The following is a 70,921-nucleotide window of genomic DNA, read 5'->3' as shown; positions in this document are numbered from 1 at the left end:
GCACAGGGGGTACCCTGCTGACCCCTGAGGAATGTCCTCGGTCCGTCCTTAACTCCTCTGAAGTGAGCGGAGGCCCCATTTGACAGCAAGGACCTTTCCTGGAGCTGATGCCTGTAGGGAGGTCAAACGGAGGGAATCCTGGGTGCATGCAGGGTTGCTGGATGTGACCCAGCCAACATTCCCTTTCTGCTTGGGCCATCAGATGAATGCCCCCAGATTTCTTACTTCTGAAACGGTTCACAAAGAAGCCATTTCCAGGAGTTCCTGTTCATAAACTGCTATTACTTAAACACAAAAAAATCCCACCTAGCAATCAGTAGGCCAGCTGCAGAAAGCCATTTTGCTGGATACACATGATTTCCTGGCACTTCTGTTTAGCCCGTGAGTCATAACCACAGGGACTTAGCAGAGGTCTGAGCTGGACTTTTCATAGGAGCTGGGAACTTTGGGATGGCTAAACATAACTGAACCAATGTGGGCAAATTTACAAGGAAAAATGCTTAGACCAGCCATCCCTTCCCCGCTTATTACTGGAGCGCCTCTGGAAAATGCTGTGACAGATAGAAAGATGTGCATGTAGCTATCTATAGGGGTTTGGCTGATGCTCAGTATATCTTTTAAAACAGGAACAGGAGTTCACATTATAGATGTGTTCCCAAAGCCCACAGGTAAAATCCCCATTTATGGGAAACCTCTCTGAAGCCCCCTGCAGTAACATAACCAGAAGAGGTGTTGTCAAACCCCAGTGGAAAAACTGAAGTGGCGGCTACAAACCACGCCGAGATGGTAAGGAGTAATGCTGTGGAGTCCTACATTGCTGGTAACTCCACATCTGCTCGAGGGAGCTTGTTGCTTTTTGGGAGGTTTTCAGCAAGATTGGCTGAGGTGAACAGTTTCAGACTCAGGAATTATTCAGTAAGTCTTCCTCTAAACCCAGAAAATGCACTGAGCAGTTGGATGCTGCAGGAGCATCCTGGGGGCTGAAGGGCTTGTGCAGCGCCTTGAAGGAGACAGGGAAGAAAGCTCTGGTGAAAACGGGGATGGAGCAGCTATCGTAGCAAACGCTCCCCCTCCTGTACACTCCAGGCTAAACCCCTGCAAGCCGGGTTTGCTGCCAGGGCTGCGGACATCGTTACCGTGTATCTCCGTGCTCCTGACACACAGCTTGCACCGCGGCCTGGGACTGCTGCAAAAAGCTCCAAAGACAGACAGCAAGAGGCATGAATGAGAGGCTTCTCTTTGGCAGGACGCTGTCAGGCAGAGGAGGAGGAAAGATAACCGAGCTCAGCTTTTTGTGCTGTGCTTAGGTCACAGAGAAACAGATTTTTGCCTTGTTAGCTGCTGGCTCAACATTTATTGGTATAAAAATGCACCAGAAGTCTCTTTTGCTTTCAAACCCTCCACCTCAAGTACTGCTACCTGTGGTATAAATATTTAGGTCACACCAATATACTTTAGTAGGGTACTCAGTAGTAACCTATAAAAGGATGCTGAGCTTCTGAGCTTTCTGGAACATTTTTTACATCAAAGCTCTGTTTGTAGAACTGACTTGTTCCATTGTTCTTGAAAACAAGAGCAGTTAGAAATCAGGCTGCAATTACTGCTTTGTTCAATCTGGTATGTGAGCAGGAGGAGCTGGTCTGCAGAGGTATAAATTATTGGAGCTCACCGTCAGGGTTTTCATTATGGGGATGTTTTCCGACTCTGGTGGTGTGGTCGTGCATCAGCCTGACACGCAGTCAGTTCCTCTGCCAAAGGGCTGATAAACTCCTGAGGGTCCATTCACACCACTGTGCAGTGTAGGGACGCTGGCGGGCTACCAGGTGCCCCAGAAGCAACTTGCCCGTTTCAAACTCAGCATAAGCTAATGTACCTCCCTGGGTAAGTTCACCCAGGGTGAGTCCTGCATCACCCAGGGCTGGACTACTCACCAGAGATCAAGCTGTGCTGGGCATCACTTTACAGCAAACCCCGGAGGAGCTCTGAGTTAACCTCGCCCAGGTCCTGGGTGCAGTACAATTACATAGTACGGTGTTCCCCAGAGGGGTAACCCACCTTGCTGAGATGGTACTGCAGCTGAAGCTCTCCAACCCTCTGCCCTGTACACAGCTATCAGAAAAAAACCAAACAAGCCATGAGATGTAACAGAGGAGGATATTTTTCTTTCTGTGTCATCCCATAGATTTTTTTTCACTAATAATTTGGTCTTCTCTTGCAGGAAAATCCTGCCTGTGTTGGAGCTGATAGCTGGGAAATCAGCGGTCTGCTATCTGAACATCGGGGTTAATCAAACATGCCTGTGCTCTGCCTTTTTGGGTGGCTGCCTCCTTGCCAAACCTCAGCGAGGCAGTACTACATCAGTGTAATTACTGGACTGAGATATCAGCTGTCACGCAGTATGGCAAACAACTGAGCTAACAAGAGGGCCATTAGAACATGTATGCTTTGGAAACTTCTCCGTCTCCCCGTGATCCCATCGTCCCTGAAGTCCCCCATCCTGTGACCCGATCCATCAGGGCAGGGCTGCAGGGAGTCCCACTGGCAAGGGAGCAGAAGGGGCAGAGCAACCACACGGGTTCAGAGTGACGGTCATTGATCTGATGACAGATTGACACCTCTGGGGCAGGGATTTCTCATGTGAGCAGTAGCTGTTGAGTATAATGTGGGTGTGAGTGTAGCTGCCGGAACAAGTGTACTGAAATATAACTCCTGTTAATGCAGATGGTCTAGAAGCCAAAACAAACCATAGTTTTATACCTTACACCATGAGGCTGTAAGTTACAATGTGTAGAACGACCTTTGTACTTGCATAGAGCCTTTGAGATTTCTTCAAATGCTTCTATTTCCATTCAAGCAGAGATATTTTGCTTGGTGGTTGTAACTTTCAAGACTGGTCAAGTAATTCCTAGGTGCCCCACTTTGTGGCCCGTCTATGGCCAGACCTTACTGCTTAGCACTCTCTAAACTTGGGAATGGGCAAACAGCTGCACAAGAAGTAAAAATAACTAACGTTAATATTTTTGTGTGACTCCTAGCAGATACTGAAGTTACCAGCATCCTCTTGCCAGCAATGGGTAAAGAGAGCTCTTTAAAAAAAGCTTCCCCTGATTTATCCTGTATTTGAATTTTTTTTTGTAATATAGCTGTTTTACTTTCACAGAGAACATTAGACTGAAAAGAAAACCACTGCTTGTGGCACTGTTTTCCAACCACCTGGATGTTGCAGGGAGTTCATGCAGGTGCTGAAGGCTAGAGAAAATTTTGGCAAATTCAGGCAAGAATTCCTCTGTAGTCCCACGGAGTATACTACACTTTCCAGGTATTAGTACCAAAGGGAACAAGCAAAGGTGAGGCTAATTTGTAACAGGTACAGACAGACACTCATTAGACAGGGTATAGCCAGTAAAGAAAATTACGCTGTTGGCAAGTACGTCCATTTTTTTAGTGATATTATTTGCCCCTTACTTGCCAAGTACTATTCAGTGAGCTATTTAAAGATAATTGATAGCTGGCCTGTGTGATGTCTGAGCAGTTGGAAAAATGAGGCAGATCCCATGAAAAGCATACCAAACCCAAGCTTCCTCAGGACCTGAATTGCTGTTGTTGCCCTAAATCTTTTTCTGCAAAATCAGCTGTCTGTGAGGTTATTTTAGGCACTGGTATTAAACGGACCTGCGAAGTTGAAGGTACAAAATGAACTGCAAAGCCTTGTCTCTGAATGCTTTATGAAAGCTGTGTGTCTACAGCTGCAGCCTGAATTTGGCCATGGTCTCATGGATCCTCACTGGCAGCATCAGCAATGGAGAAAACCAAAGTTGCAGGTGGTCAGCAAGCAGTCCTTGGTAACGTGTTGCCCCCTTCCCCAGGATTGGTGTTAGTTTCAAATACTCTGGCTATGTTGGGCTTTTTATCCCTTTGGTAGGTAAGGAGATCTGGGACGTCACATTCCTGATGTTCAGAAGCAGCTGTAATCCTCACAGCTGTTTGCCATCAGATCTTGCCCTTAGCTTCTTGTTCAAACAGAATAAACTAGTGAAGCTGGTTGTGGGACTAACAGGAGGTATCCTAGAAATTTGGCAGGATGAAAGGAACACCAAACAGGTGGATGTCCATTTGATTAACCAGGGTTGTTCAGACACCAAAGAGAAACCTAAGGCTGGCACACCTTGTGTGCCAGAAGCATCTCTTCATGTAAATCAGAATTTAAACCATGTGAGGGACATAAAGTGGGCTTGTAATCTATCAGAGGGAATGGATATATGGCAATAAGCCACACCACCACCTCTTGGGCAGCTTGTGAGTGCCTCAGTAGGTGCCAAAGGAGATGAAGGATGGAAAGGGCTAATGGGCTGGTCTGCAAACATGATTTTGCAGCTGGCATTGCCAGGCTGCACCTGCCAAGAATTTCAAACCTGAAGGCAATAAGCTAGAGTGGAGTGGGAGACAAAAAGGACTAAGCAGGGTTTAGCAGGCTGGTTGATTAGGAAGCCTCCCCTGGCAGCTCTGCCATTTAGAGCCTTTGCACCAAAAACCCCTTAGGAAAGAGGAAGGAAGAAGAGTGAGATCTTATGTCCTCATCCTTTTAGTAAGTGGAAAGTCATGCCTGCCTCATCAGAGCTGAGGAAAACCAGCTGTATAGGTAGGTAAGCTTTTCCTTTTTGGTGCTGGAATGCCTGCTGAGTGAGGGGAGGCATGGCTGGGGGAGAGCTGGGAGCAGAGGCGGGGAGGGGACTCAGCCTTGGGAGCTCACCACATCCCTTTCTTGGCCAGAGGTATTGATCTCCCTATGCCTTCATTCAGATGGCTCCTTCCCACTACCTCCCTTCTGAGAGCTGGGAAGCTTTTTCTTCCTTGGCTGGTGCTGCAGGCACTTTGCTTGGCCTTCAAGTGACTGATTCCTGTGCACTTACCAGGGAGATCCTCCAAATGCCCTCATGAGCCAAAGGGAAGGGCTGTGTAGCGTTGACAGGCTGCCAGGTTGAGACAAGTGCCTAAGCTTGGTATTCCTGCCCCTCCTTGAGGCCAGGGAAAGAGCTCAGCATGCCTGCTGAGATACCCCGCGGCACTGGGCAGCCATTAAGAAAGGTGTGGGTAGGAATTGGGTCTCGGCACTGCATGTCTCCTGAGACCAGGGAACGTTTCTCTGCTCTCTTTGTTGCTTCAGCATCAACAAATCTCTTTTTGTAGCTGAAAGATTAAATGCTTACCACAGCTGTTGGCTTGCTTACTGTATCTGTGTGCCTGCTGCCTCTGTCCCTAGGCAGGGCTAGCCAGCATCTTGTCATGGCTAGCTGTTGGACAGGAGGAAGAGGGCTTCAGGTGGGCTTTAAGGCAAAGATTTCAAAAGCCGCAGCAAGTGCCTCTTGGTTAGTGGAAATGGAATGGGAATTGGCTGATGCCAAGGGTCAAGAGAAAAGTTGGGAAATGAGAAGCTTTTTTTTTTACTGTATCAAGTTACGACCATTAAATTAAAAGATAATTAAGTTAGAAAAGCAGGTGAGTGTTTTGTGGTTAACTATCCCAAATGAATGATACTTAAATTTCTTGCTCATGCTGATTCACTTACCTGCCTGTGGAGAACCTCATCGCAGAGCATTATGTATTCAGAGAGAGATTTAGTTGTCTGGCACCTATTGTAATTAATTTGTGGCCAATTAAGGACTGCAGAATTTGGTCTGTAATTAGGATACGACAGTCTATGGTACACAGAGCTGGAAAGTAGCTGGCAGTGTTATGGCTATAGAGAAGATGTTTAAATGCCGTTAAATGGAAGTTGTCAGAGGCTTATTTCAGGAGTTGCTCTGAAGTCATATGCTAAAATGCTTCCTGAAGATGCTCAGATAACCACTGAGATGGCTTCTCCCACAGGTTTCGTTAGCCCTGGATGAGCCTGTCCTCTATGAGAGTCTGACAGGGCTGGAGTCAGAAAGACCAGGCTAGACATGCAAACTAAAAAGCTTCAGGGCTGTCAAGACTGATGAGGAAGCTTAGACTGACACCTGGAAGATCAGGAAAGACAAACTCTAAGTAGCAGAAGGAAGTAATCTTGGACCAGATAGTTGGTGTGGGTATGTGCGAATCAAAGAGGGAGGGAGGCAGGCAGTTTGGGAACAAGGCTAGAGGCAGCTACAGGGGCTATCCTGAAGGTCTGTTTGCTGAAGGCTACTCCATCCAACGTCTAACTGGACAGGGTTTTGTGGGATTTGAAGAAACTGCCTGAGAAACCAAGCAAGAAACCGGTTGTGACCCTGACAGGAAAACAGCCAAAGCAGGCTGAGGCTTATCACATGCAGAGGCAAAAGGATGGGCAGTTTGGGTAGGCAGTGAATACGGGTCTGCTCACGTGAGTAGCAGAAGACCTTGCATTACATTTGTTGCTTTGTTTTCCAGAACATTGAGCATTTTGGCACTTCCCTGCTTGCATGTTTCCCTAAAAGGGAAACAAATCCATTGAAAGCAGAAAGAGGATATTCCCCTTGATTTACCGACAGCCACTGCAGAGCACGGAGGGCAGGTGTGCCAGCCTGGGCTGGGACAGGAGGACAGGCACGCCCGCACCTCACTGCTCAGGCAGTGGGTGCTCGCAAGCCATGAAGTATATACAATATCACAGTGCCCTCTTGGGGGCAGGTGTTCCTTGGAAATAGACCTTTACGATTTGTGCGCTGCAGATCTCACTGCTCACCACTGTCGTTTATTCTAGAAGCTAATGCTGCCTAGCTTAATCACAGATTTTCCCACCAAACACTGCTCCTTCTAAAGGACAGTTCAGAGTTTTGGCCTTGGATCTTTATTATTATTTCAATATGAATCTTTTCTCTGTTGCTGATCTGTACTTTAAAATAACAGAAGCAAGGAGGGTGAGGAGCTCCTAAGTGAAGATGGCAGTCTGCCCTCAGAAATGAAACCTGCCTTGTTTAAACATTTTCAGATGACTCGGCCCCAGCAAGAAACAAATTGTTTTAACAATAGATTTAATTAGCTGGTGTTTGTATTTCTTCACAGCCCACTTCAGTCCCGGTGCACCTGCTGGTAGACCTGTCTCAAAGCCCTGGCGTCTCCTGCAAAGGAGTATGAAGAATGACTGAAGCATTAAACAAGGACGTGGGTAAGTATAGCAATTCCTTGCTGACTGCGGGAACAGCCTGGAGAGGAGGGAAGTGTGACGGGTCTCTTCTCTCTTCTGGGTTTTGCAGTACTGTCTTCTGTTAAATGTTAAAAAGAAATAAAACTTGAATAAAAAAGCAACTTCCAGCAAACATTTGGGATAATCCTATGGAACCATAACTATACCACATCTAATACGGCCTTTGATGCTCTGAATGTATGACACTGAGACCAAACATTTTGTCTGTTTTCAGTAGCCACTCTGACTCAAGAAAACAGGCAAACACTAACAGAAACTTTTGTTCTAGTATAGACCTATTGTTTCCCTCATTCCTTATGTTCACGGGATTATGAAAGAACCTCTATTTTAAGGAAGATAGGAAAAGCCTTTGACATTTGTGATGGTTTTTCCTGCATGTACACCTATGAGACTCTGTGATTTTTGGGTTTTTTTTTTGTTTGTTTGTGGGGTTTGGATGGGGTTTTTTGTTTTGTTTTTTTTGAACCAATTCAGCTAAAAGCCCATCTGTGGTTACAATTCAGTTGAAAAAGATGTGCCACCTGGCAGATGAGTCCATGACCCTAAAAGCTGGTTTCTCTGAAAAGCCAGTCTCCAAGATTGATGATGAGGGCTTTCATATCTTTTTCTATTTCTAGATCTAGCTTACTTCAAATCAGAAATAGTTTTCCTAAATGCCAGGCCTGAAAACTTGTTCTGGGCTCTGCCAGTCAGTCTTTCATGTTGCTGCTTCTCCCCTTCCCTCTTCCTGTGTCATTATCTCCCTAAAGATAATGATGCTGTTACAGGGCAGCAGCCCTTAGACATCATCCGGCTATACCAGGCAACACGATCGTTTGGGAAGACAAAGCATGGGCAAAAAACCATCATGGTGTAAGGAACATTTACCCAACTAGGTGCAGGTGGGAAATGCTAGGATAGATCTCCTTCTGTTTTCCTTGATAGAGCATCCCTTTGTTAATCTGGAAGGGGAGAGAAATCCCTGTATTTCTGAGCATGCCTTGCTTTGTGTGCTGAAGCCTTTGTCCTTGCAAACACAACTCTTGGCCTCTCCAACTCCCTGCTTAGCTTTCTACCTTGTGTGAGCTTAGGACCCAGCATCTCTTCTGTACTGTCTTTGTTTCTTTGGTTCTCGCATGTCCTCAGCTTGTATGATGGCATTGGCTGCTTTCATTTTGCTATTTAGTGGCCCTGTTTTAAAGGGGGTAAGTTGTTTGATTGCTACTTACTGGATCCTGCTCTCAGTTTATTGTAAGTTCAGCAAGATTTAACTGTGTGGCCTGAGCTGGTTTGTGCCAGGCAGGACTGAAGCTGAGTATTTTAGGAAAGTATCCATATTTTAGGAAAGTATCATTTCTGTAGACAAGGGAAGGGGAAGAAAAACCTATTATTTGAGAAGCTGTGATAGTCTTACAGGGCAAGGCCTTGGCATCTGGAGCAATGATAGCTTCTGCTGGGGACGTGGCTTAAATCTGTTCAGTTTTGGCCAGCCTCTGAAGTCTGAAAAGCATGTGATTAGCAGAGTCCAGCCGATGCCCTGCAGGCAGCGGTTCTAGGTGTAGGGACTGGGGCCAGCACAAGCGGGATCTCCTTCTGCAGCACTGGCCCTGGCCAGCTGGCTGCTGCCACAGCACTTGGAAAGCAAAGCAGGGAGGCTGGATGCTGCTTTGGGTGCCTCTCCCTCCTGTACCCAGGCCTGCTGCCTCAGGAGCAAGCTTTGAATTTTGAGCAGACAAGAGCCTCTCTTGCACATATCTCTTTTTTTTTTTTTTTTTTTTTTCTTCCCCCTTCCCCCTCAGTTGGTTTATTTAAACCACTGGATGGGTGTATTAGTTTATTTGGGCAGGGGGGTGACACAAAATATTTGCAGGTTCCCCGTTCCAGTTCACAGCTTCCAGAGAAAATGACTGGGTTTTTTTGTGGTGGTGGTTGTTGGTTTGTGTTTTGGGTTGGTGTTTTTTTTTTTTTTGAGAAGATAGTGGAGTCAAAACCCATTTCACTGTCCATCAAGCCTCTATCACCAAGCTGTAATGGTAGTGTGGTAAATGGAAGTGAAATGATGGCATCTCAGGGCTCTTAGGGGCTGCTATAATTCTGATAGTGGTATGAATTGGGCCCAATTGATTTGACAAGACAGTAAATGTTTTATTCCTTCCAGATATTTGGGTGGTAGGTAGATGTGACAGAGGCATCAGTGTAATCATTAAGGTGGTAATGTCTCCCGCATGCTCTTCCTTCTCTCAGAGTCACTCCTGTGTCCTGAATGCACAGGGGGCATGGAGGAGTAATGAGGCAAGGTTTCATCAGTAGCTGTCAAATGCAGAAATAAATAACTTCAAGCAATGTAACCCCACTCAATTTGTGTCTGCTTGTGTTGGCCGTACCTTGTATTTACACGGTGCCACGGGAAACTATTTTTAAATGTTAAAATTTAAATTAACACATGGTCCTGCAGGCTAAATCTGTTACAAATGATAACATTTCCACTGTAGTTTGTTTTGTAGCACCTCAAGAAAAGCAGCTGATTGGAGTGATTTATTTTCATTCCTAAGGGAAAAAATAGCCTTAGAGCCTTTGTGAGCTCTAGAGGAAAAGCAACCACAGCACTGGGCAGATGGTATCTGCAGTCATGGAAACAACTGATAAAAACTTTCTCATCTTATCGCTTCCCAGATAGGTCTTTGCTATAGGAAGCAGACATGGAAGAGTCTCTAGGGTCCTTCTGCCCTACATGGGAACACTATCAACAATCCTGGCACAGTTTAAGAAACTGGTTGTCTTAGTCACTGTGTAAGACTCAGTTGACTGATGAGGTTGTAGGGAGGTGCATGGGAATGGCGTGGGGAGTGAGGAGAGTCTGGGACTTGGAAGGGGTAGTACATGGGGTGACTTACACTCAGAGCATGAAGGGAGACAGGTCCCCAGGCTGTCTACAGGGCTCCCCTGTATTTCATTTCACACAAGTAAGTGTCAAGTGAATTGTTACCCTATGCACATCTGGGCATAACTCATACTTCCAAACCATGGGCCAGGACTGTGGTGATCCCATATTCCTCCATGCTATAGCACTGATCCGGACGTCCATGTCCAGGCCCCAAGATGATCTGCAGGCAGCAGTCTTAATGACTCTTGTGACTCTTTCTCTATCCAGACTGGGATTTGGATCACTCCATGGTAGCCTCGTCACACTGGTCACTACGACATGAAGACCCAAGAGAGGAAAAGACTTCAACTACTCACCAGCTGCATAGCTCATAAGCCTCAGACTGCACCTCACAATAAGCAAAAGGGCATTTGGGAGAGTGGTGATAAAGGCCTATGAAAACGACTGGCATGATGTGTTTGTGATGTATGTAGAGCATGGGAATCTTCTGCAAATATTGACTCCTATTCTTGGAGGAGCAGGCTTATGTGCAGAAGTATTTTGAGGGCCACATCTCTCACTGTAATCAAACACATAACCTACTTGTCCCTCTGTCTTCCCAGATCCATATCCTGCCTGTCTGTGGTATGTTTATTTTCTTCAATAGTCCATTTTTTGGTGGATCAAAATAGAAATGGTGGTAGCACAAGGAAGCAGAAGGCGTAAAACAAGTGCCAGTCAAAAGGACCCTTGTGTCTCTTGCTAGTGTCTTTTTATCCAGTTTGCACCCACGGCCAGTAGATGCAGGCCTGTGCCAAGACAGGTTGGTGGTTGTGAAGGATATATGGCAGTAGCAGTCCAGAATGCTTCAGATCTTGGTCATTTACCAGTTTCTTGAGTGGCTTCCCATGTACGTTGTGCAGCAGCAATGACAAAATTAGATCACTGATGCAGTAGGATTACTTTCCCGTGTGACATAAATATCGGAAGTTGGTTTGACATCAGCTGAGAAAGCCCCTGAGGGCCAGTGAGTAAGGAGACACCACCAGTGACTAAACCCTTCCTGAAAGGTGTGGTCAGACTGGTAGTGGAACAGCACTGAACACCTCTGGACTGGCAGCTGGGATCAACAGTGTGAACTACAGGTGATGGATCCAGCCCCAGCAGGGAGAAAATGACGGTCTCAGTGTGTATTCATTGCACACTGGTAAAGTGTGTACTGGAAGTGGGTTCATGCTGCTCTGCTTTTTTTATTTATATATTTTTTTTAAATATTCAGGGGACACTCTTTCTGGTGTGTGGTGCTCAATTTTTCATGAGGTGTAGATCTAATTCAAAATTAACCACTGACTTAACCGCATAGCTATTACCTGAACAGATCAACATGGCCATGGCTAATTTTGATGCTAGAATATAGCACCAGATGTTGACTTTCCTCTAATCTGTCTCTCAGAATAAAAGGGTTTTGCACTTTTGAACTCCTCAGCACTCAAAACCAACGCAGAGCAGAGGGGACCTGTCAGATAAGTCCTGTATTTCATGGCACTGTGATACCAGTGGTGGTCTAAGGACAGGTAGTTCTTTGAGAAGAAAAGTGCCATCACAGAGGTAGGCCTCTCATAAGAGAAGCATGTGTAAGAGGATACAGGGCCTGATCCCCTGGATAACTCCATTCCTTCCCAAAGACTTGCAACCTGCTGCTCTGTGGTAGATCTGCCTTGTGCCAGGTGGGATTCTGTGCAAGCAGCTTTACAGCAGGGAGGCACCTGGTGATAGCACAAATGGCCCATGAGGTCTCTCTTTCTTCCTAGCATCCCTCTCCATAGGTTTCTTGCATTCCTAGGTGAGATGCATCATTCCTTTGCAGATTTTACAGCTCCAGTTTCTGAGAGTGAATATTTAATGGGGAGTTTCTGAATCTGAATTGCTGAGGGGAAAAAAAAAAAAAGTCTGTTTAGGAGGAGATAAGGACTGCTTCTATCTCCTTTCCCTGCCTTTTCCTACTAGGAAAATGCTCTTTACGCTTATAATGAGGGGAGTTTCCCACCTAGCTGCCTTTGTTTTCAGCTTGGATGTTCTTTCATCTCCTTACTGGAAGAACACAGCCTCTGGCTAAGGAGAACCTGCTGTTTATCCAACCCCTCTGAAATTCCTCCTCGCCTCTCAGAATACCAAACATATCTGGTATGCAGGCTTGCAGGTTTGATTGCAAGGTGCTGGTGAAACATTTTGTCCTCAGACGTTGGAAAAGGCCCTGGATTACAAAGTTTTCAACTATTCTGTTTCCAAAGCTCATGGATTCTCACTGTGTGCTTTGACCCCCAGATGTGAGATGTTCTCCCTGGCAGTAGTCAGAAGAGTGTGGCAAGCCATCACTCGTGCCTTCCAGGCAGTGCATTTGCTCTCTGTTGCCCCTCTCCTCACTCTCTTCTAGGGGAATCTGATTTTAGGCACTCTTGCTGCATTTTCCCAACTCCAAAAATAGGTGGCTCTGTCTAATTATACTTAATGCTTCTGGGTGCATAATTGCAGGAGCCAGGTGAGAGCGTACTGTTCTGCTTCCTCATCTCTTTTATCCAGGACTTCATTGACAGCTGATTGTCCTGTCATCATTTTGCTTGCATGAATGATTTACAGTCTCTCTCATTGCAAATTGATCAACTTTTTCCTGCTACGTTCGAGCTTTCTTGTGTTAACCAGAGAGAGATCCTGGTGGCTGGGCTTCCCAAGGTAGACAGGGGAATGGGAGCAGCATGTCCTGCAGACCTCTACCCCCAGAGACATGCACTCAAGTACATCAGCTACAGCCAGGAGACATGCTGAGCAAGGCACGGGGTGGGCAGCAATTACACTTACTCAGTGCCTGCCTCTTCTGCACACTTCCTGGAGGCACTCCTCACCACTGGGCCATTTCACAAGGCTTCCTTGTAGCCGTGAAACTCAGCTCTTCCTCTCAGATCAGCCTCAAAGGGCATTTCACTTCTTTGCTTCCTAGCACAGGACTTGTGTGGCCACACTGGCGTTTCCAGCCCTCTGCCATATGTCTCAGATGGAGGCTCCAGTTCCTCCAATTCTCAGATAAAATATTCTGGGGAAATTTTGCTACATGCTTCCCCAGTCTCTACAAGGTGGCTACTGATAGGGAACGGCACTGGAAAGACCCCTCCTCTCATCCAACCTGCCTGCTCTTGCATTCATCTTGGCCTGAAAAAAAATTCGCTGCTGGATGTTGTCATGCTGTTGCTTCCTGCTTCCCATTTCATTCTGCTCTGTGTTGGCAGGTGTCACCTGTTTTTGTCTTTCTAAGGTGACTGCAGCCAGTGCTGTGATTCTCTGCTAAAGCATGAGACCTTAAATGTTTCCATTTGCTAAGCCTAATGATTTATACCTGATGCAAGTGCAATACCCAGCAGCGCTGCTCCAGTCTGGGAAACTACATCTTACAGATAGCCTTTGCCTTTCTGCCTCTACCCTTCATAGAAATAAGTATGAAAGGTCTGAGCATTTGACTGAAACCTGTCAGGAGTTATATCTTCTCCCCTCTGCTTGCCCAAGTCAACTTGGGTGGTGCCTCCCTGGAGACCTGCATCCAGTGCTGGTGCAGCACAGGGGCTCTGCAGAGGTTGGATGTACCCACCTGCTGCCACCCGAGCATTTCTACCTCTGTGGAGCCTCCAGCCAGGCAAAAATCACAGAATCACAGAATGGTTGGGGTTGGAAGGGACCTCTGGAGATCATCTGGTCCAACCCCCCTGCTTGAGCAGGCACACCTAGAGCAGGGGGCACAGGAATGTGTCCAGTTGGGTTTTGAGTATCTCCATGGATGGAGACTCCACAACCTCCCTGGGCAGCCTGTGCCACTGCTCTGTCACCCTCACAGGAGAGAAGTTTTTTCTCATGTTTAGGTGGAACTTCCTGTGTTCCAACTTGTGCCCACTGCCCCTTGTCCTGCTGTTGGGCACTATTGAAGAGCCTAGTTCCATCATCCTGACACCCACCCTTTAGATATTTATAGGTATCGATGAAATCCCCCCTCAGTCTTCTCCAGGCTGAACAAACCCAAGTCCCTCAGCCTTTCCTCGTATGGGAGATGCTCCAGTCCCCTGATCATCTTAGCAGCTCTCTGCTGGACTTGCTCAAGCAGTTCCATGTCCTTCTTAAACTGTGGGGCCCAAAACTGGACACAGTACTCCAGATGTGGTCTCACCAGGGCAGAGTAGAGGAGGAGGATAACCTCTCTCGATCTGCTGGCCACACTCCTTTTAATGCATCCCAGGATATTGTTGGCCTTCTTGGCCACAAGGCCACATTGCTGGCTCAGGGTCAGCTTGTTGTCCACCAGCGCTCCCAGGTCCTTCTCAACAGAGCCACCTTCCAGCAGGTCAGCCCCCAACCTGTACCGGTGCATGGGGTTGCAGGACCTTGCACTTGCTCTTGTTGAATTTCATGAGATTCCCCTCAGCCCAGCTCTCCAGCCTGTCCAGGTCTTGCTGGATGGCAGCACAGCCTTCTGGTGTATCAGCCACCCCTCCCAGCTTGGTATCATCAGTGAACTTGCTGAGGTTACACTCTATCCTATCACCCAGGTCATTGATGAATATATTAAACAGGACTGGACCCAGCACAGACCCCTGGGGAACACCACTAGTGAAAGGCCTCCATCCAGACTCTGCTCCATTGATTACGACCCTCTGAGTTCTGTTGTTGAGCCAGTTCAGTGTCCACCTTGTTGTCCATTCATCCAGCCTACGCTTCCTTAGCTTGCCTACAAGTATGCTATGGGAGACGGTGTCAAATGCCTTGCCGAAGTCAAGACAGACAACATCCACTGCTGTCCCTTCATCGACCCAGCCAGTCACGCCATCGTAGAAGGCTATTGGGTTGGTCAAGCATGATCTTCCCTTGCTGAATCCATGTTGACTATTTCTGATAACCACCTTTTCCTCTACATGCCTGGAGATGACCTCCAGGATGAACTGCTCCATCACCTTTCCAGGGACGGAAGCGAGGCTGACTGGCCTATAGTTTCCCAGGTCCTCTTTCTTGTCCTTTTTGAAGATTGGAGTGACATTTGCTTTCCTCCAGTCCTCGGGCACCTTTCCCGTCCTCCACAACCTTTCAAAAATGATGGAGAGTGGCTCAGCAAGAACATCTGCCAGCTCCCTCAGCACTCGTGGGTACATCCCATTGAGTCCCATGGATTTGTGAGGATCCAGTTTGCCTAGGTGATCTCTGACCCAGTCTTTCTCAACCGATGGTAAGTTGTCTTTTCTCCAGATTTTCTTCTCTCTTTTCTGGGGGCTGGGATGCCTGAGGGCCAGCCTTAGCAGTGAAGACTGAAGAAAAGGCAGCATTCGGTAACCCCACCTTCTCCGCATCCTTCATTACCAGGGCCCCTTCCTTGTTCAGCAGTGGGCTCACTGTGTCCCCAGGCTTCCTTTTACTGCTGATGTGTTTAAAGAAGCCCTTCTTGTTATCTTTGACATGCACTGACAGATTTAATTCCAAGTGGGCCTTGGCCTTCCTCGTTGCATCTCTGCATACCCTGACAACATTCCTGTATTCCTCCCAAGTGGCCAGTCCTTTTTTCCACATACTGTGAACCTCCTTCTTCCATCTGAGTTTCTCTAAAGGCTCTTGCTCATCTATGCAGGTCTCCTGGCTCCTCTGCCTGGCTTCTTCCTCCTAGGGATGCACCGATCTAAAAACATTGCTGCCGCAGGAGATTTCAGCTCACTTGCCTATCCAGGGACTCAGGAGTAGCTTTTCTCTAAATAGTTAGCAGAGCAGCTTTCCAGTGGAGGACATCCTAGCTGTATTGGATGTCCTAGATGGGCTACAGGAGGGCTCATCGCCACGTGGCTGCAGAAACGAAAGCTGGCTGAGCTGAGGTGGCAGCAAAGGCAAAGGAAGGGGCTGTGAAAGGAGTGAGACAGTGTCATTGAGAAAGGATGCTCGTGGCAGTGTTTCATGCTGGGAGCCTGTGCAGAGAGTTATCATTTATCATCAGTCTTTAAGAGCCTGCTCTAAACCCCTCTTTTTGGGGAATCAAAGCCACTTTGTAATTCACAGGTTTTGCCCTTCATAAGATTTATTTTGCTACTAAATTCTTGTAGGAAGGGGAAATCTAGGGCAGGTGGGTAGCTTTAGTATCAACCTCCTCAACTGAAAGCAAGTTCATCTCTCTATCTCCTGTTCTACGTCTGTAACTTCTCCAGTGACCTCTCTGGCACATCCCCAGGAAGCAAAATAAACACTGGGTTTGGTCTGGTTTATTCTACAGAACCACTACTTGCAAAATCAATGGTGGGTTGTTTTTCTTCTCCTTTGCTGAAGCTAGAAATAGGTCAAGCAGCAAACGAGCGTTTCTGAGGCAGCTGTGACTGGTGTACGTAGGTGTATTTCAGAGGTGGCCTCTCTCTGGGGTTAATGTTCTCCTGCCTAAAATCCCCGCAGCTTCCTTCTGTGAAAAGAAGGAGGAAGTGAATTGTTTGCAGCGGAGAAATGAAACCACTTATATTTCCTTGAACAAAGAGGGTAGGTTTTTCAATAGAAAATATATCTAGTTCATCCTCTTACGATGCACTGCACCCATGACACCCAGCTTTGCTTTTTCATGTCTGATGGCTGTGCTTGGGAGCCTCAGCCCTTCACTAAGACCCTCTCTCATTAGCATTGTACCTTGCTTGCGGATAGGCTGTGTAAGGCAGAAAACCATCTTAATGGAAGTGAATGTGAGCGTCTTGCATTGTAGGAAGCTATATCAGATCACATACGGAGTTGTCAGGTCTATTCTAAGTCACACAAAAGTTAATTTGGTCACAGCAAGACAGCAATATTCACAGTATTTTAGGTCCCACTCTTTGTGCTCACTAAAGTTGTCCCACTTAATTTGCCTTAGAAAATCCCAGCCCTGGTGATTGGCTTTATTTTCTGTAGATCTTTCCGATCTTTGCTTGTCTCTTTTGAATGTTTGGCAGCATTTTCAGTGACACAGGCTGTAACAAACTGCTGCAAGGGCTTTCACAAGCAGTTGCTGCCTTGGAAAAATAGGGGTCTTTGTTTTCTCATGTGCCATGTGCCCCTCTGAGTGTGAAATCGACCCTTCAGAACACACACAGTCAGAGAGCGAGGGTGATGGCCCACAGACAATTTAGTATTGCTCTTAAATTGTTAGGGTAGCAGAGGAGCAGTAGACACGTGCAATGTTCTATTTCCTATCTATACTGTGGTTTTTCATATCATACTGGCTTGCTTGAAAGGCTTAGTTCTTAGAGCTGACACCTGGGAGACACCCAGCAGCTGCCACTGACATGCACGGGCTGAGAACTGCTGAAATGTTTCTCTCTGTTTCCTATGAGCGGTCAAAACAAACAGCAGAAGTAATTTGTGGGCTTTCACCAGCCAAGGTCATAGGAAAGAATTTTTAAAAAGCAAACAAACCATCAGACTGTTTTGGAAAATGCAAACGAGAAATCTGCTTTATTGCAGCATCTGAATGGCAGCCGCTCGCAGAGGAAAGCAAAGAAAGCCAGAGATGGGAAACGACCTTCCAGAGCTTTCACCCCTCACAGGTGGCTCTGCATCACCGGGGACTATTCACTAGTATAGCTGCTGTGACAAGCCCAGCAGAGTCCTTTCTTTGTCAGCTTTCTCACCAGCTCTTTGGAAGAGATCAGAACAGCCCTGCTCAGACGCCACCTATTGTGCTCGTGTTTGTTTTCTCTCCTTCCACCTAAAGGTCTCTTTCAATATATCCTGTATTTGTTGCTGCAGCCTCGTTCCCTCCTGCATCCTAGTATGCAAAAAATCTCCCTCCAATCCAGAGAATACACAGGTAACGCGAGCCTTCTCCAGTGCGACCTTCTCATTTCTTCTCTCTTTGAATTCCTGCATGACCAAGGTTATGTTTCTTTTCAACTTCAAGGTCTTTCAGGAGCCTGCTCATCTTTGGGTTTTGCTACTATGCGCTCTCCCATGATGCAACATTGTCTTTTTCTATTCCTACACAGTATCTCAGATCTTTTTATATATATTTTTAAATGTTTTTGCACTTTCCCATTGTACTTGCTGTACTACTCTGTCCTTAGCAGTCTCTTACAACCTCCACCGTCTGGAAGTGTCTCTGGCCATCCTCAGATAGGGCAGCTGATGGTATCTTCAACGCTTTCAGGGATTGGGAGCCAGTCCAGCATTAAAGTAGAAGGTATTCTGGGTAAAATAAAAATGGATTTGTATTTCTGCAAGCTGAACTAACTTACAGACTCATGGAACTCTGTTCACCTCTGGAACCCTGGGAAAAAACGTGCGCTACCTGGGCATTGAAAGTACTGGGAGCCTTGTGATGGAGCACCTTCAAAACTGATTTGATTCATACACAGGTCTGACATTTATCCAGGTTGAATTGTCTGTGATGCTTTTGGAATTCACTGATCAAATTCGGTGTCAGAGAGAAGCTCATTTCTTAGCACCACTCATGTTTGGCACGGTCAGTGTAATATCACTTTCTTTTTATGGAACCTGTGGGCAGACTTTGTACAGTATATGCAAAGAAAAATGCTTTTACCCACTCTTGCTGTTAATGATGGTTATTAGAGCAGGCACAAGGAAAAGGCAACCAAGACTGAGATCCTGTTGTGATGCACAGCGTATGAACATAGTGTTACACTGGCCCTGCTTTCTATTACAGTCTAATTACAGCCTGTCACAGTCAACAAACCATTTTTTCCATAATGGGAACCACACATACTGTGTATTATATGGTATGCTAAAAGATATTGAGAGAGGCAGAGAAAAAAGCCCCTGGCTTTTAATTTACGATGAATTTTTATCGGTATGTATAATTTATCTATTCAATAAAGGGTAGTTATTCCCATATTGACCTACAGGATTTTAATAAAGGGTAACTCCGGACTGACAACCTTCTTCAAACTGCGACTTAAAAAGTAACAGATGTTAGGCTACCATGAATAATATTCTGTGAACAGGTTTTTTTTTCTGTTTTTTTTTTAAGAAATGATTTGTTTTTTTAAAAAAAGTGGGTTAATTTACACCATTTTCCCTACCTCTATTACGTGTATTTTAGGGGCACAGTCCAGCACTTGTGCAGAACAAGGTGTTAGGGCATGAAGGGACAAAAGTAAGGCAGCAACTTGATGGGTCACCACACACCAGCTGAGCAAAACAGGCTGTATGTACCTCCTTAGCCCATCCAAGCAGTGAAGGAGAGCCCTTTCACTTAAATAATTTTTAGAACTTGGATGATAAAAGCCCTTGCCCTGCCCAGCCTCAGTGCCTCAACAGTGTGTGATCTCCTGCTTCGCTGTTCTCTGCCCTCGATCTGATCACCAGGGTGCTCAGGGCCTCGGTTCCTCAGTCGAGGACTACAAAAATAACACTGCTAACAAAGCCTGGGAAGGTGTGGGGGGGTAAGAAACACATCGTGTTGTTTTGTCCCTGGGCTTTCCTGTGGAAACTCCTAGATGAAGAGTGTTTTTCCTCTTTGTGGTTGCTAATTTGATATTTGCATCAGTGCTGTGATTTGCCCTTTATATCCTGGTATTCTGGGGGGGGAAGAACAAAAGATGCTGTTTGTTTGTGAATCTAAAGTATAAGGAAAGAGTCTGACGAGAAAGCTTTGATAGCAGTGGAGTGGCTGGGGATAGCGGGAGGGGAATAGGCAAATATTAGCAAGGAGAGTATAGACGAGCATGGGGATGCTCTGAAATGCCAACATTTTGTGCACATTTGTGATTTGTTTGTTAACTAAATTAAGTCACTCTGAAGCACAAACACTTGGGCAGAACCAGCTCAGCAAAGGAGTCTCCCCTACTGTAACAGCAGCTTTCAGCAAAAGTAAAACAACAAAAAGCCCTGGGAGACCTGGACCTCATGTTTCTCTTTTTTGTAGCATCTGCAGCATCAGGGGACTTGCTTGTAACTTGATGCACCAAAGAGATTTGCGCTCCAGCTCCCTTTCTCAGCCTGTGCTGCGAGGCAAGCAGGTCAGCTATCAACTCACTCTTCCCTTGGGACTTCATCCCTCTGAAGTCAAGGGGAGTCTTTGCATTACCACCAGCTTCACAGACTTTGGAGCAGGCTCTGAAGCTTGTCTTCAGCCAGCTGAACCCTGTTCAAGTTCTAAAGCATAATATTTCATACTGGTTTCTTGTTTCCCGAGGCTGTGAAGTCTTACGTGAAAGACAGAGCTTAGGGACTTGAGTCTAAGTCTAATCCCTGAAGTCCCCAGAGGCTAAGAACAGAGCAAGGCTGCAGAAACAGCAGTGGTGGCTCCAGACATACCTGCCTGCCCGTAACCCCCTGCTAGCCCCTCCACGGGGAGACGGTAAATGAGGTCCTGTGACACCTCTCACCCGAGTCAGTGCTAAGTGGCTTCAGCAGTAGGAGCTTATCATCGTCGTCTCCTCGGCCGTCACCCACCAGAAAAGGAGAGGGTGAGGTGCTGCTGTGACAATGCCGTCGGACTGGCGTGTGCAAAACATGGAAGGCAGCATGCAGGTACATGTGCGGTGCTCTACTCCATCCCCACAAAACCCCATGTACCACGCTGGTTCCAGGTGAGTGTTTCCTCCTCTCCCAGCTGGGGAAATGATGTTAGCCTTTTACATATGCCCGTGTTGGCTTTTAATTCACGTCTCGCTGAGGGGAAAAGAGGAAGCTGAGGTATCACTTCTAAGCACCGGCTGCTGCTGCAGCTTTTTGTAAAATTATTTTTAAGGCAGTAATCATTTCATACAGAGCTAAATCCAGCTGAGCAACATTAAAAGGAAGACAGTATTTAATGTGAAAGTACAAGCTCTGCAGAAAGCAAAGATAAAAAAGATAGATACAATGGCTGTTCTAGATCAGCATCTTTCTGCTCTGACTCCAGTGTCAGCCAAGAAGCACAGGCTGTTCTCTGCAAATAACCAAGTAAAGCCACACTAACTGAGACCGTTACGTGAGTGTGACCATGTAGTAAGAATGATTTCATCTTTTTGGATGGGTAGTGTGAAATGGGAGCTGATGAGTGTGCAGCTCTCACAACTATTGCATTCAGCATACAGGTTGATGGTTTAGGTGCTAATTACTCTTCTACTGAGGCAAAAAGGGAGATGATTGTTCTGGGTGGCCTTTAAAAGGAATGGCAGGGCTGTTAGGAAGCTAATAGTCATAGCTGTAAGTCATATCTGATTCAGCTTTGGTATCACTTGGAAGGAATGCTGGAGAAGAGCCTCTCTGAGGAAAGCTTGGAGGTTAGAAAGAGCCACTGAGGAAGCTGAAGTCACTCACTTCAGCAGGGCTGGATTTTTGCTCCAGGCACATTTTAGTAAGAAAGGTAGTGTGAAGGAGGCCCTCGGCCAAGGCTGGTGGGGCTGTTCCTCGGCATGCATAGCCACTGCAGATGTAATGAAGACCTTGCTTGGTGGCAGCCACCTCTGCATAGTGCTCCCAGGGAGCCATATGAGTAGGACAGTTACAGAGGGATAAAGCAGAACTGAATAAACCTGTAGAAATATGGATAATGCAGAACTGAGCATAGGCAAATGCTGCAACACAGCTGTACGCAAGCACAGCATGAGCTGAGACGAGCTGTAGTCGTCCACTGCACAGCTGTCCCAGGCGCTCAGACCAGAGCGCTGGCTGCATCTCTTGGCCCCTTCGGGGCTGCTGTCCCCCTTGGGTGCGATGCACGCTGCTAGTGGGCATGTGGGCAGCGAGGCAGGCCCGTGCTGAGCGCCGCTGAGGGCCTCCCGGCTTTCAGCACCTGCTTCTGATGCCACATGAGCTCTGTGCTCATCTCGGGTGACACAAGGGGGAAACGGCTGCCCCAAACTCTGGCCCAGCTGCCTGAAAGCCACCAGTCTTGTTTCATCAGAGGGTTGTGTTTCTGTTGCTGCACAAGTGAGCCAGCTCAGCCCCTCTGGGCGGAGGAGGAGGGCAGAGGCCAGGACACCTGGCTAGTTCCTGGCCCCTAAGGACCAACACGACCTCACCCCACGTTTTGGTGGCACCAAGATCTTACTCCACCCTGGAGCTTCTGCTTTTTTCAGGTCACTCTGGTGTCTGCTCTCCATGTCCTGATGTCAGATGGATTTAAGACACATTTAGTGTGTTTAGCCATAGTTTAATGCGTTCCTTGCAGCTATTTGGTGCGTGTTTTTACCTCTGGCGAGTGTATTTGCCTCAGTGTATTCACATCAGTGACACGGCTGTTGTTGAAATGGTTACTCTGTTTGCTGTTGGATGTAAAATGCAAGAGCTACTGACCAAAAAAGCTTGATGGGAAGAAAAATTATTGTTCTTAATTTAATTTAGAGAAGTCCCTTTCCCCTTGTTCATATTCCCGCTTTTTGTGCTTTACGCTTGCTGTAATATTTATGTTACTGTAGACACATTTGAAAGTATAGTATTTTGACGCAGTTCACATAGGAAGATTAAATCATCGCGGGAAGGCTTTGGCATGTACTGCAGCCAGTGAAAACCTTTGTACACGTCCTCTTTGGGTCACTGTCTCTGCATGAAACCAGCTCCTGAGGGGCAAGACCCTTCTCTCCTCTCCAGTATCAGGCTGCCAGGAGAGGGCAGGCGCACCAAGCCAGGCCCCGCGCAGACAGCTGCCTCCAGCCCGCTGGAAAATGAGAAACCCATCACACACAGGTAACAAACGTAAATCTACCAAATAAAAGCAGAAAAGCATAACATCAAATGACCTCGCAGCACATCTAATGCCTGCTCATTGAAATTATAAAAGCAGAAAACTAATGCAAATTTGCTGCATTGCCAGGCATGGACAAGAACTAACAACCGATACCCAGATACCTGCCATGCTTAGGGATTCTTAAAAAATGAATCCAGTGTCACAGCTTGAGCCTCTCTTCAATTGTTTCTAAGTGATATTTCTTTGCTTGCTCCTGGAGCTGACCTGCCGGCTTTCTAGTGTGTGCACGCATCCAAAGAAGGCTGATGAAGAAAATCAGATGGAGATTTATTCTTTTTCCCTGACTTCCCGGAGCAACATGGGCAGGTGAGCCAGTACTTCTTGTAGGTGGCCGAGCGGATTGTGGCAGCTAGGTATCACTTCGTAAAATCAGTAGTGGTTTCCTTCATGCTTTCTGTTGCCAAGCTGCAGCCTGACAGGTAGTTTGCTGCAGCAGAGGGGAGACCTGGTCAAGGGCTTGTGCGTCTTTTGCATCCCTGCCAGAGTTAAGGGTGTGTGGAGCAGGAAGCTTGGTCAGTCCAGCGCACATTTTAAGTCCTTTTCCAGATTTTCCGTATTCGGACTTGAGACATGTTCTTATTAGGCTGATTTTTAATCTACCTGAATGTGTTTTCAAAATCGCAGATGAACATGTACCTGTTTGCGTGCTGGTGCATGTGTACAGGCACTTTGCACATTCAGCCCACAAATGTCAGGCTAGAGCTGCTGCAGATTCCTTTAGCATGCCTTTGCAGTGAACCTTTCGTGGCTGTCTACCTGTTCCCATATGTCAGCGTTAGCAGAGGACCTGTTGATTGCACCCTGATATTTATATTGAGGGAAAGTCAGTTTCTGTCAAAACATATCAGAGAATCTCCTTCTGAGAAACTAATACAGCAAATCCAACAAAACCAATGTTTTCTGTTATTTTTGACATTCCATAGTTCAGTGGCTTGTAAGTATATACAGTATGCTGCTACAGGGTCTTCTGCTTCACAGAAGGTAGTTGCTAATAAGGCTTCAGTACTTCCCCTTGCATCCCTAGGAACTGAATTAGAAATAAAGCTATAACCTTATATGAGGATAAGCTTGATTAATGAAGTAGGCCCCCTACCTGCTGCAAGGCAATGACAGTCACCTGGGAGCCTCTGGGTATGATGCCTTGCTGCGCCTGCTTTCAGGATAAGAGTGCCTTTAGCTCCTGGCAGAGCTTTCAGTGGGGCTGAAGTGACTTCCGAAAGTGAGCAGTGCCTTGTTCCTTTGCAATCAAGTCTTTGCTCCACTGCAGCCTAAGGTGAACTCGCTGTATGATGAAAGAGATGCCTTGCCATTAGTCAAGTGCTTTGCCCCACATAAGTATGACCCACCACTCATCTGGAGTTATTGTCTCAGGACTGGTGCCATCTTCCATGACTACAGGGAGAACAGGTAGCAGAGCAGAGCAAGTTCTCCTGTACCTCCCTGCCAAAGATAGTACGGGAGTAGTGTTAAAAGGAGAGACATATCACAGGAGATTGGGTTCCTCGCTCTTATATCTCCCCCTTCATGGGAATCTGAAGACTGAGAGGAAACAACATAGTCTGCTGCAGGCTGTGAAGGGCATCTGGTGTAGATTATTGACCACAGGGCAAGGAAAAGGATTTGAGAAGTCCCCAGAGCTGTGGGACTCTGGCTGCGGGGTGTACTGAACTGTTCTGCTGCCCTGTAGGTATGTACCTGTATTAACCCTGCGGTGGGACTCTGCTAATGTAAGTCCAAATCTAAACAGGTCATCAGATGTCCTGGTTAGGTGCAGAGGGCGGGAGGCGGAGGAAATTAGATGTTTCATGGGTTTTTTTAGGAACAGCTTTGGAAACTGAGGATCTAGCGGAGCAAGTGTGCAGGAATGAAGTGCAAATCTACTTAATAATAAAAACTATTACTACTAAGACATTGTTCCAGTGCTTTGTGATAGAAAAAAATAATTAGCTTAAAGCACAAACAAATGGAAGATCAGGGATGATTAAAATTATAATTAAAGCGCGGGAATGACACTAGCACCACAGACACCTCCGCAGACTATTTGAACAGTGCGTTAAACAAGGTCAATCATTTCTTCATAGTAATGGTATTTACAGTAACACGATGGGAATGCAAGGTATTTCACTGCAGGCAGCCTGGTGTTTTAAAATATACTTACAGCATTAACATCCAGAAAGAGTAGGTATGGTCTGCTTTGAAAAAATGGTTAATCCTACGGTTCAATTTTCAGATGCCAGGCTTTAGAACAATAAGCAGCAGCAAAGAAAATTAAAATGAGGGAGGAAGTCGAACACGGGCTTTAAAAAGATGATTTGCTATAGAGAGTTTAGAGCAGGATGATTTTGATTATGTTACTGTACTAGATAAAATGAAACTGGGGGGATTTATAATTATAAATGTCTATAATCCATGAAAAACAATTTAAAGATAAGTAATAGAATATTATTAGCAACTTCAGGCAAAGCTTTCCTATTTGTGGTCATTATTAGTCGCCTTTTTTGGATCTAATTAAAAAAAAAAGACAAGATCTATCTGTCTTAGCACACGGCAGGAAAGGAAAAACTGAGATTTTCTTTTGCTCTCAAGGGCTAAACTCCTTTCTAACTGGGTGATTATTTTTTTGCAGAAAAATGAGGCTTCAAAATTGGGCTACAAATGTGCTAGTAGCCCTGGGAAACTTCAAAAGGTAGTAGAAAAAAATAAGGAGTGTCATCATGAGCCATGCCACACTCTGCAGTACTGTGAGGAGGTAATCAGGTGCTCCATTTCCATTTTTTAAGGATAAATGGGACACTCAGAGATATGAAAACCAAGAAGAGTTAAACCAGTCAAAGAAACATTCAGAATCAATTTGAGTAAATCCTTGCCACAAAACACCACTTTATCAAAGAGGTGGGTATGGTGCAGGAGAGACCGTGAAGTTAAGTTCTTAGTCCTTGTCATTGAGTTGTACCAGCCCTACGACATGGGGCTGCCTCTTCTCTAATAGGTTTAAGAATTGCATTTTCTGTTTGGTATTTTTCTGGCAGAATCTGTTACCATTTATTTTTTGTTTTATTCCAAGCACTTGGTACTGTTTGCTTACAATTTTGGCTTACAATTTGTTAGTCTCCTTCGTGATGAGAGTTCCCATATCCAGTTACCTGATTTTAATAGTAAAACCACCCAACAGATCAAATATGTAGATCTTTTCATCTCCTTTTCATTCACAGGTACAGATCCAACTGATAGTGAGGCTGAGACTAGCAAAGCTTCATTGTTTGTTTGGAAAAACCATGTCTCTACTGTTCTAGTCTTCCCGGTTTCCAAGCTGAGCTCTGTGAGAGCCTTGGCATACAGCCGAGAGCTTCCACTGCAGGGCAGAGGTTTGAAATCATCAGCCTCTTCTAAAAAAGTGCTGGTGCCCCCGAGGCTAATACAGACAGTCCTGGCAGATGTGGAGCAATCCCAGGATCAGTACCCCTCGCTGGTCACAGGAATAAATTTACTCCAATATCTACTATTCATCTCTCGTTAGTAAGGCATAGAGTGAAGGAGCTGCTTTGCATACAGCCCTATCCAATAGTGTCATCAGTCAGTATGTCTGTGATCCCCCATACAGAGGGAACCGTGAGTACTTTGTTGACACCACAGGAAGGCTAACCTTCTTGATTTTAAGTGTACCAACCATTGCTTTGGGCAGGTTGTGGGGCCAAATGCTGAACTCCATCATACCAGTGGAACATCGATTACTATTGAGTTACTCCAAGCTAGACAGCAGGAACAGACCAGGAACTGGCAATATTTTGGTCATGTTTCCAGGCACATCTACTGGAAAACATAAACAAACCCACAACTAATAGGTCCTTGGCCTTGCATGCAAAGTTATCAGAAAAATACTGGGCATATAGAAGGCAAGGGCAAGGGACCTTAAGGAGGTTCCTTAATGATGCTGGTACCTCCTATAAATGTTTTGCCCGTGCCTTCAGAAGGCAGACCTTCCTCGGGGGGAAAAAAATGCATCGTGGAATCCGGCTGGTTTTAATGCCCTTGAAATCTTTTAGTTGGGTTTTTTAAAGACTAAAGTGATGGAAAAAAGTAGGTATGGTGCTGTACACAGAAAATGGGGAAGACAGCATGAAAGTGCTGCTAGGACAGTGTTGTTCTCTGTAGAACAGCGGTGAAAGAAAATATAGGCAGGAGGAATCTTCAATTAAGATAGTATAAGGAAGCAAATATTTGAGGAACCAGTAAATCAACTAGATAAGGATAGAATAAATGTAATTCAAAGACCAATTTCTTGTTGTAGTATGTTACAAACATCAGAGCGCAGGGCTGCATTTGATTATGGACTATAGAGTACAAAGTTGGAAAAGAGGCAGTATCTCTCCTTTAAAGCTCACTGAAAGATAAATAAATCACAAAGGTTATTGTATCATACAATAGTGAGGTTTTTAATAAGTAGGTACAATTATTTTAAGCATGAAGAAAATATAAGAAATATCTGCCCCCAAGGGCTGTTATTTTCTCAACAAATGTGCTGGCAGAGAAAGTCAAGCAGAGATATAAATATAATAGGATGGGAAACTATGTGCTGGGGAAAAAAAGTTTGCGATGTTGTTAAAAGTGCCCAGTACAGAAAAGCAGATCCCAGTGGAAGACTTTCATAGAGGAGAAAAAACCCCTAACTTTTACGTATGGCAATGAAAACAGGATACAAGGCATAAAGCTGGGCATCAGCAAATTCATACAAAACAACAGACTTACACAGCATTAGAAATATGCTTATGATGATCTCTGCAGTTGATTGATGCTGGGGTGGGAGGTGTTAAGTCCCACTTGCATATGTGAAGGCCAGTTTGGGAAGCCTTTGCTCTTACCGGTGAGCATTTAATGCTCATCATGCCATCAAAACCAGCGCTGTATCTGGGCTAAATAGAAGCTCCTTCAGTTCAATTTCAGGCCAAGACTGATGATTCAAAAGAAGTTTTTCCCAGGTAATAACTCCCTGAATAAGGACTGGAGGATTAAAAGCATTAGAGGATATCCCTATCAGCAGTATGAGTACCAACAGAGGGGTTTTTAGTAGATCACCAAAGGAAGAGTAACATTTATTTCTCTGTTAGGGAAAGTAAATGTAAAGCAATGGAGAAATGTCTAAAGTAAAGAAAGAGAAATGTGGCAGAGCAAGCTTTCACACTTAGATTAAAACGGTAGTTGCTGGCTGGGGTTAAGCCGCAACAGTAAGTGGGAGGATAAATTAAATGTACAACTTGAATTTTAAAATAGTCCTAGTGACTTAGGACCATGTGAACAAAGCACAGTCTAATGATATACTGTAGAGGGCAGTCCATGTATCTTATTCACAGGGCGCACAGCAATTTCCAGTCTCACGCCAAGCTTGCACCTGGCCTGCCGATGAGAACCCTAAATTCTCTTGGTTATTACTGTCCTCAATTTCTGTAGCTATTTCAGTTAGTTTTTAATTTGCAGTTTTTTAAACCTGAGCATTGCATCTAGTGGCAGGAAATTCGTGGGGGCTTCTTTAAGTTCTTGAGAGAGCGGTGCTAACTCTGCAGCAGCCCTGCGCTGTCAGGTGTGGGTACTGGGGCGTACCACCACTGCCCACGCATGGACCAAACACTGCTGTTACTCTCTGTTTCAGGGCTAGTTTGTGAACCCTTGCAGTGGCAGGCATTTTAGCATATGAGTTGAACATACTTAGTTTGAGGAAAAAAACTCTTCTGCCTATCCCTTAGAAAAGAAAATCACCACGGTTACTGTAGTAACCGTGATCTCCTCTGCCAGCAGACAGCGACATCTGACTAGTCAGTACTGCAGTTGTGAAGTGTTGCACATGTATGACTGTAGCAAACAGGGCTTGGATAACATTTTCAAAGTCATCTAGGCTACCCCTTTGCCCCAGAGAATGACTAGCTTTATGTTCACCAGACAGGTGTTTGTCTAACTCAGTTTTTAAAGTCTCCAGTGATGGGGAAGGGAATGTTTTTCCTTGTCACAGCTGCTGTCTGTTTCATAGCCTGCAGCATGAAATGGATGGCATTTCCATACAATTTTTATATTCACTGGTGTAACTGTAGCTCACATCTCTGGTTGTTTAATAGATCGCACTAATGATCAACCATTTGGGTAGTGATCTTTGTCATCTTCCTTTTAATGTTGTGGGAGTCAATATAATCGTGTAATACTTAGGAGGTGGTGAAGAGCAGAGCCGTCCTCTGACTTTCTGTGGCCGGAAAGCACTGGGGCAGACTCAGAATAAGCCTTTTTCTAGCTCATCTATTGGGCTGTATTCCTTCTTTGTAGAATTTACTCCCTCCCAAGCTTGAAGTAATATAAAATCATTCTTGTTTGTGACTCAGCTCCTTCATTTTGGCTTTTAAATTTGCTGTCATCACAAAATAATAAATCTAGGATAACACCAGGTTGGGATAATATCTATGCCTTGAGGAAGAAAGAAATGGCCACCTAAGTAACTGCTGACCAGCAAGTGTAACATGTTTATCAGATGGAACAAGTCAGAGGCCATAATGACTGAAAAAGAAAAGAGGATAGTTGTTTTAACCAAACCAATAACCTCAGCACAAGCAATCCACTCATTTGTTCAAACAGTTTAGATTCCCATTACTGGCACGCTTTGTTTTCAACTAAGGCACCCCCAATTTTCTGGCATAATAGTAAGAAAACTAGTAACAGCAGAAGAAATATCACTGCAATGAAAGCCCTCCAGTCCTGTGATAATTTTTTTTCTGTTTTATTTACCAGTTTGAGCTTGTGTGTCGTCCTTTCACACCCCACTCCTGACAGTACCTCGTTCCATCACCCCGAGGAGCAGGTTGGACACAGTTGCCACCCTATTGTACCCTGCAGCAGGATGGAGACTAGGAGATTATTTAGCTGCCTTGCAGTGCTTTTCTGTCTCATACTTTGCTCCATTTGCCACCCCTCTGTGAGTAAAGCAGTTACAAATGCTTTTGCGGACTTTCAGCTTCTAATATATTAATAAAATTATGGAGGTTTTAAAATTTCTTTAGCTCTTGAAGTTCTTTTTTTGTTTTGCCAATTTCTACTTCGTTTTTTTCCCAGATGTTGTGGTTGAACCCCAGCTAGCAGCTGAGCACCACCCAGCTGCTCGCTCACTTCCCCCTGGTGGGATGAGGGAGAGAATCGGAAGAGTAAAAGTGAGAAAACTTGTGGGTTGAGATAAAGACAGTTTAATAGGTAAAGCAAAACAAGGAATTCATTCACCACTTCCCATCAGCAGGCAGGTGTTCAGCCATCTCCAGGAAAGCAGGGCTCCATCATGCGTAACAGTTACTTGGGAAGACAAACGCCATCACTCTGAATGTCCACCCCTTCCTTCTTCCCCCAGCTTTATGTGCTGAGAATGACATCATGATATCATGGAATATCTCTTGGGTCAGTTGGGGTCAGCTGTCCCAGCCATGTCCCCTCCCAACTCCTTGTGCACCCCCGGCCCAGTTGCTGGTGGGGTGGGGTGAGAGGCAGAAAAGGCCTTGACTCTGTGTAAGCCCTGCTCAGCAATAGCGAAAACACCCCTCTGTTATCAACACTGTGTTCAGCACAAATCCAAAACACAGCCCCATGCTAGCTACCAGGAAGAAAATTAACTCTTTCTCAGCCAAAACCAGGACACCAGGTAAGCTCAGTTGTGTTTGTTTTGCCTGGGCTGTGCTTTCATTTCCTGCAGTACAGGTATAAAGGTCAAAGCGATGCATGAACTTTGCCATTTGGCCATAAGGCTCATCTCTCCCCTGCCTCCTGTTCCTCTCCCTCCACTCTGCTCTCGTTGCTGGATAGAAATGAGATCAGCTTCAAGGCTTGGTATAATTTCTTGTGCAGCCTCCATGCTGATTTTAAGGATTTTAATGGCTGCATGGAAGTCACTAAGAGCTCCCTTCCTAGTCCCCAGAAGCTCTGCTTCTTCTTCCATCCTGCCTATTTCTCTAGTCCTTATTGAAATTTTGTGTGAGGAGCTAAGCTAATTCATTCTTGAAGATACAGAAATTTAATGATTGCTCAGTGAGGGTAACTGGATTTCTCCATGGACCCATTTCCATCCGCCAAGCTGGATGGCACTGGAGACCTGGGACTTGCAGACAGTGCTTGGAAGAGCCCCAGGCGGCTGGGGGCACTGTCAGGAAGCACTGAAATGAGATTCATTCATGAAAAGGCAGACAGGGAAAACAGTGCAGCCATTGCCCTTCACGGGAGGGAGATCCCTAGACCTCTGCAGTGGAGAGGAAGGGATGCGTGTGGGGAGTGAGGCAGGAGGTAAGGATCAGGTCATGCACCGCAGTCTAAAATCAGCAGCCTGGCCAATGAATTCCGGAACCAGGAAAGGTGAGTGCAAAGCCCTTCAGCCCCACACCTAGCCACTGCCCCCACCAGATAAGCCAGCAGAGTAGCCCTGTTATGCCTTTGCACAGCTGGGAAAGATGGTCTTCTTCCCAAGCAAAGGCTTGGCCAGGGGAACACAAGGCTTGACCTGCTGAAGCCTCCCACCCATGTTGTCGTGGGCCCTTTGCAATGGAAGATCCCCACCTGCAGATCAGACTCCCTCAATCGTTTGGCTGAGTGACAGGATCACTAGGCTTAATTTAATTTTTGACTAGTCAAGATTTGAGTCATTTGATCAGTGCAGTTCGCCAGAGACAAAGAAAAAACCAAGGCCATTATTCCCACTTCCCACTGTATTTGACTTTGATAAAACAATGGATTAGTTATCCCTGAGGTAAAGGCATCAGCTGACTGGAGTTTTTGGCTGCAGTATTGTGTGTTTAAATGATAACAGCGCTACATGAACACACACCACCTTTTTGTTAAAGGTGCCTCCTACTTAATGAAGTGTTACATAAAAACTAAATTTTGCCCAGACAGTTTTAGTCAGGAGTATTTGGGTAATACACAGAGCAGCAGCTTATTAAAATGGAAGAAGCAAACAAAAATAATAATGATGAAAGGGATTCTTGATTCAAAATGATATCGCTTGCCTTACAGCACAGACATTTGTGTCAATACCGTATTAGTATCACTGGTAATCAAATTTCTCTTTGTCTGCTGCAACGTAACCAACTCCTCAGGTATAAAACTCCATTAATCATGGAGGTGTGCTCCCTGTGTCTGTGCTGGTGGGAAGATAAATTAGGTGGCGCTTTGCAGATCTGCTGAAAGAAAGGAGGGCATGCATTGAGTATAGATGGAGAAGGATAAGAAAAATCTACTCCTAAATCTTTTTCCTTGACATTTCCCGTCTGAAATGCAGGTAACAGTAGTCCCTGCGTCGAAAAGCACAGCACTAATAACACCATGCTAATGTTCACGAGATAGATCCAAAGAAAGAACTTGTGGGTGTGGTTTTTTTAAAATATTCAGGTTTCTGAAGCTGTGCGAGATGAGGATGCGCTGCACACAGCGGATGCCAGCTGGCCAGACATGGGGGCGTTGAGGCTCTACATCTGGCTTTCTCTTCATGGCTCTTTGTACGGCCCTTGGAAAAGCCACTCACTGTGTGTACAATCAGGAGCCTGCTCTGTAAATAAATACACAGTTTTGCTGTAGCCTGGATTATGTGCATGGGGAAACCTCACTCCAAGGACCTTTCTTCCCAGTAATCCCCCTGTTGTTTTCTAGAGCCTGTTCTTCTTATCCCAGTGACTCGTTTCCATATAGTTTGACTGTGCTTCAGCCCCAGACGTTGTGTGGGTTATCTGAAGGGGCTGTATGTTTGAGGAGGTGCTTTCAGGTACTAGAGCATTTAAATGGGTGGGGTTTACCTGAGAGATTGCTTTTATTTAAAACTGATCATACCTTCAGTATCTTCAGTTGCAAAGTGATGACAGTACTTCCTAACTTCTGACATTGAGCTCTTGGTAATAAAAATGCCAAGTGTTGTTACTCTGTGTAGTGTGGCAGGGCTGTGCTCTGTAAGATAGTTTAGAAATCTTTGGTTGTCCATAGCAACCTGAAGGCATTGAAATACCAGCTTGCACATACACGGGGGTTTGAAATGCTGCTGTTACTGGGGGCTGCTAGGAAAAGGCTCTCTGCTTTGTCCCTCTGTTGACACTCTCATCGCTCCTCCCACCCCACAGAGACTGCTACTCTTGTCAGCACAGCGTTTTTTACCAGATGCTAGTAGTCATCTTCCCTAGGAGGTGTGCATTGTGTACAGTTACAGAGAAGCTGGTATCAAAACGATGTGTGCAGGGAAGTCCTAACCAGAGTTAGCCCCTATTTTGCAAAGACGTCAGTGCTGTGATGTCCACCACTATACAGCATGTGACAGAGCTGGAGCCATCACAGAAGACTACTGAGTTCACTGGTGGTGGATGCATTGTAAAAGGCAGACTTTCTTTTAGAAGAAAGTAGGGGAGAAAGAGAGAGAGACCAGAGCCACTCTGTCTCACACTCTCAGGCCTCTCAAGCCACAGTCTGAGCAAAACCTCTCTTCCCTGTGCCACAGCTAACAAGTGGGAGGCAGAGCAGCATCCCAGGCTGTAGCCAAGTCATTGGCCCATGGTAAAGGCTGTGTGACGTGACTCAACATCACAGGGTTCCCCCTCTGCTATGAATGTCTCAGCTTAACATATTGGGTCACCCTACACCTGTTACTGACCTTGTCAAAGGTTGTGCCCCTCATATACTTTAGAAGACCCATATGCTAGCCAGCTAGTGCATGCTCTGCCCTGGAGCAGGGTGTTGACAGCCCTGAAAGGGTTGCTGCCATGGGTGCTTCATCACTCCCTCAGTGCCTCGCTCCTTAATCCACTGCTCTGCTGGGAGCCAGAGCCCTGACCAACTGCTCAGCTTCACCAAGCCACTTGTGCAATATTAGAGTATGAAGACATTTTCAGCAGCCTCTGTGCTTTTGGCAGCACCCAGTCCCTGCTGTAATTAGGCTTGGGTGTCCTCCAAAATGGTAGAAACTTCAAAAGCCCCAAGGCTAAAATGTAGGTGGGGCTGTGATCTCCAGGCAACGTCATCCTGGGAGTCTTTCAGCTCCAGTAACCAGTTTACATATTCAAGGCCTGACACAGCAAAAAAGAGACTTATGGTCTGATGGCTTCAGTCTTTTAATCCCTATTTCTACCAGCAGTCCTTTTGCTGTGAGTAGGCCCTATTCATGCAAATAGTGCTCTTGGCTTCAGTGGAGTGTCTTTGACCTGCCTGCCTTTAATGTAAACTAAGATTACTTTTGGCATCTGTGGAATCCTAAAAAACTAAAACAGTGGAGCGTTATCCAGGGCAACGGGCTTTATAGACCCAGGAGGTCACGCTGGAGTTTACATTTGCTGCTGGTAATTCCAGGGGGTCACTAGCACAGGCATAGCAGATGGATTTCCTTTCTGGCTGCAGAATAAATACTGTGTGTGGTGTAAATATTAAAGGAATTACTGTAACAGGAGTGGAAAGGGAGGAGGGCTCCTTTGTCAAGCGCAAAGGATGTCTCTTTACCTGATGTCCCCATGTAGCAGACACTGCTTATTGGAGTGTTTTGGAAGTCAAGAGATAAAGCCTTAAATAGGGACAGCCAATGCACAGGGAAGACAAGCACTCTTACAGCTTTTTGAGGTTCGTGCAATTGTGACCATTGCTAATTTTCATACCGTGATGGTTTAACAGTTCTGTGCCCATGATTGCACAGCCTGATTCACATTGGAAATGCTTTTTGAAGCCTAATAAGCACTAAGGTGCACATCCTCCGTGCTGCCATGACAACGGCAGGATGCAGGAGAGCTGGGAGCTCTGTCTGCCAGGAGCTGCTGCACCTTGGCAAGCGAACTGCCCTTTGGATGTCCAAATTGGTTTAATTACCGGCCGTGGAAACTATCTGATGTCTAAGTGACTGATTCTTCAAATGAGTGATAGTTCCCTGAGCAGAATTAACCCTCTGGGTGCTGGCTTCAGCTGCGTACTGGGCCACCCAGCACAGCTGTGTGCAGCAGGAGGGAGGCAGTCCCGAGGGGACTGCGGTGCTGTGCACAGTCTGGCAGCATTCATGAAAAATTTCCGGTCTTGATAAGGAAGGCCAGGGAAGCTTCACTGACGGTGTTCTGGCATTCAGTACCAGACTGTGTTTTGGGTTTCTGTTTTTACCCTGCTTTCCCAGTCATTGCTGATGCTGGGCCCTTTCACTGCTGGCAGGGAGCATGCAGAGCAGCCTTCATAGCCTGCTGACCTCCTCCAGGCAGGGCTGAGCTGCGCCGGGCCTGTGGCAGGGGAGTTGAAAACAATGAATTTTGTCCCACAGAGAACTCTGATACTTTGACACTTCTTTTGCTCCAGGGGAAGGACAAAGACAGATATTTTCTTTGCTGAAAAAGATCATAACTCAAATGCTGAAACTGTGTTTGCCAGGTCAGCCTGGCAGAGAAGTCCCCTGCCAGAGCAGCGGCAGTGCCCATGGGAGCCGTGGCTTGGATGCCCCCATGTTCTTGATTCACCGCCGTGGGCCGCATTTCCAGCAGCGCAGTGTCTCCTGTGCTGTGTCCTGGCCAGGGAAACCACAGGAGGCCTCTGCTGCTGCTGAGAGGGGACAGTAGGATGGAAAATGAAATATGGGGACACAGTCCATGTAGGAGAATAGGGGCATGAAATAACTTAACTGTAGTTCCTATGAAGTACTCTGGCAACTCGGGTAGATACCTGTTAATGCCAAGCTGAACCAAAATCAACTGTTTGAGTTTTTTTTTTTATTATTCCATTTGACAAACTGAAGCAGTTGGATTAAATTCCTGAGGATCTGGAACTGTTTTGCCACATCTTCACTCATGCTTTGGTAAAAAATCGTTATTTCCCAGTCTTAGGTCTTGATATTAAAGTGTTTTGCACTAGTAACCTCTGCTGATTTCAGTTGTTGGTACACCTTTAGCAATGGGGTTCCTGCCACTGTTATACCTCTTGCTACTGGGATAAGGGGAGTGATGGGTGATAGAAAGCCTGGGGCTATTTATAAAGCCCTTAACCTGGTCTGCATTTTGCACACCAGACACCTCCATGCCATATCAACCCCATGAAATCAGAGGGTGGCTATCAAAACTATGCTCTTGTATCATTCCCACACTTCTCTAGTGAGGTGTTGGGTAACCTGCACCTGATGAACTCTCCCAGGAAAAGAGCCTGCATGACCACCCTACCAGCATGGAGTGGCTTGCGTGACATCTGCTCCACGTGAGCTCTCTGCATCCTCCCCTGGTGCATCATTTGGCTGAAAACAGGCAACACTTAGTGCTAATTACGTGTTGCTCTGCTACCTGCTAATTAAGGAGAGCTGCAAAGTCGAGATGTGTGTTATCTGGGGTAGTGACCACCAAATTCAATGAATGTGGAGGTGGAGGATAAAAATTTTAATAGAGAGAGAACCTGGAATGGCTAATACAACAGTAGGATTTTTTTTCTTTTTTTTTTTAATCTTCTTCAGGATTTACTGATATTCCTGTTCAGAAATACAGCAATATTGACTGGGATAAATGTATGTAAATGTCACGGTTCCTAACCCTAGGGAAGTGAGCTGTGGTAGAAAAAGCCATTTCTTCTTATCTGGCTGGAAAAGAAACCCAGTTGTGTTGACACAGACGCATTTTGGAAGAATAAACAGCAGGGAGAGAGCCGACGCTGTGGTTCTGCAGGCTTGCAGAAAGGCCGTCAGAGGAGGGAGCTCCCTTGCTCTGCAGGCTTCAGAGAGGCTGGGGGGGAACTGCTGGAGCGGCTCCCAGTGCTGGGAATCCAGTGGGGTTTCCTGGGGCTGTGCTGAGAGGGTTTCTGTCAGGCTAAACAAAACCCTTGATCTCAGCAATGTGGCCTAGGTATTTCTTGATGGTCCCTGTGCACTGCAGATGGGCAGGGTCTATCTGATGCACATCTCTCTTTTATGCCGGACTGCCCGTGATTTCGCCTTGGTAGCTCGGCTGACAAATGTCATGAGGAGTTTTTCTTAAAATAGCGTGTGTGTTGCAGAGTTTCGTTATAGTTCCAGTATAGGGCTGGCTTTCAAAACCAGAAAGCCGCCATCAAGCTTCTGAAATTAACACCTGGTTAAAGCCTGGCTTATATGAACGTTTTAAGAACTCTTGTTTTATCATAAGATAAAAATGAGCTTGAATATGGAAAACCTGAACCCCAAAATACTCACAACGTGTCATTATGAAGCTTTTTTCACCCAGCATCTGACAACAATCAGTGCCTAACTTATTTAGGGGATTATTGAACCGTGTTATTGAGGTGTTCGTGTCTCTCAATTCTGCATCACAGCAGCTGAAGCTCAGTCAGAAGGGACTGAGGACTACACGACTGCATAGACAACGAGCAGATGATGTGTTTCCTAATGATTCAACGGGAAGTAAACAAACTGGATGAAACAGAAGACTTTCCGTGGACAGACACATGTCCCAGTAAGTACTTTCTCAGTCGCACTCTCTGTGTGTGAGTCCACGTGGGAGGGAGAAGCAGATCGACTTTACCTAGACCTGTAAAATGTGTTGAGGATATCACAGGAAAATACATGTTATCAGGGAATGAAGTACTACTCCTACTTATGTCAGGGGTGAGACCATTTTGATAGTTTGCCATTTTCTTCCTCTGGAAAGAAACAGCAGATATTGCAATACAACTGGGAAAATACAGATTTTACCCCCAAATCTAACAAGTCCCAAACTGAGAAGGTACCCACTTTCCTTAATATCTCCTCATCTGTTAGCCAAATATAATATCCATTAATTTACAATCATTTCAAGAGGTTAAGTTAATATACCATGGATAGCATGGCTGGATTCTATCCAATGAAAGATGCTACACAGGTACAGAATATTATTCGTTTAATCAGTATTGCAAGGTAAGTTGGTTGTTTTAGTTTACCTGAATAGTATTTTAACAGTGTATGAAACAGTAGTCTAACAAATCTGTAGTGTGGCTTACTGGAAAAACTCCCTCTTAGTCCAGGAAAAATCAGAAAACCCAGCAGGACCTAAAATACTGCTGTAGAAGGCGTAAGACAAAACTTTCATATAAACGTGTCTTGGTCTTAGTCTTTCACACTTAAGTCCAGAGTCCAGACAAGCCAGGGTACAGATGAAAGACTCTGATTACACTAAAGCCTTCATCATATGAAGTAAACCAACATGGCAAGAACTATACTCTAGGCTCATGGTCATCTGCCCAGCAAAGGCTCTGCCAGTTAACCATCTCCTGGAGACTTGTTACGAGTTGCCTTCAGGTGGCTGCCACTTCAGCAACATCCCTTTTTTCACTGTTGTCATTGACATTACTTGCTCCACAGTTAGTCCAGTCGTTCCAGGGATGTGAGAGAAAAAGAGAACCAAGTTTCAAATTCGAAGTAGGGTCATTCAGATTTTTCTTGCTATCGTATTCAGCCTAAAGGTATTTTTCTGAAGTGGTTGGGTGGAATTTTTAAGGATTCCTCCTGGGGTTCAAGTCGCCAGGCACAACCTTTGGACTGTATCAGGTGGAGGTCAATATCCACATACAGTAAAGATGGCTTACCTAAAACAGTTGGACTGATGCTCTTCTATTTCTTTATAAATTACAAAAGAAGCTTGAAATATCTGTAATACAAAATAATTTTCTTGTATGCTAAGATTTCAGTATTGTCTAGCTTGACTGGAGAACTTAATGAAACTACCGCAACAATAGATAATACAACTGCAAACTGAAAAACCTGGAGGAATTTTTGGTCCCCCAGCTATATAAGACTTTTTAAATTTATGTTTGCTTGTTAAGCTTAATTCCAGTAATTAATTACCTTTTTACAGAAAATATATTTTATTAAGTACTATCTAATAATACCCTGCAGCAAAGATGAGACTCTTAAAAATGCTTTAAATATAACCTAAACAGGAAAAAGTATACTTGGCAGCACCAGTGACTTCACAGATTAGTCCCTACAAGGATCGAATTTTTAGTTCTCCTTTACGTATATCTGAAAGTAACAAGAAGGGAATGGAGCGACTTGCTACACAACATGAAGAGAGTGTCTGATATTTTACTATTATTAAAGCCTTTTATTGGTCAAGGAGACCCAGCAGAACAGAAACAATCCTTATTTCATGGTAGTACAAGTTTTACAGCTGTGGAAATGCACCCAACTGGCAAACCTCTTTAAATAACAACAGTAAAGGCATCTGATGCCTTGGGATAACCATTTCCCCAGCAGTGCTGGTGAGGAATCACTCTCCTCTTTCCTAAAGTGAAGCTGCATTCACTGAGACATCTGATAAATATTTTTTTTTTTAAGCGTGGGTAAAATCCTCTTTGACTGCGTGGTGCCTACTCCATGGGCATTGCCTTCTCAGAGGAGCTCCCAGAGACTGCAGTGAGAACTAAATCAGGCCTCTAAAGGTTAACCTGCTGGAAGGTGTAAGATGCCAGGAGGGGATGATCACCGGCTGGTTTGCGGCTGATGATGTGAGGCTTGTAACCTGATATCCTGTTGCACAGCTTTCATGCCTGGAGTTTCTGTGGGATCATAAGGAGCAGGACGGCTCCATCCCTGATTGTGCAATGCCCGGAAGAGCTCGGCCATGTTGCCCTCCTCTGTGCATGCCTTTGAGTCTGAATTCAAAGAGCAACATCTATTTCCAAGTAACTCGCAGTGTGGATGGTCCCATTCTGAGCTGCCCTACCTAGATTATTCAGGAATATCCAGGAACCTGTGTTCCTGAATGATTTGTCAGTCATCAGCAAGTCAAAGAGCTGGGAAGCCCTAGGAAGCTTTCACTGTTCTCCGTTTATTTTTCCATCCCTCCTACACCCTAACACAACACGATGCACAACGCAGATTGCAGTAAAATGGTTCCTGCAAACGCATTATCACTATGAGTTAGGCTTCCCCCCCTCCCCCCCTTTAAAAATATCCCAAACTACAACTTGGTTTGTTGCACGTAGCATCTTCCCAGAGGCGCTCATCAGAAAGGACTGCTTGGAGTATCCATTTGATTTCACGTACATCGGTGGCTTTTGGAAGGAACAGTTTCCTTTGTCATCCCATCTGGGCAGGAATGTCGATTTTGGTCAATATGGTCAGAAAATGGAAGTAGGAATGCAAAAGCTGTGGTGCAAAACCTCTTTGTGTTGCCAGTGGCACTTGAAATGTGCCTCAGTGCCAGGCTTGATGTTCTGAAAGAATGTTTTTTTATCTGCTGACCCTTTTTGGCCCAGGTGGATGGTTCTTAGGTCTTTTCCTGATGTTGAAAAGAGGAGTGATAATGTACGGCCTATGGAAATCTGCAGCAACTGTTTGGTAGTCATTAGTCACTGACACAAAGCTTTGCACATCAGAATATATCTACAGGTGCCACAGGGAGAAGGCGAAATAGAAAAATGTGTCGTACTCTGAGGTAAACTGCTTGATTCCCAATCAGTCTGCAGGAGGCTGAATTAGTAATTTATGAAGCACTTTGCCATGATGAGATTTGTTCACTCTGCTCAGGATTTGTTTTTCACTGTTAACACAGAGCTAAACAACTGAGACTGTGTCTACATGCTCTTCTGCAGATACCAGCTTGCTCCGTGCCCTGCGCCTGCCAGCTATAAGCCACATCACCGGCAGCACAGCTGTGTTGTTTGCACAGCATGGAGGGTTGGGCTAATATTCCCACAGTTACTCATCCCAGCACCGCACCCCCCTTTTTCCACCATGTGTTGCAGCCGCTTCTGACTTGTTAGGGAAGCTGTCTACCTAACAGGAATGCAGCGGTCACACATGGAGCAGTGCTGGGAGGTCAGGGAGGAGGGGTGGTGAGCACCTGGTGCAGGGCAGGGGTCACCACATCTTCATCCAGCTCTGTGGCAGTGCGAACAAAACGTGGTTCCTCTGCTTAGGGAACAGACCTGCGGGAAGATCGGGTTTTTCCATCTTTAACACACTCTATTGCTTATTAAGATTTGAGAAAGGTAGATGTCCATGTTTTTAAGACCACCAACAAACTTTCAGGAAAAGGCAGACACTGTGACAGAGAAAAAAAAAAGAAAAAAGAACATAGAAAAAAAAGCCCAAATCCTCATTACAAAAATTAAATCCAAACCAAATTAAATCTTCAAAGCCTCCTTCCTGGACATAAATCCCCTATTTTTCTTTTGAAGGTCAGCATTAGGTGATGCAAGACCAGCACTGAACTTCCAGCCCATTAGCCCCTGTGGAGCCAGCCAGCAGACAGGGTGATGTGGGCTGCCTGCATACCTCCTTCAGGCACTGGAGAAGAGGTGAGAAGCAAAACCCTTCCTGGTCTGGAAAGAGTTAAGAGATCATTCTCATCTCTAAGGGCATGTGTTGCTGCCATGGGGGTGTCATGGGACAAACTTGTGGGCTAGGCTGCAGGAATGACCCCTGGCAGAATCAGGGCTGGCAAAAGAAGCCATGTGCAAAGCCTTTTGAAATGTTGCCTCCCTTGGCTAAAACAGATAGGAAAGGGCTTGCCTTGCTGGTATTTTAGGGGTTTCTGAGCCACTTCAGACAACTCCCTAGCGCTGACTGCCCTGCACTGAGCCACTTGTGTGTGTTTGAAACAAGTGACTCAGCTCACTTGGGGGAAAGGCAGAGGTCTGTGCAGAGCTCTGTGCCCCAGTGGGACCGCCTTCCTCCTCTGACTTCAAGCATTTGTGTCTTTTATCAGCCAACCAACCACGGCAGCGGGGCTAGTTTAAGGGATCACTTCATGTTTTTCTTGGTGTAAAGCTGCTATTTTCCCTATGTAAAAAAGAGTTACTGTACTGGTTTACGCGACTGTAACTGGTGTCCTTGTGAACAGCGTGGGGGTTATTCTGGCATAGCTACAGTGGGAAAGTGCTAATCCCCCCATCTGCACTTGTTAAACCTTTTAAGTAAAGACCAGTCTGGTGATGGAGCAAGGCTGTGAGGTCTGGGTTTTGCTATAGCACTCACTGGAGACCTAAGAACCAGCAATTGTGAATGTTAGTGGGCTTTAAGCCCACAAATCTTTTGAGACTTGTTGTACATAGTCCTTCAGATCTCTAACTGAAAACCTGAGGAGGCACTAGCTCCTATGCTTTCCAGCTGTATGGGGCAAATTTAGACTCAAATTCCTCTGGGCCAAGCCCAGATTCACAGCTGAGCAGGAATGATGCCCTAGAATTGCCCCACATCAGAGTTTTCATGTAAGTCATCCTACTGATGTGTGAGGGATTAATTGAAAAAGGGAAGTAAAGAAGTTCCATAAACGCCTCCCAGGACTGAGTTCCCAAATGAAAACATCTGCTAAAATGTGTGGAGCCCAGGAAGAAAAGGTTACCTTAGTGCTGCAGAACACGCACGTGGCTCCTTTGGCAAGAATGCTGCAAATTCAGAATGTTTACTTTGCAATGCATGGGGTTTTTTTCTGTGGCACGTTACAGTGCCCTGGTACTCGTCAGCTTCCTTAGCTAACAGCTAGGTAGGCAGACAGAGCTGCCCGCAATCCCAGCGTCAGACACCTGGCAGTCCTTCCTGCTTCAGGCATCATGCAGGTACACTGCCCTGAGGCAGGTGGGGCAGCAGGCAGCTCAGATCCGTGTTCCTGAGCCAGGAGCAGGACTTGATGCATGGAACTACCTCTGACCCCAACAGAATGGGGATTCCCCACTGCATCTGTCCCACTGACTTCTGGCTGAAGTTCCTCTCAAGCCTTTGTGGCTTCCCCTGGAGTCATCCATATTTCCTGAGGGAACTCCTGACCCCGATGGCTGATGCTGCTCAAGAGATGCTGAAGGCACCCGAACCACTGTTTTCTGGGGTTTCCAGAATGCCAGACTGGGAGCCAGCTTGTTAAATGGGTGCTGAAGAGTCACTGATGTTAAAAAACAGCTGACCAAACCTGCAGCTTAATTTAGGAGATTGTCAGACGTATGGTAATGGCCTGGTAAGGCTTAGTTAAAGGTGGTGTTTGCAGGCTTCTGTACATTTTTAATCTCTGTGTGCAATAAAATATTAAACATCAGCTCTTGCTCTTGCTGGCAGATTTCTTGCAGGAGGATCTACTCTGGGACTCCAGCAGCCCTGAATACTGAGCGACTGACAGGAAAGGGGGAGTTTGGACCAATGTCTCTGCTGGCGGAACTCCATTACAACCAGAGGGTGAAATCCCAGCCACGCTGAGATGCATGGGATTTTTGCCAGACTTGCAACTGCTAAGAACTCTTTTAACAACTCAACCCTGATTTTGCTTTGGACTGAAACCTCCCCATGAGTCTTAGCCTACAACCACTTATATCTTGCACACAGAAGAAAATAGTCTGCAGCAAGCAAATGAGCTTGGAAACAGATTTAACTTCATCAGTGGAATCCCTGCTGCAGACATTCATTGTGGGCTAAATTTGGCTTGTGTGGTAAGACACTGACTGAGTGGCACACAGACATTCAGCTCCCCCAGTGATGGAAAGGCTCCTGATTTGGCTGTGGTCACAGCTTATTTGACACATTCCCTGTTGCTCCTGTGAACTGCACGAGCAAAGTTTTGGTGCTCTGTCTCAGTGTGACCCACTCATGCTGTCAGCGCTCCTTAACGTATTTCAGGACCGGGTTATTGCAGGAACTCCAGATACTGATAATACATCTCTCCCTTCTATCTTGCCTTCACATATTGCTGTTGTGGCTTCCAGAGTTCTTTTTAGGCCTACCTGTTTTTATGGGGTATTTGTGAGTCTTCTGGAAGCTCCTGTAGCTGAAGATACACCTGCAGCAAAACTCTCTGTGCTCCTCCTGGTGTGGAAGACTGACTCCAGTGAGGAGTCAGTCAGGAAGCTGGTGCTTCCATCATCCACAGCTGCAACTTGATAGCCTTATGGTTCTGAGGTTAAAAAAGAAGTAGGAAAGACGCTAGAAAAACAAAATAAATTAATAATAATTCTGTTTTCTTTATATATTATAAAGAAGCAGGGGAAAAAAAAAAAACTGTTTTGCTTTATAGGTCACCTTCACAGCAAATAGGAATTGTTCAGTCACTGCTGGATAATACCAAGGGCACTCTCAGGGGATGGCAATTGGAATGACAAAAAAATATGAGCAAGATTTTAAGTGTCTCTTTGTGAAACAGAGCAAAATTGTTCATCACTGGTGGAGCAGACACTGTAAATACTGCCTTAAAATGAATCTGGAATGAACACGTACCTCCCCAACAGTAACAGAGAAGGTGACCAGCTGTGTCTTCCCAGTGCAGTCCCAACCCCTTATGGATAGAGGGAGTTTGTGACCTTGCTTTCCTACTCCACACATCAAGCTTTCTGGAGCTCTATGTCTCTTCTTGCATTTGAGAAGACAGATAGGAAGTATTTCACAGAATCACAGAATTGATGAAGCTGGTTGGGAGCTCTTGTGATCATCCAGTCCAACCTCCATCAAGCAGGGTGAGCTAGAGCAGGTTGCCAAGGCTGGCGTCCAGTTGGGTTTTGAGTATCTCCATGGATGGAGACTTCACAACCTTTCTGGGCAGCCTACTCCAGTTTTTGAGCACCCTCACAGTGAAAAAAAAAGTTTTATTGTGTGCAGATGGTATCTGATACGTTTCAATTTGTGCCTCTTATCCTGCCAGTGAGCACTACCAAAGAGTCTGCCTTCCTCCCGCCACCTGTGCTTGATTTCCTACTTGTTGGGATGGACTGTCCTTGAGCTTGGAGGAAGTGATCTTTCAAAGCCAGCCAGCTTTTCTGGACCCCTGTGCTCTCCAGGACCACATCACAAGCAGACCTCTGATGAGGCTAGTCTTCTCTTCAAAGTCAGAGTTGTGGTCCTGCCTTTCGCCCCACTTTCCCCTTAGTATCCTGAACTCCCCCATCTCATGGTCACTGTACCCAGTGCTGACCCCGCCTTCATGTCCCCAACCAGTTCTTCCTTGTTTATTAAGTATGAGGTCCAGGACAGCACCCTTCCTTGTTAGCTTCTTGATCACCTGTGCCAGAGGGGTGTTGTCAGTGTGCTCTTGAACTCTTCTAGATTGCTTGGGCCCTGCTGTATTGTCATTTCTAGTTTAAACCTCTTCCTACCAGCTTTAAACTTAACCTTAGTATAAAATAAATGCAGCTCCTTCTGTGCCACTGTTGGTCCCTGCGCTCTCTGCTGCAGGCCTGGTGGCTCTGTGCTGGCTGATGAGCACCAGGCAGCCTGGGCGCGATGTGTTAGAGAAGTGGTTGCACTCACTGACACAAAGGTAGCCTGACTGCCTATTTGCAAGTATGCTGACTACCACAGCAAGGTGGCTTGGTAGCCCAGGTCTGATGTCCTTTGCACTTCTCCTAGCCGCTTTCCTGGACAGATGTTCACTTGAAACTACCTTACTGGTGACACATGACTAGAAGCATGTCCTTGGTGAAGCGTTTTTTAGTGCTTTCTGCTTTTGAGCTAACCACTCTCATGACTTGCTCTCTGCCCAAGACTTGCCATAAGGTGAGTATTCTTTTCAACTGTTTTTTTCTTGGAAAATAAAGGTTTCTCCTCAAATCTCCAATGAGATTTGCTGTATGATCCACTTTTTTTTTTTCCTCCTCCTAGTAAGTCAGAACCCAAGAGCTGGGACTGGTTGTGGAGGTTTTCCATAGGGTTGCTCATTATGAGGCAGAGCATCATACAGCCTTCAGCTGTCCTGTCCCAGATGTTTCAGTACCAAGAGTCATGCTTTGTTTTGGTAGGGCCCAGTGAGTGATCCAGGACAGAGTCCTACTGTACTTGGGGCTGTAAACACAAGATACAAAATTAGTCTTTCCCAAGGGCTTGAAACAGATGGGGCAAACAAAAGGTGGAGAGGAAGGCAGAAAAACTCCGTCTGTATGGAAAAATTTTACCAGTTCTACGGATAGAGGTATTTTTCTCCAGCCTTTGCCAAGGACACTGTCATTCCTGGAGCTTGGTTTGAACTCTTTCCCAAGTGACTAAATTAAAGCCATTCATCTCCTGACACACAGATGATCACCTGAAGGTTTTAGCATTACCAGATTAAAGTTATAGAGACAGTCAGGAGAGAGGCCACCGAGTGAGTCTGTCACCCCCACCTCCCCCCAATTGCACCGACTGAATTATTTTGGACAGAATTGGATTAAGCTATTCGAGGCTTTAAGCAAATTCTCCTGTGTCTCATGCTGCCTTCCTCTCAGATTCTTACAAACAGCGTGTTTTATTCCAAGCGAGTTGCACCCAGCAGGGCTGCTCCACTGCCTACAGATAAGCATTGCACAACACTTGTTGGACCAGAGAGCTCCAGTGTGGCAGAACGTGTGGCCAAGCATTTCACAACTGCTGTCATCTATGGATTTCTGATTACAGAAATAGAAGGGGAAAGCCCAGCTAGCTAAGTCTGGGTCTGAAAAGGAGAAGCAAAGTGCATATACACTGCTCTGCTACCTTTCCTAAGAGGGAGAGCTGAATTACAGAACCATCTGCACATTTTCAGACTGTTCTGTGGCAGGGGTCTATCTCCTCAGAACCCCCCAGCTTAGCATGTCACAAGGCTGAGGGGACTTGTTGTTTCACCACCTAGATGGCTTTTCCCCTTGGAGAAGCTGCCCTCCCGCCTGTAGCCAAGCGCAGAGTAACGTCTCCACAGGTGGCTCCTAGCAGAGTTCAGGGTGTTTTGACAGCCTTTTTCGTGCTCAACAGGTTTTAGGCTCTCATTTTTGTCACAGAAAAGCTGAAAGCACGGTGCTGCATAACCCTGGATTTTCCCTTCGTCCACCGAGCATTTGGTTTCGGGAGCACTATGATGTGGTGCAGCCCTGCGAAGTCACCGGGTGCCACGACGCAGCACCACTGCCCCGCTGCTCCTCCCTTCGGCCCCCACCTCGGCCACTTCTGCGTGGTGGAGACCAGAATCAGCCTTCCCGTGTGATATCACAGCCTCGCTTAGCCGATGTCCCCATGGATACATACTTCTCCTAAACGCGGTTTTTTTTCAGTGAGGGAGACCAGAACTGCCGGGAATCGCCCTCCGGGACATCTCTATGACAAGACCCCTCTCGGTGTTGCAACCGTGCCTTAAAATGGCGCGGGAAGGAGGCGAATCGCTTCCTAACTCCCCTCTGCCCCACCGGCCGCGCTCGAGGCACTGCAGGGCTGCCTGCGTGGGGAGAAGGGAGCGAGCGACCCGAGCCACAGCGCCCGGTGACTCGGCGCGGGCCTGAACTCGGCCGGGCCCCGCCCAGCTCTGCCGCGCCGGGGAACGGAGAAGATGGCCGCGGCCCCGCCCAATCAGCGCGCGGCGCCGGCTCGCGCCCGCCTGTTGTCCAGTCCCGGCGCTCCGCGTGCCCCGGACGGTTCCATTCGGCCCCGTCCTCCCCGCCCCCCCGCCCGGCGCCTGGGGTGGTCCCGCCCGGTCGGTATAAAAGCGAGCGCAGCGCACATGTGCTCCTCAGTGCCGGCGGGAGCGGGAGGCTGGGTGGGGGCTGCGTTCGTGGCGTCGGTCGGGAGAGGGAGCGGTGGGGGTCGGGCGTGACGCATAGTAACCGCGCAGCCCCTCGGTGCCCGTGTCCCCGTCCCCTGTGAGGGCTGTCGGTGCCCCCCGGCCCTGTGCCGCCGCTGCCGCCGCTCCCCCGCGGGATGCGGGCTCGGCCCGTCCCGCCAGCCCTGCCCCCCGCGCCGGCCGCAGCATGAGCGCGGCGAGCGATACGTACCACCTCATAAAAGACATAAAACCCGGACTGAAAAACTTAAATGTCGTCTTTATTGTGCTGGAGATCGGTAAGTGGCTCCCGGCACGCCCCACCCCCGGGCCGCCCACGCGTCTCCCGCGTGTGTGTGGTGGGGGGGGTAGCGGGGCAGTGTGTCCGTGCCCCCCCCCCTCCCCCCCCTCAGCCGCGCTTCTCCCCGCAGGGCGAGTCACCAAGACGAAGGACGGGCACGAGGTGAGGTCCTGCAAAGTGGCGGACAAGACGGGCAGCATCACCATCTCCGTGTGGGACGAGATCGGCGGCCTCATCCAGCCGGGGGACATCATCCGCCTGACCAGAGGGTGGGTATGGGGCCGGGCCCGCCGCCCCGCTCCCCGCCCCGGCCAGGGCAGCGCCGGGTCGGGCGGGGGCCTTTGTCACGGAGCGGCGGCGGTGGGGGGCTGCGAGCAGGCTCGGCCGCCTTTCTAAAGGCACGGATGACAACGCAGCTCCCCACCCCACCCCTTTGGACTGGCTCCTTGTTGTCGAGGCAGCACCCTGAGATCACTTGCCAAATTAAAACCTTCTCCTCCACCCCAGGACATGCCTAGCGTGAGCATACGATCTAGTAGATGCCTAGGAAGGGTTTGTATTTTTCACCAAGAGGTGGTGTTTAAAAGACTTGGTTTGGCTTTAAAAAAAGCTCCTTAGGAAAATATTTCTGTCGGGTGGTAGTGGGGAGAAATGCAACAGCCGGTCCTGGTCTGTAAGTCAAGCAGGGAAGTTAAAAGCATGTTCTTATTTTTACAGCCATTTCTTTACCCTAGCAGTCAGCTCCTTAATGAAAGGAGGGAGTGATGAATGTCCCTCATGCAGAAAAGTTGCTTTTCATTGCAGTGGACTTAACAGAAATGGCAGGCAGAGGAGAAGCTTTTCAAATTCACTGTAAAAATTCATACTAGGGCTACACTGTAGAGCATATTAGTTTGCTTAGGTGCAGTTCATCTATCTCAGAGCTGGTTTAATTTTAAAAAAACCCAAACCCTTATGTTTATTATCTGTGAGAAAGAATATTAGTTTCAATTTGAAAGTCCTTTGCCATGTCACTTAAATTGTCAGTAGCGAAGTGATAGTCACTTTCATTTGAGTTCTTGGTGCCAGTTAGGTTATGCTTAGAAATCTATTGCACTGATCCTTTGGCCTACAACACTCGGAGACAGTAGAACTACAGTGTAAGGTCCTTTTAATTTGTTTTTTATGAGAAAGTACGTAAAATGTTGTTCAGTGGAGCTGCTAACTGAGCTGCTCTTTAGTTCATTTGAGTGTAATTCTTGGTTTTGGAGTGAAATTGGATGACCCTTGCCACCAGGACTACGCCTGCTTCCTCCTATGCAAATCTCCTTTTACACGACATAGCCTGACTCCTCGGCAGAGGTGGTTCTGGGGAAGCCTGCTTGCGTGGAGAGCACGTGGAGTGCTGGGGTGCCGAGGTGGGTGGAACTAAACCAGAGCTCTGGGCCAGCACAAAGCCCTGTGCATAGATGATGTTGAGACAAATTAACAGTGATATTGTTCAGCACTGCTACTGCACTCGGCTCTGTGACTGGCTTATGGTAGCTGCTTGGGTGTTCCAGTGCAAAAAATGAGAGGGTCATTGGATCCCTTAATGTCAAAAATTGAGTTTGGCTTGTATGAGTTAAATTTCTGAACTGACATCACTGTTCCTGGTGGATGTCTAATTCATGCCTTCATTTACATGAATTGCATGCTGACTTAGGACTGTGTAGTGAGTGAAATGGCAAGAATCTAAATACATTCTTGTTAGGTTCTCATATTAAGAAAAACACCCTCACACTGACATACAAGGTTCTCCAAACACAGTTTTATACTTAACTCAGATAGGATTAATTTGTGTGTGATGTTGCCATTGCAAGGCAGGTAGATTTCAGCTCTGTAGGCTAATCTGACTTTTCAGTGCAGGATGCTCAGTGATACAAGCAGAAAAGCTTAACTAGGCCCCACATGTAACCATGGTGCTTTTTTTTTTCTGCTGGATTTCAAGCTGTAGATGCATTCTTCAGCAAGCATCTGCTTTTGCAGATTTTTGTCATTGGCTGATTGGCTCATTTACAGGAAGCTGCTGCAGTTAATATTTCTAAATTTGAAGTTAGTTCTGGAGTTTAGTGCCTTGTGGCCAGCTCTTTCCAAGACAAAACCAAATGCTTGCATACATAGAATAACTTTGTGCTGGAGGTTATCAGTCCCATGATTTGCTGGGTCTTGTCCTAGTAAATGTATGTTTGACTTACATTTATTATTTGGTAGCTCTTTTCCTTTGTGCTTTGCAACAAGACAGGCCAGCTAGCTGGTTAAGCATAGAAGGGAATCTTTGAAGTGAAAGGTAGCATTATGAAGTGAAGAGCAGTAATCCTGCTTCTAGATGTAAGACTCCTGAGACAGGCACCATAACTAGATACTATGCTTTATTGCTCATGCTGAAGTACAGAGAGGGTTGTCGTTGAATTGGCATTATGGTCCTGTTCTGCCAGCCTGGCTTCTCCCTGCTGCCTCTGCTCAAGGCCCATTGTGCAGCTGGATGGCTCCCAGTCTCAGCAGATAAGGCAAAGGGCAAGAGGAAGGTTTGTTATCTATGTTCCAGAGATAGACCCAGAGCATAAGGAAGTGGTGACTTGTCCAGGCTATCTGTGACTCCTGAGTGCAATTGCTGGGGCTCCCAGCAATTTTGCTAGAAATTCTTCCTTTGCTAGAAGACACCCATATTTCTGTTAACTCCGTTGTGCTGCACCTAGGTTGCTGGTCTGCATTTTCATTATCTTTGCATACGTGATGCCCCTTACTGAAAGGAACAGTTATGCAGAAAGTTTTGCATAACTCGCATTCCAGTGCTTGAAGTCAAGTGCCACTATGAAGACTAGAGCACACTTGTGCTGTCTTGTAAGTGAATGTTTCCGCAATCAAAATGTGATTTCATTGCATTTCTGTATGTCACTTGGAATCTGATGGTCAAACTTGTGCCTTTAAAAAAACCTGGTGAGGACCTACACGAAAAAAGTAAGCACTTCCTATTATGCATATTCAGTAGCAGTATTTACATTCTGCAGTGAACAAAGGTAATTTTTCCTGGCTCCCGCTGAAAGCGGAACCAAAAGTTGTCAGTGAATGGTAACACACAGAGATACTGCTTTTGGCAAGATGCCTTTCATCTGCAAGAACAGTCAAAAGGGCTGCTTCAGCCAAGGAAAGAGCATCGAATCTCAAAATAATTGGCAATTCCAGGAAAGCAGCCAAAGGAGTCAGCTGAGCTTCCAGTACCTTTTGCTAGAAGTAAAACATAGGGATCTATAAAATTTTAGCATGGTGAAGTTGTGGTCCCTGGGAATTTGTTTTAGTCCATTCATGTAGTAATACTAACTCTTGGAAGATGGCATGCTTCTAGTTTCTTTTTCAATAGTGGTATTTCTCATTTGCTAAGACACTGCTTTGCTGCTTCTTGGGCAGGTACGCATCTCTGTGGAAAGGTTGCCTGACACTTTACACAGGACGAGGAGGCGAGCTGCATAAAATTGGGGAGTAAGTATTGCATGTTTATACTTGTGGCGGTATGTCCTGTTCTCAGCAGAGTGTCGTGGTAAACATAAGACATGGTGGCTCTTAGTAAATGGGCAGCAAAAGGCTGTTGGTTGGTTGTGGATAGGTTCAGTACAGGCAACTGTGGTGTGAGTTTTTACATGCTGTTGTGGTAATGAGCTCTGACCCTTTCTGGATTCTAGGTATACTGAGGAATATGGTCCCCTGTCATGGTACAGGTCTAGGTTTTATGTGGAGGGGGGAACTGTATAAATGATAAGGGACTTAATTTGCATTGCTTACCTAGGCCTCAGCTTGAATAACCACTTTATTTTGGTGGAAGTCTTGTGTGTGTGTGCATCATGCTGTAGAGACAAGCAGTGCAAAGAAGGAAGACAAAGGTAATTCCAGTGAATCATATCTAAACAGAAGCAAGCCTCATTAAACCTTCTTTAAACTGCCCACAAACTGAGGCAGCAACTCCTCCTGACGAAGAACAACATGAGTAACATACTTGACTAGCAACAGGAAAAATAGCAAAATTATCTAACCAGAAGAGTACTTTTGCTGTTGCACAAAGTACTGTAGGAGGCCTTGTAGTCATCAGGGAACTGTGGCTGTGGGGTGGCCACCTCTCTTCTCGGATGGTTCAAAAATGCCTAGTGCTCAGCTGGATTTTGTGAGGGATGACCTGCAGATTTTCTTTGGTGCAAAGCCATCGCCTCAGAAGTGTCATCTGGTGGGTTTACTCTCCAGCAGGCTGGAGTGAGGTGAGTCCTCGTCAGGGCTGTGCCTCCCAGCAGGAGGTGGGAGCTCCACTTCTGCTTAACCAGTCCAAGCTGTAGGATGATTCAGATCTTTCTTTCCCTCTGCCATAATTTCCCTGTGGTGAGTTGCTGGGCCTATTCTTCCATAGTCCCCTTGAGTGGAAAAGGATGCTTTGCATTTCACTCCCTGTTTTGGACTCCTCTGTGCTATTATGTTAATGAGGCACTCCATAGCATGGGAATGTGTGGGAGTGTGTAAGTTTTCCCTAGAGATCTAATGCAGCCACAGTCTGGGAGCAGGCTGGGTGGCTCTGTGCCTCAGGTGACCTTGTAAGTGGGTGCTGGACAAGATTGCGCAGCTGGAAAAGAGGTGAAGGGAGCCCTTTCATCACCTTTTGTTTTCTTTAGGCCATTTAGCCTCCTAGAGTAAATGTGTACTTGCCTCTGCTTGACTGAAATACCCTCACAAGGAAGATGTGACAGGTTTGCTACAAGTGTATAAAAGGGTCAAAGAGCCTTTTAATACCTAGGGATACTCCCTGAACAATGGGGTCTGGATTAGTTACTTCAAGGTGATAGGATATGTCAAGAACATATGCTCTTTGAGCTGTGGAGTTGAGAACTCTTAAAAAATGGTTTTAGAACTTCCTCATAATCCTAATTTCTCCCCAGGTTCTGCATGGTATATTCAGAAGTGCCAAACTTCAGTGAGCCCAACTCAGAACACATCGGGCAGAACAAACTGGTATGTTAAACTTGTCTGAGGCTTCTGGCATAAAGTTCTCATTGTTCTGAATCCTTCATACTAGGCTGTGATCAGATGTGACTTCTGGAAAAATGGATTTGAGGTGATAAATAGGCAAAAATGAGCCAATAATTAGAGTAGCAGATAAATTCCATGTGGAGCTACAATAAGAATACAGGAAAAAAATCATCCTTTTTCTGCAAAAATGTGAAATTTCTCTGATCCATGTCTTGTCTTTTCTTTTTTCATTCCTCTGAAGGCACAGGGTGAACAGAATAATAGTTCTGCATCAAGTAATATGGGTTCTTGTACTTTCGGGCCACTGGGTAAGTTTTTTGTTTTGTGAAAGGATGAGAAACACTTAATGGGACTAAAAAGAAATTGATTTTCCTTAGGGTTCTTTACTCTGGGGCAAAAGTGTGCTATGCTCTAATAAGTCTTTTAGATTGGGGCCTGAACCTGCAAGTACATAAGCATGAATATTTCCTGAATAATGGTTCCAGGATGTCTTCCCTAGAAGAGGAAGAGACCAGAATATTCAAGGTGCCTGTATCATGTGAAAGGACTTGACTAATCCTAAACTGTTGTGATGCTTTCAAAGAGTTTTTGCAGCACTTGAAATGCTATTTTTAAGCCACCTGAGACCATGGCTTTAAAAATTACTTATTTAATCTCGCCGGTCACCTTGGCATTCCTACCAGGTTAGCTCCTCAAAACACAAGTGACAGTAATCTGAATTTCAATATTTGAGCTGGCTAGATCATTTTGTAATATATTTAAGCATTGAATCTTATCTAAGAAAATGCTTCAAAGACCTGAGTGGCTGTAAGCTGAGAGGGAACCTTAGTTATGGCCTGCCTATGCGATGCCCAGGCCTGGTGCCTGGTGTTGTGTTGCTAAGCTCTGCTGGTGGATGACAGCAAACTGATTCATAACTTCCTGTTAAAAAGCACTATGTCATGTCAATTCAGTGACTGTCTGCTTTCCTCTTTAGCAGCATGATTTTCATTTCTCTTATTTTACTTCTCTTACGAACCCTTTCTGTTCCTTTGAAAATAAATGATTCTGAGCAAAGAAGGGCAGTGCTTTCAGGCCAGTCTTTCCTCAGTGGCAGGGTGAGGCAAGTAGGCTTTCAGCCCCATTAGTGTGTAAGAATTCCCTTCGTGTCCCTGCTTTGGGTGGTGAAGAGCTGTTTTCACTGACCTCATGCAATCTTCCAAACCCCCTTTTTTCTCTTCCTGCTTCTTGTGGTGTCTTTAAATGCAATGATTTCCTCTTTGTTTCTTCCTTCTTCCCCATGCTTCCTGTTGTCGTTCTGCCTTTTCAGCTCTGTCCCTCTTCCTATGGGCAAAACATGAGCAGTGATGCTTACGAGGTTCAAGTTCCTGAGAACTTGGTGCTAGCTGAGCTACTTCTGTAGCTGCACTTCACAAGGCAGCTTTCTATTCTGTGTGCCTGGTAGTGGGGAATGCTGCAAGATGCTTTGTGTACCCTGCTCTTTTGCTGATTTCTCCTTGACTACTTCTGACCTGCTGCCTCTGGAACATCTTAGTGTGTGACCTACAGGCCAGTGCATGTTTCTGAAAGCACCAGTCTAGTTTAATGAGACTCCAGTCTCTCTTCTGGGCAAAGAATCAGCATGCAACTCTGACCTTTCTTGTTTTAGTTAAAAGTGGGGGTTAGGTATGGGAGGGTAAGTAGTTTGGGAGGGGGGAAAGGAAAGCTGTGGTTTGTGGTCTTGCAGTGCCAGAGAGGCTTTTCCTTCTGGTGCTCAGGGTTTGCTGGTTGCTGCAAACTCCATGCATTCCCTGTTGCTAAACTTACATAAGGGAGCAGTGATTTCAGTCCATGGAACTCGTGATAACCTTTTTTTCCTGTCTTTTTAGGAAATGGTTTACAAACTGGACCTGAATCAAGTGGATTTCCATTTATGTATAATCAAGGCCACACTTATTCAGGTAGTGGGAGAGGCAATGGACGAGGACCTGTAAATCCAGCACCAGCTAATAGTGTTCAGCCTCTTCTCCCTGCTGTCAGTAATGGGAGGGACCCACGCAGAGCCTTTAAAAGATGACTATGCCAAATGTGGTTGTACAGCTTGCTTAAACTCTACACTCTACTTGAACACTTATTGCACTTTTATTTATAGTTAACTGTGAACCAGTCTGTCCTTTATTATTGTTTTTTTACCTTTTGGTCTATGGAGCAAACTTGATGTGATCTATTTCTTGTGTTGCTTAGGGAAGCACAGTGAGTCTTCCCCATATATTAAGGGGGTAGAGGGAGAAGGTGGATATAAGCAAGTAAGGGTAACGGGTTGAAGAGTCTCAATTAAAACTCGGTACCCTTTGCTAAATGGAAGAAAATTTCAGTTAACATATATGTATTTTTCTGTTTGGTCAGCCATATAGCCTTAAAAGGTCTATTATGTCCTGTGTGAACATACGTTGACTTCCATCAGGGTTAATGGGAGTTCTTCGTATTGGAAGAGAAATGAGGGGGAAGAGCAAAGATGCTCTAGTGAACTAGGTGTCCTTGGAATGAATATATAGCTTGTAAAAGCAATAAGTATAAGGAAATGGTGGTGCCAGCACCTAGTGGTGTCTCCTGAATCAGAATGGGTAACTTGGATAAAAGTTGAAGACATGGTGAGTGTCTTGAAGCTTCACTTCTGATTCCAAAAAGGTGTACACTACTTAAATTCTCCATAAACACCATTACCACTGTTAAGGAAAGTCACACTGATTTTTTTTTTTTGCTTTGGATAGAAGCGTGGATATTCATTCTTGCTTTGCATGAAATAGCAGGAGAGGAGGACTTAAACTGAGACAGTATTGGCGAATATGCAGTTTGTAGCCCCTCCTTGTGTAAAAGCCGAAGGTTACTTTGCAGAAGTCTGGATTTCCAGGAAAGAACTGTTTTCAAATGCTGCATTACCCATCTCTTCAACGAGGCTGCCTACTTCTCCTTCCTTCATTCAGCTTTCCAAATGAATTATGTATTAGATGAAGCTGTATGTGTGGATTGCAGAGGTACTGGCCAAGCACACAGCTGCCCTTCTGATGCTGTTAAGCTTTCTTTCCTCTGTTTTATATGAAATATGAATTATCCCTTCAAGAACTTAACCCCACCGCCACCATCTCCTAGGGGAAAATAGCTGTGGCTTTATTCCTGAGATCGCAAATGCCTTGACTCTAGGTAAGAGTCAGTGACATATTTCAGATCAGGTTCAAAAACAACTTGGAAGCTGAGGTGTCATACTGGATTCGTCTGTTTAACTCTTCATATAGCTGACCTCTCAAATAAAAATTGCACTAACCATTTAAAAAAAAAACAAATCTAACTTTTCTTTCTGTCAAGCCATAAAGACTTCATGACAAAAGGCTACTTCTGAATTGTGAGTTTTCTCTGGTCATTCATGTTAGTTGAATCTACTACTATGTCACTAATGTTTACAAGTTATTTACATTTGATACTTCTGCTTTTGGTACTCTATCATGATGATTTGTTGAAAATTGCTTCTAATTGGCAAAGTTCCTTGCTTAGTCTGAAATACCGAATTTTCTTTTAAATGCAAGCAGCAGCAACAACAAACTTCTGAAGGGAGGTTTAGAGAGACTTGTGTGCCCAGATGCCTGAGGGCCGTTTGCCTCTGGTGTGGCAAAGTGCTGTCCTGATACCTGCTTCCAGCTGGAACTAGCAAAACTTGGGCACAAGAGGGTGACATGCCTTATGACATCACCCACGGGTGCTGTTACAGAAGAACTGGTGAACCAGAAAGCACGCAATGACTTCTGGGGAAATGGTGTAAAGAGGTGATGTGTAACTCAGGGACTTTAAATGGCTTATTTAAAAGTTGTGTATAGTCTAGATGCATGGACAACCTGTTATGCAGCATTGATTTAGGATGTTTGATATATGCTTCTGAGATGGAAGTCAAGAGGATTTCTAAACCTGTGAAGTATATATGACACATGTTCCAGAGGTAAATGAGATGTAAGTATGGTATGAGAGCTGTGCTTTCCAGTAGCAGCTGTAAAGGTACCAAGTGAACACTGCAAATGAAGGCATGGTGGGGACATTGGGGAATCTCTACTGTGGATGTCAAAGCCTGGTGGTCTTGACTTCTCTACAGCATAAAGAAGGTTGAAATAGGGGGAGCCCTGTGTTAGTGTATGCTGAGGGTTTGTAGCTCTGTGCATTTGAGCTTTTATTAAGCTAATAAACAGAATACTTGTTCACAAATTCCAAATAAAAAGTGAGATGATTACTGCTAAGTGGCATAAGATTAAAAGCTTGCTGTCAAGTGGATGATTGATTTGCAGTTGGGAGGAAAAAAAGCAAGAGGCTGCTCTTCATGTTCTCAAGGTTAGTAGCATTCCTGCCTCCCTGTTTCTTATGTGAAACTATCTCACTTTATTAATAAATTTTTACTTCTTTGCAGGGGAAATCTGTGCCCTGAAAAGTCACATGGACTTAAATATAATCGTAGTAATTTTTCAAGGTCTTCTGATCTTCCAGTGAACCTAAGACAAAGTTGTTTCCCTCAGAGGTATCAGTGTCAAGATAGTAAGTTCTCAGCTTGCAGAGGAATCTGGAAGCCTGCCCTTACATCTGTTCGGATCATACCACCTCAGTGTGCGGAGAGACAGATACACGCATTTCTCTGTGTAAACAAGCAGTTACTGTGAATTACTCTGACACTACAAGGCAGTTAAGGTGCCCAGTGGTTAGGTCGTTAGGGAGTCTCTTGACATGTCTTCCCAAGATATTAAAGGTAAGGCTGCAGTTAGGGTAGTCTCATTCTAGATAATAGATTGCCAAAGGGAAAAACCCTGGAAGGTGCTCACGTGTCCAGGCACAAACTGCACAGTGCTGAAGTGCAGCCCAGTAGGTCCTGATACACTTGAGTCACAAGATTCCCAGCTCTTGCCACTCCACAACAGCTCATCTCCTCTTACCCACCCTAACAAAAGGACTGATGGCAGACTGCAGCAATGCGGCAGTGGAGAGAGTTTTGCTCTGTCTGCTGCAGTCCTCCATGTGTTCCTTCTGTCCATCCTCGGTGTGAATCCTTTGCCTTGGTCCCAAAGTGGAAAAGCAGTCCTGTACCATGAAATACTCTTTGAACCTTGAATGCATGGTAGTGTCATGCACTCTATATCCACAGTGAGAATGTGGATGGTGCTGAAAAAACAAATATAAGTGCTGGACCAAGGCATGTGATATAATATTGTCTCAGAACTCATTTAATGAGCTTTGCCCTTAACTAGCAGGTTGCAGTCCTATGCACTCCAATAATGGTGCCCTTCAGCACCACACAAATTCCAGTAAGGGTATCTGCCACAGCTAGTGCTGCTTGTACAAGGCTGCTACAGGCAGTATGAAACATCTTTTCTACTTCAGTGCAGTCTCTGCACAGATGACGCCCTTGGCAGCATTGCAGGGATGTCAGCCATGTCCTCTGTTAGTGTGTGCATTTCTCTGGACATGGGGAGCGTTTAGTAGACAAATGCTGTTCCCTGTAGCCCACTGGGGCCTTAGTTTTTCACAGACATTTTGCTAATGACCTGGCTGTGCTACGGTCATCCTCTGCAATTCATGTCCACACCCCCAAAACAAAGGTTTTATTCTGTAAGGCAGTTTTCATCAGCAACTCCCCAAGTGCTTTGTCAGGACTAGGACTTACTAAAAGTAAAGGGGGTTTGGGTGTATCTGGGGAAGTTTCCTGGGCTGCTTAATGGCCTGTGCGTCCTCAGCTGCCAGGTTGTTTCCCTGGTTTGCTCAAATGTCCATAGATTTCAGACATGTCGTTTATTCTTAATCCTCGAGCCAAGCTATTATATTTGTGCTGCCAAGTGCGGTCTCTGGTGGTGCTTTTGAGGGACATCCAGGGTGCGGCCTTGCTTTCTCCTCGTAGCTCTTCCTAGTGGCTAGCTCTTGAGCTAGACGTGCCTGGTTTCGGGAGGTTTCCCTTAGCCCAGCACCAGTGCCTGTTAGTGAGGAGGCTGCAGGGCTGTGACTCCCTGTCCTGGCTCTGATGAGGCTGTGTTAACGACTGCAGTAGATGGAGGTTGCTGTGTCTGAGCTAGATGCTCCCTCTGCTGTTAGATGCTGCGGGGTGAGCCTGGCCCTCACTGCCAGGGAGCACGGGGATCCCAGGGGACCACTGGCCAGCCTGGGCTGGGTGCCCTGCTTGGGGTGGCCTGGAGCATCCCCCATGGGGGTTGTCCAGTAACCCTAGCCCCTCCATGCCGCAGGTGGAATGAGGGCACGGCAGTGAGGTCTGAGGCTGATCTGGGGCTGTGTGTGGGGTGCTGGGGGCACCAGTCCCTGCAAGGTCCCCTGCTCCGGCCTGCTGCCTTCAGCAGCCATTCAGGGGCTTGTGGTCCCTACCAGAGCGGGAGCTCCAGGTGCTGTCTTTGGGGAGCACAGAAGGGCTCAGCCCGCCTCAGTGGCTCGGGTGGTACTTCAGCTGCTGCTGGTAATGCTCCATGTTCCCAGTGCCTGCTCAGTTTTGTCGGGGGGGAGATGGTTGCTTCAGGCCATGGAAACAGACCTTACAGGGCTGTGTGCCTGGCTGATTTAACAGCCTCTTTGCTGGCTGCTTTTATTTGCTTCTGCATAATCGGGGAGATTGGAGCTGGCTGAAGGAGGGGAACCACTCATGGGGACACGGCGTCAATTAAAACAACAACAAAAAAAAGCTGTTGTGTTCCTACTGGAAGACATACCAAACCGGGGGCAATTGCCTGAAAACTGAGATTGAGGTTTTCAGCAAAGCCTTTCGGGAGTTCATTCAAAGATGCATTTTCTGACTTAGCTTTAATCATGCTACTATTTCCTTTATTCTTGAGTCCAGATAATTTGAAACTGTTATAGCTTTTTATAAGGATTATGCTTTTCAAGTTATTCTGTGATGGCCATTTGTGTGTGTGTATACAATACGTATACACATACACAGCATCTTGTAATTGGGATGGAAAAAATTAATCCTAAACAAGCTGTTGACTAAACTACAGAGGATGGAGTTCAAAGGGATTCGGAAAAAAGTTTGGAAGTGACTAAGGGGAACACTTAAGGACTTCATTTAGCTTTTTAATTTCTCTAAATTGCTGATGTTTTTTCTCAGGAAGAAAGCAATGCAGTTATAAGAGCTTCATCTGAAACTGCCCTTCCACACCCACAGCTGATAAAGACTGTAGGATTTGTACATTTCCTAGGGAGCAAGATTAGGGAAGGAGCAAAACATCAGGATTTAGCTCAGAGAAGAAAATTCTTGTGCTGTAAATATACCTTCAGAGCTAAATGATTCATTACTATACAAGTTTAAATGGGATGGTATCTGCTCTGCAGAATGGAGAACCTGAAGCAGTGCAGTCACTGCAGGGCTGACTAGCTGCTGCATGTTAGATAAATTGGCACATAAAAGACAGAATCGGCCTACTGTGTCATTAACTGAGACTCCACAGGAGTGTAGTTGTATGTTGTAGGGTATCAGCAGAACCCTCTACCAAGCTTTTTTCAGGTTCATGACCAGATAGTAAAATGGTCTTGCAGACTACTGGCCAACTATTTGGGAAATGTGGAACCACACTTGCCCAGGTCTGCCCCGTGCCCTGTGGGGATGGCCAGGAGATCCCACTGACTTCAAGCATGATTGGGATCGGGTCCTGTGCAGGCATTAGGTTCTCATCTGTAAAACCAGGATAAGGTGGTAAGGCAGATCTATCAGATGCTAAATTCATCATTTATGAAGACACTGAATGCTATGGAAAAGCTGAAAGCCACAACCAATGGGTAGATTTTTCTTTCTAAATAAGAGACGTTTAAGAACATGAATATTCCTAAGCTTGGGTTCTTTATAGTTTGGATTCTTCAGAGTTAGCAATTTGGGTTTGCTCTTTTTCCAGAGGTGCCAAGTGCTGCAGTTCTGTGCCCAAAATTGCAAGTGACCCACCAGTCGTGGAGAGCTTGCTGGTGCGACCAGGAGCGGCTGCCACTTCCCTGGGGCCTGGCACAGCTCGGGCTCACATGGTGCCAGTTCCTGGTGCAGGGTCTGTGGGTACCTGTATGGCCCCCTAGCAGGTAGGGCAAGGCTGTCCCTTCCACACCAGCACCAGCTACTGGTGCCGCTGAGTGTGCGGGTGGAAAGCTGTGGTTCTCTACGCAGCAACGCTGGCTGCCTGCCGGGCACAGCGGTGCAGCAGTGTAGAAGCTGCTTGTGCAGGACCTGTAAGTGAAGCTTGCTTTTTTTTTTCCCCCTGAAGAAAACGGAAAAAAACACACATCCTACCGGGTGGGAAGTGCAGCCGTTAGCAACTGACCTGTTAAGAGCTGGTACTTCTGCTCCAAGTCCAGTCTTGCTGCTGCACTGCCACCAGGGCAGGGGTGGGGCGACACCCCAAGTCAGGATAGCTGGAGGATACTTGGGCAAGGTCTGTAGCAGAAGGGCTGGTGGGTCCGTGGAAGGCTCTGGCTGGTAGACTTCTGGTACCTGTGTCATGGGTAAATTTTTAAAACGGTTGGACAAATACCTGTCAGGAGTGCCTGGGGAGGGGGCAGTGGATTCTGGTGTGGGACAAGCATGAAGATGCATTAAATGATCTCCTGTAGCCGTTTCCACCATTATTTTCTATGATTTATGCATTAGCTTAATTTTTCTAATTTCCTCCTTCCTAGGTTGATTAATACTAAATTTAATTTTCTGTAATCAACTTGAGCATGTAACTTGGAGAGATGAGGTTTAGGCTGATTGCGGTAAAAATCTACCTATCCTGTCTAGCTTGAATAAAGCAAAACTATTTTTATCTCTAAATTATGCAATATTTTCATGGAGCTCTGCAGCCTACTTATATTTAACCTTTGAGTGGAGTGCTCTGTTTTTTCAGATCACCTAATGCAAACTTTGCAAATGGGTTTTTTAATTATGAGAAACCCACCTGCATGCCATCAACCAAATTATTAGCAAGGCAGAGAAGGATAACCAATAGTGCTGTCAGACTTCAGCTGAATATGAAAAAATGTTTAAATGCCAAGAACAGAAGTTGCCAAGAAATAACTTGAAACACCAGGTGCTGGAGGAACAAATTAATATGACTTATTTTATTTTTAGAAATGGTGTGTCGAGGCCTGATGCAGATAGACGTTTCTGTGTACAGCAGCAATGCGTGGCTATGCAACAGAACTGACAAAATCAACACAACCTTCTCTTAAAAGAAAAAGAAAAGATCTAGTTTAGTTTTAAAAAGCCCTAGGTAGGGAGAGAAAGAGAACTTGATCTACTCTCTACTATTTGTAAGACTCTGGTGAGCTGTTGTCGTGCTGTTGCTTATCAGAGCTGTCTGTGATGTGGTTTGGGATGACCTTGAAGCAAGAAACCCCTGTGCAAAAGCCACTCTCGAACGCCTTTCCCTGGTACGTGCAATCTAGTTTCATTTTGGCTGTGCTTTACTGCTGGCAGGGCCCATTGCTAGGGACAGTGAGTCTAAATGTTCTTGCTGAGCTTGTTTTCCCCAGTAGTGCAGGGAATCAGAAGTAATTTCTAGAGGAAGTGGGAACCAAAACATCAGTAAGTCGATATCATGAAGCCAATAAGAAGGATGTGTCGGCTCGGGAAAATTGCTACAATAAGCTTCCCGTAGCTTTTTTAGTGAAGTAGATTTGCAGAAGCCTTCTGTGCAACTTCATCAGTGTTGTAGCTGAGGGCGTGAGTTAAAAATCTGTGTCTTTCTAGTAGGTGCAAATGGCTGGAAGCTATGTTGGAAAAAAGAGGTGCATTGATCATGGACCATCAAACAAAAACTGAAAGTAGGTCTGTAATTACCTTGTGTTTTCATAGATGTGCTTCAGCAGTCTATTTTCACTGGGCTAATTTTTATTTTTTTGGAGTGTTATGAGATGATAGCTCCTTCTGTGGCCATGGCTATTTTGATGTCTGAAGTTGGTGAGCTGCAGCTGTTATTGCAGGCCGCTACTTCAGCCCAGGTATGAAGATGGCCACTTAGGAATTAACTTAAGGGTGATGCATGCAGTGATTTGGGTGATGTGCGTAGCCAGTGGCCATAAGTTAAGAGCCTGTCAGAGGGCCCCAGCTGTTAGCAGGGTGCTCTGTCGGTGATGCACAGGACGACGTCTCCCTGGGACTGTATTTTTAGGTTCTGCAGGTGTTTCCTCTTCCTCCAAACATGTTTGGTTTGCTCCGGCTCAGGATGTGTGGACCTTGGGTGGTTTGTGGTTTTTTTTTTCTTGTTTCAGGTAAACTTGAAAGATCCCTGCTGTGGACCTCTGTGTTTTCTCTGACTGCCCTCTCTTTTACCTGTCCTGAGAAAGTCTTTGCTAGTAGCAACGGAGGGGCTCACCTGCCATCCTGCTGACCCTTCCCCTGCCTGTTGCTGACCTTGCCATATGGTTACTTGCACAATATATTCCTTGAATATAATTCTAATTTCTCTCTAAGATGTTATTACTCATTGGGTGTCTGACCAGCCCGCCTCTTATTATTTCTGCTTGTTCCAGCTCATTTCTGTATTACCAAAGTAATTTGCAGGCCTGGCCAGTGACAACCCCTGTTGCCGTCCCCCAGTAGGTATGACATTGCCTGCCCTCCAGGATAACAGCAATCCTCCTGCAATCCCATTGATCGAATCCTCTGAGGCTGGAGAAGGCATTTCATGCATCATCGTAACAAGTTGTTCACAACTCCCTGTGTGCTGGGCTTCAAATTCAGCCTTTCAAAAGACTTTGATAAAGAAGAAAGGATCATTTTTTTTCCTGACTGCTGCAAATGAAAAAGCTTTTCACCTGGGAGTCATGGGTCATATTTATGGAAATGGGGAAAGCACTTGCAATATTTATAGCTGTTACAGAAGCGATTGAATCTATCTTTTATTGATATGTATTTACATGCCCACAAAAATCTTATTGCACAGTAGTTGAGAGAACTTTATTTAGATTTAGTATTTTGAAGTAATTTTTTAGTGCTTCTTTATTATCCATGGAGTGCAAGATTCAATATTTCAAGTAGGACTGTCACCAAACAGCCGGAGGTTTTTAAAAGATTTTTATTTTACATAAAGATAAATGTTGAAACCACATTTTTCAGAGGCACCATCTGTTCCATGTTGACCTTAATTTTCTGGATGAGTGCTTTTCTTCAAACGTTTTAAGTCTTGTCTACATTTCATTTGGTTGGAAGTGTTTAGGTTATTTGTTGAACAGGAAATCAGATATTCAGAATGCAAACACACCATTACATTGCAAATTATTCCCTTTGTATAATTTAGCAAACTGCTTTGTAAGTACTCTGCAGACTTGCTGGGGTAGCTCTGCTTCCCTGACATCTGGCGGGTTGGCCCTGTGTGGAACTGGATTTCTTTTGAATGTCACCGTCATGCCTTGCACTGGGAGATGGGGCACAGGACGCTGAGTGAGAACTGTGGAATACACTTTTACTGAGTAGTTTCTGGGGACATGGGTAGGATAAGGGTCTGTCGGTTGGCTTCACGGCCTTGCAAGGATTTGCTGTTCAGGCTGTCTAAACAACAATACCCAATCCTACTAAAGGGGGGGGTCACTGAAATAGCTGTATGTCTGCATATGCATCGTTCCCACAGGGCAATCCCCACCCTTTCTTTCTTCAAATTCTTCTTGCTCCCATGTCTTCAGCTGAAATAGGCTTATAAATGATTTTTGCCTTCCTTTGCTTCCAGCCTTGCTTTGTGGCTTGTCTGAACTCTTGTGGCTCTGGTGGTTCAGCTGTTTGTTACCCTGCCACCTTCAAGGGCTTCCAGGACCCTGCTTGTCTCTCTGCTTCTTCTGCCCTGTATCAGCTTTGCAGGCTCAGCACCTTGCCCCAGCCTAAGCTCGTCCCTTGTCAGCCCCATACAAGCTTCTCGGCACTTTCACTGTCCCTTCCAGGAGGTTGCAGCTAAGCCCTGTATAGGTAAGTGTATGTTAGATGTTCTCTATCACTATGTGGTCGATATGGGCTAATGCTGGCCTGCAGCAGCAACTATTTTAGTGACAAGATGTACTCTTGGCAGGGGCAGTAGCATCTTCATGGCTTTGTATTGCAGGTGGAACTGTAATCCTGCTGTTACATTTCTTTTCATACTGTAGTAGTTCCTTTCGCCCCTGAAAAGTTTGCAGCTTAATGCAGAAGGGATATTGAGACTTTTTTCCCCCCAGAATATGGATTTCGAAATAAAACTAATGATGTGGTAGAAAAAAGTGATACAAATTAATTTTTATTGTGTGCTTCAAGAAAATTCCAGAGGGGAATGCTGTAAGGACTGCACTCTTCTAAATCAACCAGCTGTTTTCTTTACAGCTCTACTATGTAAGTGCCTAGTAAAGCCCATTTCAATGAGATGCACAAATGTGGGGGGAAAGAGCTGAACAAATAATAAAATATCTGTTTAAACCAAGATTGTGGTGCTTCCAAATACCAAAGCCCAGAGTCTGCCTCACCGGGCTGGCTCAGTCTGGAAATACCTATTGCTACACCAATTTTTGAGGGGAGTGATGGAGGAGGAAGAGCAGCTGCTGGACTTGTGGCTCATGCTAATGACTGTTTGCCATCCAGAAAACCATGCAGTGCTCTGCTGCTGGATATTTAGAGGGTTCTTGAATGTTCACACGGTACGTATTGCTGCCAAGGCCCTGTGGAGTGAAGGCAGCGTGTGGCCAGGGTGGTAGAAGCAGTGGGTTGGGTCACCTGCTGTCCTTCCTCCCCACCGTGCCTAGGGGACTGGGACTCTCTGCTGGGAAGCGGGGACATCAGTCTCATTCTTGTTTTAAATCCAGGCTAGCTCAAGCTATTTTAAAGGGATCTTTTTCTAATCTGTGCTATAAAATAATTAAATCTAGAGTGTGAAAGTTTTGTCTCTCCTAGTTATCTCTTGCATCTGGATTTATATGTCTATGCAAGGACAGGAGTGATTAGTACTGGAGAAAACAAAGTCTGCTCTTCCTCTACCACTGAAATAAATGTTCTTCTGCTTTTTGAAAAAGCACTGAATCTTGCAAATGGAACATGAGAGTGATTTACATCGTTTTGGTCTTGTTTTGAGGCAGTGATTTATAAATTACGTCAAACTGCGCATCTGTAAATGGGTGAAAAGTAACTCAGCGGGAAGAACTACATCAAAACTGCCCCTTGCTTCTGTAGGACGGGCCGTTTCAGAAGACACGATGTCCGGCTTAACTGCCAGGTCAGCTTTTAATTATTACTGTAATTAATCTCAGTTTGATCTCTTTTTAAATCTACTCAACAGTGACAGAAGGAACTGTTGAAGAAAAGCATTAAAAGCAGGACTCTAAGCAGAGCAGGGAGTCGTTTCTGGGTTCTACCAGGGGTGGGGAAGGGCTCAGAAATAGCACATTTGGCTGACGGCAGCATTTAGGACCTCAGATACCACTGTAGGACAGCTTGAAACCTCCAAACTATTGAAAAGTTGGGCTGTGCATTTGATGTGGAAGTCTTGGGCAAGAGAGTGGCATCCCAGCGTGTTAACTGCCCTGGCAGCATGAAGCCCACTTCACAGGGGTTCCCATTCAAAGGGGTCAAACAAAATTTGAACATCCCAAGACTGAGCCTGAATTTGCAGTAAAAATCTGTTGGAGACTACGGCAGCAGTGGGGTAAGGGAATGAGCAACAGCTGTGTCCTTTTCAAAACAGATCCACACTAGAAGCAGTATGTCTTTCTTTTCAGCAGAAGTGTGTTTGGTTTTACAAGATAAAAATACATTTGTTTCCATGCATCTGCCTTTCTACAATTGCTTACGGAAACACCTAACTTTGGTAGTATCATTGTAGAGTAAGTGTTTTAAGATTGCTTGGTGTATGTTTGTCAAGTTTCTGTGGATAGTTCCGTAGCATGAAGTTTGTTAGGGATTGAACAAATAATTCTTTAGAGACAAAACAACTAACTTTTAGGTGATTTAAAGAAGGCATTCTGCAAATACTGCCTTTTTTTTGGTATGGTCATATCTGCACCATGTGAATAAGTATATTAAAGATGACCAAAAGTATTCTGACCTGCTAAGCTGCAAGTTAAATCCAAAGTCACTGTAAAACTGTTTGAAAGACTACAACTTTGTTTCTTAAGTTGAAAAGAGAGGGTTGAAAGCTGAGTGCTTATCCATTGGAATGCCTGAATCTCCAACACATTATTTTAGATGTTAAAAAATAAGTGTTGCAAATCTGTGGGGCTAAGGGAGGGGGGAATTTGCTTTCCACTGGCACGTAGGATAGGTCACCACTTAAAAGAACAAAAGTAACACCACCCACTAAAACCTCCAAACCTGGCATCACCCTCCCCAAAATCTGTGCTCACTTTTCATTGCTAATACCTTTATGTTTGTACTGTGGTGAAATCCAGTGCCCTGCTACCTGTCTCATGTAGTGAGACTGGCGTGTATTGCTTGAATTTTGTATATATGATGACGCATAACCACAGCGTGCAGATCAGGAAGATGACTTGATAGGCAAGTAGGCAGCTGGAGGTGATCGGTGGCGGGGATCTTAGGGAGGTTATTGAGGGCTGTAGAGAAGGAGAATGCAAGCTAATTGTTTTGATTCTCCTGATCTGCAGCAAGAAAGAAAACCTTCACTTCTGATCCAGTCGTGGCCCTGCCACCTTGCTTGCATCACTCCTGATCAGAAAATGAACCCTCTAACCATAATCTGCCATACAGCGCTGGCTGCCCAGGTCTCACCTGTGTGCTATTAAAGCCCTGCCTTGGTAAGTACTCTGCTCTCTTCCAAAGGGCCATAACTGCTCTCTTCCAAAGGGCCATAACTGCTCTCCTCGTTGGGCCGGGGCAGCACGGGGCTCCCAGGGCTTCCACTACTCGGTGAAAATCCAAGCTTCAAAATAACTACCCAACATTTGGAAGAGGGTGGCCAAAGAAACAGCAAGGTTGGTTTCCTGGGCTTCCAAGGACTGTTTTCATATTCACTTCTCACAGTAAAGAATTCAAATTGCTGTTTTGTTTGAATCCATAGTTTTTGTAAAGCATGTTCCCCTCTAAGGAAATTGCCACAAACCCACATGTTCAAAAGCCGAACATCATTTTTCCCTATTAGAGCATGCTATTATCTCATGTAATCTCTGGATTATAACTAATTAATGTAACTATACCTAATTATTGAGTTAGCTACAGGTGAGAAGGAGCTTATTTTTAATGAGATTTTTGTTTGATGGAAAGTAATGAATTCTCCAAATGACATGTCCTTTCATCCAGATGTATTTACCAAGAATTGGATATCATAGTGACGTAGGCTGTGTTTTGTTTTTTTCCAAATATAATGCAAAATATAATGTGTGGTAACTTGGCTGACTGCTCAGGAGCAAATAGTGCTATTTGAGAAGAGGCTTTGAGTGATGACTTGCGTTTTACTTGGATTCCCAAATGTAAGAAACTGGGAGTGCAGACAATAGTGCAGAGATATTTATGCTTTGGTAGCAGTGATGTGACCGAGGGTGGCAATGAAGTCACTGCTTGGAAGTGGGGCCTCTGGAGGAGGTGCACTGTATCTAACACGTTAAAAACCCCCTAGGATAGTGTACAGGTACAGCTTGCGAGCAGCCCCCAAGAGATGCTAATTTACTGCAGAGGTGATTCTGATCTAGAGCAGGCTGGTGCTGCTGTGCCATAAACCGTTTTCTCCCTTGCCTGGCTGGCATTAGTACTTGGGATATTTTAACCCAAATCTGAAAGAGAAAAGGATGTCCCTTTTGCTGGTCTCCATGAGATCAAAGAGCGATACTCTCTCACTATGACATTGGTGTCACAACATAAAGCCAAATATAGTCCCAAACATGATTTATTGGTTCATCCAAATGCAGACAAATAGTTTTCCCACTTATTATAGAAATAATACTGTTTACTTGCCATCTGGTTATTATACATTATTTCCTTTTTCTTTTCCCCCCAAGACAAAAATGAAGATCTTTTGATTAGCAGGTACAGTAAAATGTGACTGATTTATTTGTGAGAATTGTGGTTTGCCAAGTACATTGCTGTAGCAAAAGTACTGTTTGTTATGACACTGTACTGAGTCACTTGTTGATGCTATTTGAGGGAGAGAATTTAGTTGAAGAAACTGGAACAGGATGTTCATTTTATTTCAGTACTTGTAATCCTGAGTCATCTCTGATAGCTGATGAAATATAGCAACTCATATTTTAGAAAGAGCTTCTCTTAACATAATTTGGGGATGCTGTAATTTGATAGAGGATGGAAAAATACACAGAGCTGATTTTATGCGAAGAGGTTTACTTTAGTTGTCACTGTCTGTTGAAGCACTCTTAAACTTTGCACATCTGCGGCACTTTACCATGTCTTTAAATATTTTGTAGTTAGGGTGAAACAAGAGCCAATGTGTAGATAGCACACGGGTGTGTAGGTTTGGGGGTTTTGAGGACTCTGTCTCAAGTATGTGAGTTCTGGCTGTGGAGTCAGGCTGCTTCTTGGTTGATCATGTTGGCTGCCTCATCGTATGCTTCCACTGCAAAAATAGGAAGTCCAGAGGTGTTTGGTTGCGTGCATGGGAAGTAATGAAGCAAAGGGAAAGTTATTACTCATGTAAGAGGTTGAATTCAAATTTTAAGTGAGATCTTGGATATCATTTTATGCAAGCCTGTTCGTCTGTGGGGAGTGTGATTATCGGAGTAGTATGAACCGTCAAATGTGTATTATTGTTATTTCCTGTATAATTTGTTAATGATCCTGAAGTTGAGCATATTTCCTCTTAGGAGCACAGACACTTTCAAAATAATTTGCATGTATCACTTCAGCTTCGCTTCAGGGTAGCAGGCAGCAAATATTTAAAAGCACAGAGTGCTTATAGGCAGAAAATAAATAATATTGACTACATTTAAAGGTGTGGGAAGAATTTATGTAGGAAGAATGTAATTATTAGATTTGGAATTTGACCAGGATGCACAATACTGCTCTAAGTGAGGGAAAATACTATAGCGTGAACCTCGACCACAGGATATAAGGATGTAGTTTCACTTTTAATTTGGGCGCATGCATGTTCAGTAGTGCAGTTAATGTTCTCAATACCAAGGTGACAAGCTAGCTGGGAAAGCAAAATTATACCCCTCATCTTATGCAGTTGTTGGTTCTCTTTCAGGATCCTGAAGATCCAGGATAGCCAGGTTTGGTCTGGCACTGGTACAGCAGTGTGCCTATCCAAAGGCTTCTCTCTTCACCCCTTCGCCTCCTGACATTCGCAGGAAATGTGTGTGAACAAGGCAGCAGAGCAGCTAAGGCGGCTCCTTCACCCCTTCACAGGAAAGTACAATGAATACAGGGAACATAGGTAAAACTGTACATTTAAATTATCTGCAGTTCACTAGTGAAATACATTCATCCCCTCTGGCACTGTTGCTAATTTATATTTAAAGCAATATGAATTTCATGAGCATTTAAAAAATAATATTTTAAACTCAATTTGCTGTCAACTCATTTGATGTTTTGTGTAGTCACTTCCCATAAACAGGTTATTGAATATCAAAAGACTTGTCTCATACGTAACTTTTTGAAAGAAATAATATTCTAACAAAGATGAGAATCTGGCCCTCGTGAGTTGTCAACCACTTTCTGGATCACTGCAGTTCTTCGGTGCTGCTTTATCATGGTCAAGGGAGTGTTCTGGGCAAGGAACATTCGAGAAACAGTCAACGATAATCATATTGTTTTCTAGGCTACAGTAGGTTATTCTACAATTAACTGCTGATATATAATATATGAAGAAAGACATCAGTGTGTTTTTTTCCAAATATCAAAAAGAGAGTGGGAAGAAAATGGATTCAAATACCTCAAATCTGACAGACCTTTCAAGTTGTAGAGCTCATGCAGAATAATGGACTGAGTAATATTAATAGATATGTTGAAAAGCTAAGACATGTTTGTTAAAAACTGTTGAAGAAATAACTGCTGTATTTTCTTGGCATGGGATTTTCACCTGTGCTTGGAGATTGCTGTCATTTGGCAGATGCTGTGCTGTGTAAAACTGAGCATCAAAGCTGGTATGAAGCTGAATCCTTTGCAAAAAGAAATAACTTGGCCTCTGGATACCACCAATTTCTCTTCCAAGTGCTGAGTAATGTATCCTGGGTGTAAGTGTATAAAGTCCAAGTAAGCTGCTTGGGCTCTCCCAAAGATCTGATGGGTTCCTATTATAGTAGATCAGGCCAGTAAGGTTGAAATAGCTTTTTATTTATTAATTTATACTTTTATTTGAACAAGCTCTGTCGTGAAAGCGGGCTTCTCCCTCTGACTTTGAAGACTGCCAGAAAAAGTAGTTTCCAAATTTTGAATCCCTTGGATTGTAGTTGCATGTGGTGCATCAATATAACATAAACACTGAAACAGTCTCTGTTGTATTAAAGATTACTGGGGCAAATGGACATTGTACTGAGTAGAACTGAATTGTAATTTAGGCTGTCTCCAGTAAACTGCCTCCTAATTGATACACAACTTAAATTCGAA

At 45.3% G+C, this 70,921-nt stretch overlaps 2 protein-coding genes and 1 long non-coding RNA gene across 3 annotated transcripts in view; 1 reads left to right on the top strand and 2 right to left on the bottom strand.

Annotated features, from left to right (window-relative positions):
• TSSK6 (testis specific serine kinase 6) overlaps positions 1–5,596 on the bottom strand; it is a 7,885-nt gene extending 2,289 nt beyond the window's left edge. Inside the window, 1 exon segment of the mRNA XM_075092506.1 lies at positions 5,567–5,596. Coding sequence (XP_074948607.1) covers positions 5,567–5,596 — 30 coding nt within the window.
• A 33,979-nt stretch (positions 5,597–39,575) lies between these two features.
• Positions 39,576–46,934, bottom strand: LOC142057596 (uncharacterized). The gene is made up of 3 exons (XR_012660689.1): positions 46,598–46,934; positions 43,360–43,529; positions 39,576–40,694 (listed from the first exon to the last, which is right to left on the bottom strand). It is a non-coding gene; the product is annotated as an uncharacterized LOC142057596 (long non-coding RNA).
• Positions 46,935–47,077: 143 nt separating this feature from the next.
• Positions 47,078–55,938, top strand: NABP1 (nucleic acid binding protein 1). Its single transcript, XM_075093911.1, has 6 exons — positions 47,078–47,404; positions 47,537–47,675; positions 50,833–50,904; positions 52,341–52,413; positions 52,673–52,739; positions 54,300–55,938. Exons 1-6 carry the CDS (start codon positions 47,314–47,316, stop codon positions 54,485–54,487), a joined length of 630 nt encoding a protein of 209 aa, XP_074950012.1. The 5' UTR covers positions 47,078–47,313; the 3' UTR covers positions 54,488–55,938.
• The last annotated feature ends 14,983 nt before the right edge of the window (positions 55,939–70,921 follow it).

The sequence above is a fragment of the Phalacrocorax aristotelis genome, chromosome 5 (genome assembly GCF_949628215.1).
Source record: "Phalacrocorax aristotelis chromosome 5, bGulAri2.1, whole genome shotgun sequence".
Taxonomy (NCBI): Eukaryota; Metazoa; Chordata; class Aves; order Suliformes; family Phalacrocoracidae; genus Phalacrocorax; species Phalacrocorax aristotelis.
The sequence above is the reverse complement of the archived record's forward strand: the minus strand, read 5'-3'. Positions and strand labels throughout refer to the sequence as shown.

Coding starts and splice junctions, on each gene's coding strand:
- NABP1 (XM_075093911.1), top strand. CDS start 47,314: ATGAGCGCGGCGAGCGATACGTACCACCTCATAAAAGACATAAAACCC. Junction 47,676..50,832: donor ATCATCCGCCTGACCAGAGG/GTGGGTATGGGG, acceptor CTTCTTGGGCAG/GTACGCATCTCTGTGGAAAG. Junction 52,414..52,672: donor ACATCGGGCAGAACAAACTG/GTATGTTAAACT, acceptor ATTCCTCTGAAG/GCACAGGGTGAACAGAATAA.